Source organism: Rosa rugosa, chromosome 7, assembly GCF_958449725.1.
Source record: "Rosa rugosa chromosome 7, drRosRugo1.1, whole genome shotgun sequence".
NCBI classification, from domain to species: domain Eukaryota; kingdom Viridiplantae; phylum Streptophyta; class Magnoliopsida; order Rosales; family Rosaceae; genus Rosa; species Rosa rugosa.
This window is the reverse complement of record NC_084826.1, coordinates 9,050,398-9,117,380: the sequence shown is the minus strand read 5'-3', so window position 1 is coordinate 9,117,380 and position 66,983 is coordinate 9,050,398. Positions and strand designations below refer to the sequence as shown.

The 66,983-nt window shown below is 38.2% G+C and overlaps 10 protein-coding genes and 1 long non-coding RNA gene across 13 annotated transcripts in view; 6 read left to right on the top strand and 5 right to left on the bottom strand.

Moving 5' to 3' along the window:
- The window catches only part of LOC133723367 (probable envelope ADP,ATP carrier protein, chloroplastic), a 4,349-nt gene extending 73 nt beyond the window's left edge, over positions 1–4,276 (bottom strand). The window contains exons 1-10 of the mRNA XM_062150184.1: positions 3,805–4,276; positions 3,209–3,265; positions 2,812–2,874; positions 2,647–2,703; positions 2,483–2,566; positions 2,319–2,387; positions 2,128–2,240; positions 1,873–2,042; positions 1,219–1,297; positions 1–465 (exon numbers count right to left, since the gene is read on the bottom strand). The exon at positions 1–465 is cut by the window's left edge and continues 73 nt beyond it. Of these exons, the coding sequence (XP_062006168.1) occupies positions 354–465; positions 1,219–1,297; positions 1,873–2,042; positions 2,128–2,240; positions 2,319–2,387; positions 2,483–2,566; positions 2,647–2,703; positions 2,812–2,874; positions 3,209–3,265; positions 3,805–4,164 (1,164 nt within the window). The 5' untranslated portion in view covers positions 4,165–4,276 and the 3' untranslated portion in view covers positions 1–353. The remainder of the gene's footprint in view (positions 466–1,218; positions 1,298–1,872; positions 2,043–2,127; positions 2,241–2,318; positions 2,388–2,482; positions 2,567–2,646; positions 2,704–2,811; positions 2,875–3,208; positions 3,266–3,804) is intronic.
- Positions 4,277–7,279: 3,003 nt separating this feature from the next.
- On the bottom strand, positions 7,280–10,622 carry LOC133722575 (vacuolar cation/proton exchanger 3-like). Its single transcript, XM_062149455.1, has 12 exons — positions 10,233–10,622; positions 9,869–9,936; positions 9,711–9,739; positions 9,414–9,610; positions 9,087–9,299; positions 8,849–8,977; positions 8,639–8,755; positions 8,293–8,346; positions 8,052–8,168; positions 7,860–7,950; positions 7,702–7,767; positions 7,280–7,620 (listed from the first exon to the last, which is right to left on the bottom strand). The coding sequence occupies exons 1-11, from the start codon at positions 10,494–10,496 to the stop codon at positions 7,706–7,708; spliced, it is 1,341 nt and encodes a 446-aa protein (XP_062005439.1). The 5' UTR covers positions 10,497–10,622; the 3' UTR covers positions 7,280–7,620; positions 7,702–7,705.
- A 13,072-nt stretch (positions 10,623–23,694) lies between these two features.
- On the bottom strand, positions 23,695–28,236 carry LOC133721694 (vacuolar cation/proton exchanger 3-like). Of its 2 annotated transcripts, XM_062148378.1 has the most exons (12): positions 28,101–28,236; positions 26,849–27,164; positions 26,297–26,364; positions 26,162–26,190; positions 25,844–26,040; positions 25,553–25,762; positions 24,928–25,050; positions 24,742–24,858; positions 24,546–24,599; positions 24,315–24,431; positions 24,141–24,231; positions 23,695–24,045 (listed from the first exon to the last, which is right to left on the bottom strand). In XM_062148378.1, the coding sequence occupies exons 2-12, from the start codon at positions 27,122–27,124 to the stop codon at positions 23,984–23,986; spliced, it is 1,344 nt and encodes a 447-aa protein (XP_062004362.1). In that variant the 5' UTR covers positions 27,125–27,164; positions 28,101–28,236; the 3' UTR covers positions 23,695–23,983. The 2 variants fall into 2 exon arrangements, with proteins under 2 accessions (XP_062004362.1, XP_062004361.1); XM_062148377.1 differs by lacking the exon at positions 28,101–28,236 and having other exon boundaries at positions 26,849–27,222.
- Positions 28,237–28,373: 137 nt separating this feature from the next.
- Positions 28,374–31,323, bottom strand: LOC133721835 (protein N-terminal and lysine N-methyltransferase EFM7). The gene is made up of 7 exons (XM_062148576.1): positions 31,198–31,323; positions 31,046–31,107; positions 30,268–30,401; positions 29,570–29,715; positions 29,069–29,140; positions 28,882–28,986; positions 28,374–28,798 (listed from the first exon to the last, which is right to left on the bottom strand). Exons 1-7 carry the CDS (start codon positions 31,256–31,258, stop codon positions 28,608–28,610), a joined length of 771 nt encoding a protein of 256 aa, XP_062004560.1. The 5' UTR covers positions 31,259–31,323; the 3' UTR covers positions 28,374–28,607.
- A 3,221-nt stretch (positions 31,324–34,544) lies between these two features.
- On the top strand, positions 34,545–37,581 carry LOC133720148 (GDSL esterase/lipase WDL1-like). Of its 2 annotated transcripts, none has more exons than XM_062146322.1 (5): positions 34,545–34,827; positions 36,333–36,410; positions 36,550–36,767; positions 36,878–37,027; positions 37,111–37,581. In XM_062146322.1, exons 1-5 carry the CDS (start codon positions 34,717–34,719, stop codon positions 37,334–37,336), a joined length of 783 nt encoding a protein of 260 aa, XP_062002306.1. In that variant the 5' UTR covers positions 34,545–34,716; the 3' UTR covers positions 37,337–37,581. The 2 variants fall into 2 exon arrangements, with proteins under 2 accessions (XP_062002306.1, XP_062002305.1); XM_062146321.1 differs by having other exon boundaries at positions 36,872–37,027.
- Positions 37,582–37,783: 202 nt separating this feature from the next.
- Positions 37,784–40,655, top strand: LOC133720149 (GDSL esterase/lipase WDL1-like). Its single transcript, XM_062146323.1, has 5 exons — positions 37,784–38,014; positions 39,501–39,578; positions 39,654–39,871; positions 39,960–40,109; positions 40,207–40,655. The coding sequence occupies exons 1-5, from the start codon at positions 37,904–37,906 to the stop codon at positions 40,358–40,360; spliced, it is 711 nt and encodes a 236-aa protein (XP_062002307.1). The 5' UTR covers positions 37,784–37,903; the 3' UTR covers positions 40,361–40,655.
- On the bottom strand, positions 40,528–45,414 carry LOC133720147 (LIMR family protein At5g01460). The gene is made up of 14 exons (XM_062146320.1): positions 44,776–45,414; positions 44,575–44,660; positions 44,294–44,406; positions 44,021–44,131; positions 43,561–43,659; positions 43,351–43,473; positions 42,976–43,038; positions 42,821–42,885; positions 42,057–42,166; positions 41,838–41,952; positions 41,661–41,726; positions 41,265–41,375; positions 41,103–41,169; positions 40,528–41,010 (listed from the first exon to the last, which is right to left on the bottom strand). Exons 1-14 carry the CDS (start codon positions 45,123–45,125, stop codon positions 40,963–40,965), a joined length of 1,527 nt encoding a protein of 508 aa, XP_062002304.1. The 5' UTR covers positions 45,126–45,414; the 3' UTR covers positions 40,528–40,962.
- A 4,557-nt stretch (positions 45,415–49,971) lies between these two features.
- On the top strand, positions 49,972–54,072 carry LOC133721723 (E3 ubiquitin-protein ligase APD2). Its single transcript, XM_062148415.1, has 10 exons — positions 49,972–50,344; positions 50,440–50,546; positions 50,650–50,775; positions 50,894–50,987; positions 51,475–51,549; positions 51,634–51,716; positions 52,145–52,291; positions 52,399–52,465; positions 52,596–52,944; positions 53,650–54,072. The coding sequence occupies exons 1-10, from the start codon at positions 50,029–50,031 to the stop codon at positions 53,723–53,725; spliced, it is 1,440 nt and encodes a 479-aa protein (XP_062004399.1). The 5' UTR covers positions 49,972–50,028; the 3' UTR covers positions 53,726–54,072.
- Positions 54,073–56,534: 2,462 nt separating this feature from the next.
- On the top strand, positions 56,535–57,788 carry LOC133721615 (probable pyridoxal 5'-phosphate synthase subunit PDX1). The gene has a single exon (XM_062148278.1). It carries the CDS (start codon positions 56,627–56,629, stop codon positions 57,560–57,562), a length of 936 nt encoding a protein of 311 aa, XP_062004262.1. The 5' UTR covers positions 56,535–56,626; the 3' UTR covers positions 57,563–57,788.
- Positions 57,789–61,178: 3,390 nt separating this feature from the next.
- On the top strand, positions 61,179–63,442 carry LOC133723535 (uncharacterized). The gene is made up of 2 exons (XR_009853085.1): positions 61,179–62,187; positions 63,041–63,442. It is a non-coding gene; the product is annotated as an uncharacterized LOC133723535 (long non-coding RNA).
- A 1,056-nt stretch (positions 63,443–64,498) lies between these two features.
- The window catches only part of LOC133720221 (uncharacterized), a 9,569-nt gene continuing 7,084 nt past the window's right edge, over positions 64,499–66,983 (top strand). The window contains exons 1-8 of the mRNA XM_062146428.1: positions 64,499–64,866; positions 64,953–65,112; positions 65,197–65,289; positions 65,370–65,475; positions 65,568–65,736; positions 66,071–66,245; positions 66,335–66,460; positions 66,586–66,983. The exon at positions 66,586–66,983 is cut by the window's right edge and continues 163 nt beyond it. Coding sequence (XP_062002412.1) covers positions 64,643–64,866; positions 64,953–65,112; positions 65,197–65,289; positions 65,370–65,475; positions 65,568–65,736; positions 66,071–66,245; positions 66,335–66,460; positions 66,586–66,983 — 1,451 coding nt within the window. The 5' untranslated portion in view covers positions 64,499–64,642. The remainder of the gene's footprint in view (positions 64,867–64,952; positions 65,113–65,196; positions 65,290–65,369; positions 65,476–65,567; positions 65,737–66,070; positions 66,246–66,334; positions 66,461–66,585) is intronic.

The following is a 66,983-nucleotide window of genomic DNA, read 5'->3' as shown; positions in this document are numbered from 1 at the left end:
TCTCTGAAAAAAAAAGGATTGTTCTATTACAACGAAAGAGGCCAGGTCAATGAGTGCCTAGCAAAATTCAAGAGCATCTACAAATGATAATAAACAACTGAATAGCGCGGTGAAACACGACTTCCGCAAAAGATTGCAACCTAACTAGCACTAATGACTGTCCTACAAAACACAGCCTTGGGATTCACTCTGGATATCTAGATTCTAGCTAGTATGAAAGCATTTTCAGTCTTTCACCAATACAAGGATGAATTGTGGTGAATAAATATATCGACAACAAAATTTGGTGAAAGATGAGCCTAGTGCTGGTGTAGTTTAGTTCAATACAGTGGGGGCACCAAATGCTGGATTGTTCAGCTAGCCTTCTGCTGTTGTTTACTGCAATTTTCGTCCACAATTCGCTGAAACTCCTTCTGACTGGTCACAATTAGACGTTTGACCATGTCGTAAGAGGTAAGCCTAATGCTGCATTTGAAAGAGGGAGATTTCATCAGGTTATGGAGTTTCAAGGGTTTGCATGTCTCTGGTGAACTTCATCCATGATGATATATAAACACAAGCAGGGAACAATAAATAAAAGCTAATGTTAGGAATGAAATCATTTGACATGCAGGGCAAACAAAGAAGGTGCTCTCTATTTTGGCTTTCAGATGCCATGAAAGACAAAATGGACAATACAAGATGTATGATTTCTATGCATTTATAATGTCGTATACTTTTCCAACCCCAGAAGTATCTCCCAAAAAAAAATCCGAGACCATGGTTTCCCACCCAAAACCGTGGGACTATAATACGGTTTTTGGCCAAAATCACATGTTCTTATTTTCTTACCGAAATCCTCTCATTGGTATTTCATGATTTTTAAGCAATTCTAGAACTTACAGAACTCAAAAATCTCGACCCCATTTTTTATTACGATTTTTTGAATTTGGAAAACCGAGAAAATCACAAAAAACAAATCGGGTGAAGATTTTTCCTCTCCATCAAGGAGCAGGTCCTAAAAATCATGCTTTACCAATAGTGAAATTATGGCACAGCAGAATTTAAATGAAAAATGGGTGTTTTGCAAAAACACTTGAGACAAGACTGAGGGATTAGGAGAAAAGCCAGAATGTTCTCTCACATAAGCCCCAGCTAGACATTCACAACTGCTGCAGCTTCGGACCAGATAATAAAAAATTCTAAGATCATCTAAAGCAAGATAGGTATGCATGGAACCTGCTGTTTGGTAGAGTTTTCAAAGCATTAGGCAAGAAACCCCTATACAAGCCTATCAGTCCATCACGAGCCACGATGCCTGCACAAGCAACATCAACTTAGATACAAGGACTTTAAGCATGGAGCCAAAATAATAACTTACTAACAAACACAAACCAATGCTAAGAACAAAACATCGGAAATTTTTATATCTAATGTTGAAAGCTGCAACTTTACAAAGAATTATTGGCAACTAGATGAGTTAAGAAAGCTTAGAACATGATATATTTTCTCTATGATACCTAATGATTCCTTATTTAGGGATAAATAGACAGAGGACTATCAATGGAGAAAGCTTATATCCTTAACTCAGTGGCGTGAAACAAAGTATCAAGTTGATTCAATGAAGATATAAAAACAATGCTAGGAATATTTATATTGCATCAATATGGTTTTACTTAAAAATTGACTTTAAGACATAAGGATGTGCTCCATTTATTCAGACAAGCACCAAATAAAGATCCAATATATAAATGAGAACAGCTTAGGAGATATAAGATTGTTGAAGTAACCTGCATTAGAACTTTATAATTGTCAATGTCTAGTAATTTACATAATATCTGGTCATCTATATGGTAGTTGCTGACTGTCATATAATTAAGACCATAAAGTTACCTGGAATTGCATCCAAAACCGTCTTGTATGGAGTGCCCCTCATTTGCATTTGTCTTCTCACAGTGTCTAAAGGATAGCACGTGAGTGTGGCAAGGGAAGCTGACACCAAACCCGTCAAGAGAGATGCTTCAGTTTTCTTTTGAAATTCCTCTGGTAAAGACTTTTTCACCCTGTCATCCAAAGCAGACTATGACTAAATATAATACACGGTATGCTCTTTCAAGATAAAACAAAAAGAGGTAGGAGTGGACTCACAAGTCAAAAACGCAAAAGTTGACAGCAATATATGGAGCTATTCCAATAAGAGAAGGTCCAAGACCATAATAGAAGGATGCAAATCCTTCCTCTCTTAGCATGTTTAAGGCAATCTGGAAAGAACACTTCAATGTTCATTTTCACTAGGATAAGGCAGCTTGTCATAAATAAAATGATCAGGTCTATCATACCTCAGTCATAGTTCGGCACCCTGGTTCAACTGCTAACCGTAACCTCAGGACATCTAATGGATATGTGACCTACAGGAAGGATGAGTACACGGTTAAATGGCTAAACATTACAGGAAAACACTATTGACCTTAAAATGTTACAAATCCACTACAGCATTACTCACAAAAGTGGATGTCATCCCTGCACAAGCCCCTGCTGCTAGTCTTCCAAGAAGAGAGAGCTCACCATCTTTTCCAGTAAAGAATTTCTATAAATTCCAAATGTAGATATTTAGTTCTGTATAATGGAATTTGCACAAGGTTTACTTAGATTTGGATTCAGAATTACCTTGTAAGCTTCATAAGCAAAAAGCTGAACAGCACTATAAGGGATAATCCGTATCACCTAACCAAAAAAGAACTTTCAATTAAAATGCAATTCAAGAAAACTCATAGCCTCGGAAAGTAAAATTTTGATGCAACACCAAATAAGAAATTTAATGAGCACACAAACCTGAGGAAGGTTGCCTTTCCAGTACCCTTTAAGCCCTTCTTCCTTCCCTATCATTGCTACGGCCTGAATTGTATACATCAGCATTAAGCATGAGGAGATGGTCATAGCTGATGAAGATAAACACAACCTTACAAAACAATAAATTATGCATCTGTCTGAAATTTCTTTAAATCTACATAACTAGAGCGTAAGTAGACCATAAACCAGAATAAGAGAAACTAAGCAGCAATGTATACTGAATAGTTCACTTCTTAGCTGGCATTGTGTCCACATTTCAGGTCTGCAACCTCTGCGTCACAGCCCATATGAGATTATGAGTGTAAGACAAATGCGCATAGTTCATGCCCTTAAAAAAACTTGGAAGAGCTTAGTATGGGAAGGACAAACCATAACATACCTCAACAAAACCAATAGCCTTCTTAGCACTTGCTTGCCCAACTCGCACCCCATGAGTCTGCAAACATTTCAACCTATTTTAGAGCACTGAACCATTCAAATTGAGCTACTACATTGTTGGAAAAAGTGAAAACAATAATGCAGAACGCTATTTCCCTATAACATGTATAAATTTTGCACATCAAAATAGAAAAACACAATTAAGCCAATTGGCTTAATCAAAATATTGCACTTTTATTCCAGAATCGAAAACCACTGCATTCCTTGTACCAGAAGAAAACAGCCGGAAATAACTTTTTCTTAAGAGTTCTCGAGTAATGTTGGTCAGAGAATATGAAATTAGCTAATATACCTATGTCTATCTAAAAATTCTCTAGTAAAGCTAATTTAGAAAGCCAAAGACTTATTAGTTTAATTATACACTGAATTTCAAAACCAATACGTTCTCGGATACCTGGAAATCAGACATTTCTAACATGCAATCTGCATTTCCACAGTAAACAAACCCAAAACGTGCCACATTTTCCACTATACGACGTCGCATGCAAAACCATAAAGCTACAACCAAAATGTGACAAAAATCAAAGCCATAAACACCTGCATAAGAATCTTGATGCGGTCGAGCGGCGCCGTGACAGTCTTAGCCGCCGCACCGGCAACAGCTCCGGCGCAGAACAGCGCGACGTCCTTGGGGACGCAAGCGATTATGGCCAGCGGATGCTTCAGGAGCTGAGCGGCCGAAGGCGCGAACTCCTTGTGTTGCTCGCGCTTCTCCGCCACGGAGAGGCATGCGAATTTACAGCGAATTCCAGTGCCGGCGGCGGTGGAGACGCCGTAAGTGAGGTGCGCGGTCTTCCAGAGGGGGTCGTGGTCAAGGGAGTGAGAGTGAGAGTGGGAGGCGGTTAGGGTTAGGGCTGGGATGGGGCGCCATGAGAGAATGGGGTGGTCTTCGGTCATGGAATTTGGGAATTGAGGGAGTGAGGAAGAAGAAGAAGAAGAAGAAGATAAGGGAGGGAGGTTAGGTAGTTGCAGAGAGAAGAGAATTCCGACTCTCTAGTCTGCGTATAGGCGGGTAAGAATTCACCATCCACTTGTCAGAAAGGGGTTTTGGTCTGGGCCCAAATTTGTTTTCTTTATTGGGCTGTTTTGGATCTCAGGGTTGGTGGTTGGAGCTGATCCCTAGGGAATATTGTACCAAAATAATTTAGGGCCCGCAATACAATTATTTATTTTTTTAGTACAAAATGCCGAATACAATTTTCTTCATGATGGCTTTCTGAATTTGCAAATTTGTAGCATTATATCAATTTGATATCATGGATCACTCTCACAAAAGTACTCTGCAATAATGCAACTTTTGGCTAAATTCATGTGTTTTTAAATTTTGCGCGTTTGCTATCTTAAACTTCAAGATGTTGTTAGTGTTTTACACGATGTTGTTCATTTTTATTTCGACAACTTTTTTATATTTCGTAGAAAAATCTCATTATACTACTATTTATTGAACATAAAGCATAATAGAAAATATGGTTAATAAAATTATTGAACCAAACACTATATTGCGGCTAATATATGGATTTATATTTAAGGAGGAGCCGGTTCTTTTTAATAAAGGTCCATGGAAGATATCTAGGGCTTCCCCTTCATGTGGGAAAATCAAAAGTGGCAATTTTTTCTTACCTTAAGGAAAGATTAACTAAGAAGCTGATCAGTTGGCGCACAAAAATCCTGAGTTCTGCAGGGAAGGAGATTCTGATTAAGGCAGTGGCTCAAGTTATCCCAACTTATGTCATGAGTTGTTATATGCTTCCTAAAGGTCTTTGTGATGACCTCCACCAACTTTGTGCTCAATTCTTTTGGGGAGGTTCAGATGCTAATTGCAAAATTCACTGGCGGTCATGGGATAGGATGTGCCTATCTAAAAGTGAGGGAGGCTTAGGTTTCAAGAATCTGCATGCTCATAACTTATCTTTGCTTGCTAAACAGGGATGGAGGTTAATCACTAATCCTAATTCCTTGTTGTCTCGTTTGCTCAAGGCTCGGTATTTTCCGGATGGTTCTTTTCTGGATGCGGATATGGGGGATTCTCCTTCGTATGCATGGAGAAGCATTATGGAAGCTAGAACTGTCCTTCAAGCTGGATTATTTTGGCAGGTTGGCAATGGCTCCTCTATTAATGTTTGGAGTGATCAGTGGATCCCAAATGTTTCTTATCATCAACTCTGCAAACCGACTGCTTGTACCATTGAGTTAGTCTCTTCCTTGATTGATATGGATTCCAAAAGTTGGAGGGTTGATATTCTGCAACGTCTATTTTCTCAAGAAGTTGTTGATGCTATCTTGTGTGTTCCTCTCAGTTATAGAAATAGACGAGATCGTTTGAGTTGGAAACTTGGGAAGAAAGGTAAGTTTTCTACTAAAACTGCCTACTATGTAGCTCGGGATGTGGTGATGGGGGATGCCTTTGCTTCCTCCTCTCATGGCGATCCTTTCAGTATTCTTTGGAAGTCACTTTGGAAATCTAAGGTACCTAGGAAGGTCTCTATATGTATTTGGCGAGCTTGTCATAATGTGTTACCAACTAGGGAGAGTTTGAGCAAGAAGGGCTATACTGGTGATATGGGTTGTCTGCTTTGCCATCACCAGTTTGAGAGTGTTGGACATGTGTTATGTGGGTGCCCTACTGCGCAGGAAATCCTTACTGCTCCTCCTTTTTCTATTCAGGTTCCTATTACTCATTCTTTTATTTTTAAGGAATGGTTACTTGAACAGGTCTCTACTCTTTCCTCTGAAAATTTTTCTAAGCTGTTGATGCTTTTATGGGGTCTTTGGAAGAATAGGAATGATAAATCGTGGAATGATAAGGCTAAAAATGCTTCTACAATTGTTGCTTGTACTATGGCTTGGTATGAAGAGTTCCTTCAGGCTAATAGGGGTATGACTTTGGTAACTGATAGGCGGACGAAAGCTAGAGTATTTTGGTCCCCTCCTATGAGTGGTTTATTGTGCTTGAATGTTGATGGTGCTTATGTTTCTTCACTACAACATGGAGGCATTGGAGGTGTTCTGCGTAATGAGAAGAGTGAGTTCATTGCAGGCTTTGCTTATAGAGTGGCTAATGTGTCCTCTGCTTACCATGTTGAGCTCCTTGCTATTAAATCTGGGCTGGAGCTTATTCAGGAACTTGGTGTATCTAATGTTGCTCTAATGAGTGATTGTTTAGAGGCTGTGAAGGCAGTGACAGCTGAGGATCCTGACTTCTCTACTTTGGGAATCATTGTTGAAGAAATTAAAGATTTGCTAGGTGATTTGCTTTCCATAGGTGTTCATCATACTTATAGGACTGCTAATCATGTTGCTCATAGGCTAGCAGGATTTGATTTTGATTCTGACATTCATATGGATTGGTTTGTTCAAGCTCCAGAGTGTGTTCTTGATGCCCTACAGTACGATTGTAATCGTATAAATCATTAATACAATTTCATCTTTACCTCGAAAAAAAAAAAATCTTAATGATACATTAGATACAATGTTTCGCAAACTGTCCAACTCTTCTCTTCAAATCATCCAACGTAGGGTTAAATCTAATAAGTTTCCTCTCTTCAATCTTTTCTTAAAACTTAAGAGTCTTTCTAGAGTGTTTACATATGAAATGTCATAAATGGGTCTTTTGGAACACCAAGAAACCGAGAGAACACCATTGCACTTGTATAGTTGTGTATACTCATATTTTAAGAATTGACAACATATAAATAAACATAAAGAAAATTTTATTTTTGATTGTTTTGCGATCTTCATTCCATGTTTTCTTTTTAATTATCTTAAGTTTTATTTGTTTGTAGTGTAAATTGTAAAACATCTTATACTAAAAAATGAAATATGAAGTGTGGATTGTAAAATGGAGAGTATAAATTTCATTCCTTTTTTTTTTTTGTTACACAACAACTTATTTAAAAGAAAAAATTCATCCTTGAGTTGAGCTTAAGATCTCACGCTTACCAAATGGAGAATTATCTAAGCCACATAATTAGGCAACATTGAGGAAAAATTAAAATTTCATAAACACCTGATGAATACTGGCAAACTTTAATTTGATTGAATGCAAACCCACACCAACAACACATTTCCATTTATTCATTGCATTACAAAAAGCAAAGAGAATAAGATACATAGATAAAAAGCCAGATGAAAAAAACAATCTGATATCCTACATAGACTACACATGACAAATGCTGTATGGTGTGGCCTGTCGTCATCAAGCTTCCAGAATACCAAATTGTAAGGTATCTCAGTTCTCAAGTATGAAGTAATTCGCTTTCCGGCAGGCAATAGAGGACAATCAAAATTAAAGAATAGCAAATGCATGTTGACGATTCGATGTTGCTGTAATTGATCACCCCAAAAGGCCAAAATCTGCATCGAAATCAATTGCTTAATTTGTGTATTAACTTAACGAGTTAAGTTGCTAGATAGATAATGTAGACATGAACTTACTTTCTTAAGCTCCAAAGACTGCTCCAGCTGTAGTTTTAAGTCTCAGATTGACACTGTTTGGTCCATCTACATGGGAAAGAAGTAGGTTTAGATAATGTATCAATTGTTGCTTGCATTAATATATTAGCCAGCAAAGAATTGAAGTTGTAAGTACTTACTAAGTGGAGATTGAGATACAAAAAAACAGGCTCCAATAATAATGTAGCACAGCAGAAGAATCAGTCCTTTCAGGTAGTGAGAAGTACCATCCTATATATGAATAAAGAAAATTAAAAAGACTCATGATATTGGCAAACTTTATATCCCAATTTTGTATTGTTTAGTGTTAATCAGAGGTTAATCTTAAGTACCTGCAATGTGAAGGCTGTGGCTAGGATTGATAAAGCTAGAGAGCCAGTCTCAAGGAGACTGAAATTGAGATCCATGTTAATACCCATAATCCAAGCTACAATGACACAAAATGGAACCTGCACATTCGTATTATAAATCAAATTTCGTTAACTGGTTTTTTTTTTTTAAATAAATAAAAAGAATAGGAGAAATACTGCAATATAAAGTGGAATTAATTGTACATTAATCCAATTTCCTTACCACAAACATGGCAATTTGAGTTGCAGAACCCAATGCAACACCAAGAGTTATATCCTGCGATTTTGAAAAGAAAATATGAAGTAGTAACACGGCATATTTCGATTATGAAATCTACTGAAATTACAGAAAAGTGCTACATAAATTACAATTATAGACTACATCGTAGATGCAATCAAGAATAAAATCTGAACCTATGAATAAATGTTCATTTAAAAATATGGTTCACAATGTTAACGGAATGCCCGATTATATAAGGAATCCCTCATCAATTAGTAAAACGTATGTTCACAAAAACAAAGAATATATGGAGAATTAAAATAATGTGAGACATGTATATTTTACTTACCAGCTTGTTCTTGAAAGCAAAAATGACAGCTCCTGCATGTTCTGCTGCATTTCCAACAATAGGTAGAAGGATTATGCTGATGAAGCTCACAGACAACCCCCAAGAATCGGATGCTTCCTGTTCATCAGCAAATTACTTGGTCATTATATGATAATCAAGATCAATGAATCTATATAAGTTCAAATAATCAGGTCAGGTCTGCTTTATTACCTCAATTGTTCCCACTATATACTCAGACAACAAAGCTATGATTCCAGTCATTCCCACCAACCACACAAAACCACTCCAGAATCCAATCACAGCCGCTTCTTCCTCGGCAACATCATCATCATCCGATTCCTAACCATGAACACCATCATAAATTAGTAATAATCAATAACACAAAATGACACGATACAAACACAACTGGAATTGATCTATTAATTAACTAATTAATTTATTAAATTACCTCCTGAGCTTCAAATAACTCGCGGTGAGTCCAGAGCTGGAAGACAATGTAGGCAGCGTAAGCAATCAGCATGACAATGCTGCTAGCTCTCGACAGATGAAGCGTGGGGTCTGCGGTAGCCACGGACTCCCCTGCGGCGAACGTGAAGAGCAGTGGCAGCAAGTGACACAGCAGCGCCAGCAGCAGCATCAATGAGTTCACATCAGCTTGTCTCTGCGTAATTAAGAGTTATTTATCCAAACATCAGATGAGTATTGACAGAATAAACAGCTAGCACTACTCGTGAATCGTGATAAGTATAACCTCATAAGACGACTAGCTACTTACTCTGTCATATTTTTGTTCCCTTCTGAGGTTGGCAATACCACCGCAGAAGAGGGAGGTGCCGAGGACCAACAGAAGGTTGGAGAGTATCGATCCCAGAAGGGAGTACTTCACTACTGTGATTTTGTGTTGGCTCAGAGCAAAGATAGCTATAATCAGCTCGGTGGCGTTGCCACATGTCGCGTTAAGAAGCCCTCCCACTGTAAATTTAATTAACCAAATCAATAAATTAGAAAAAAAAAAAATTACAGTACTGATCAGTTAATCGTTCGCCATACATGAAAAATCAGGGTTAATTACCTGTTGGACCGGTGAAAAAAGCAATCTGTCTGCAATTACGGAAATAGGAAAAGGAAAAAATAATCAAAATATATATTACACATTTGCATTCAATGTTAAATGCATGTTATTAATGGCAATTAAAAATTAGTCAACTAATGAACTCAAATTGCACTTACTCTGTGAGAAAACTAACACGTTCTGCTAGTGGCATTAGTCCAATGAGGCTCAGCGCGAAGACCCAAGGCTGTATTAATTAGGTAAATATAATCAGCAATTTATAATCAAGGTCATAGAAAATGAATCAAAACGCATGCAATTAATTAGTTTCCTTTTCAATTTTGAAAATTATAATTTTCTTAAAGTGTTATCCTTAAATAAAATTACAGTTAAATTTACACTCCAACACATTTTCCGTTGTCGGAAAATAAGGCCCATGTGATTGGAACCTGATAACATAACATGTAAACTGATGTTATAGTCGTGAGGCCACTGCTCAATTGGAACCCTAGCGATTAAGGATTAATTAGGGCAAGTACTCACTCTTCCAAAGCCAAAAGAGTCCGCCAAAATGGCTGCCGGGATGGCCGGGAATAGAACCGAGAGTTTGGTACCCAAAATAACCTCCTGGAGATTGGCCAGGAATTGTCTAAGAAGTGAACATTGAATTTTCGAGATAAGCGTACGATCAGACTTCTTCCTCAGTGAAGAGGAGGACCTGTTGTGAGCGGACCTCTTCCGGTGCTCCTTAGTTAGGCCTTTGGGGTTGCCATTTTCCAACAGCCATGGTTCTTGGTTTGAAGCCATGTCAGTGCAACAACAGATTAGGACAAAGGAAAGGTTTACAGAACAAATAGAAGAAGACAAGCAGGGATATTAATATAGATTATATAGTACTAGGACCTGTATGCAGCTATAATGCTCTGAATGAGATGTAGAATTGGGGAGGGCAATACAGTTTAAATAGGGAGAGGTATTTTAGACTGGCAAGTCAGTGACTCAGTGAGTGCACCTTCCTCGAAGTTTCTTTTTTTTTTTTTTTTTTTTACTTTTTTCTTTCGGGATTTTGCAGATTTATTAAGCCACATTATAGCCAAAACCAACCTGAAAAATGTTACCAAACAAATATGGGTTTTGGTAGGAAACAATAAAGGAAAATCTTAAAAACTTATGGATAAAATCAGGTAAGATTTCTTCAAGGGAAAAAAAAAAATTAATTAAATACAATTGACAGTTTCCAGTGGGGGCACACAGTCTAGGGTTTAGGATGTCTAGGGTAAGATTTTTGAAGGGAAAAAAAAGGCCTTAATCAATTACAATTGAAATTTTTCAATGGGGGCGCGCACAGAATGTTTACGATGTATATTGGTTAATTTCATTTGATATACTTATATTAGATTTTTTTTTCTAAATAAAAAACTTTGAGTTTGACTCGTGGATTAGTTGTTATATGTTTTTAGTTGTTGAGATTTGAAGTGTTAATTAACCTCCATTGTGTTAATTCTACATATTAAGTGCATTATTAAGAACTTAATATAAATAAGGCACGAATCATTTTCTTATACATTTGACTTGGCCTTTTGTGCCCCTTTTAACGATAAATCTAATTATGGTGAAATTACCACAAAATTTGACTCAATCGATTTGTAGAACTACATACGTACACTAGTTCATGTTTTTAACTAGTTACACTTTACATGCAATGTCATCAATGGCTCCCCAACGACTGAGGTCAATACGTAGCGTTTCTTGGAATCCAATGTTACCCTTAATGCTCGACAAGGAGGACAAAACCTCTCGTCTTTCTCTTCACTACAAAAGTGAAGATAAAATAAAAAAAAATTGTGAATGTAAAAACTAAAAAGAAATGATGATGAAATCTAGCAAGTGACCAGAGTGTGAATTGACTGATTGTACTAGGGTTTATGTCTTATGTAATGATGAATTCTTTCTATTTCAAGGTTTACGTTGACGACAGTCGAAGTATATTTGTAGTTTACTGTTGTACTATTAATTCACTCGTGACTATAGTGATGAGTGCATGATGACTGCCCGGTACTTACTCTCCCAAGCAACATCTATTTATTGACGTAAAGCCAAGCCGCCAAGGCTGGCTATTGCAACAGTAAATTCATTAATTAAAGCTTCACTACATACTTGTGTCACTGTTGCAGTTCTCGAAGGATTGCGAACCCCTTAGAAGACAAAGAACGAACAGTTACACGGTGGCTACTCTAATGCTTCTTAGTTCATTTTCATCTTTGATTCATGCCCAGAAAGCGTATTGGTCTCCTCGTGATTCGATATCCTCACCCTGCTCGAGTTGAAACAAGCAAGAAGGTTGTGTTGATGGTTGTCCTTCGTCTTCATTTGTGTCATGGAAATTGTGGTGTTGATCTTGGAACCTTGTTGATCTTCGTAACTTTCATTTTAACCGTTCCTCTTGTTTTTTTCTCTGCGTTGACTAACGTCTGACCTAGATAACATTAACTGCCACGTAGGCAATTTTTGTCAGTGTTCATGCACCGACGGTGCATGGAATACACTCCCCAGTTACCATAGAATTAAAACCCATTCGAACACCACAAAATTCTGCTTTGATATTTTCTTTTTCTGATACTGTTGCTAGCGTTCAAGAAATTGATAATGACATGATTGTCGATCACGGTCATAAACAGTCATCATTTATATCAATCAAATCAATGATTTAAGTAGGTATAACTGATCTAGCTATACGAACCTTCGTAGAAACTCCCTCAATCTAATCTCAAAATTCTGTACTGTCGAGTAGTACAAAACAGACGGTTATGCTTTGCTTTCGATGCTTAAATTAGGACATGCACGCAGCACGACCCAGGTAGAAATGACAGACTCACATGGAGAGTATGAGCAATCCAGAAAGTTAGTTTTTTTCTTCGGTTTTTGATCGACATTTGTATAAGGCAATATTGAGAAAACTGAGATTTCAGGTATTTAGGATGCTAAGTTCCAAAGTAAGGAAGGTAGAAAGAAATTTCGAGCGGTAATAGGTAGTACTGAAGGACAAATGAACTTTCCAATTGCCTACTATATATATTGGGGGGTTTAGGTTGTAAGTTGTGCCAACTTTTCACTTGCATGCATATATATATATTCGGCTATCCAAGTTCGAAAGGCTTTTACTACTACATGAGGTCATAAGTTGGTTGAAGTTTTTCTTCAGAGTACGTTGCTTGTATGGTTTACAATTGTAATCAATTTGTTCATTTTGCCTCTTATTACCAGTACTTGTATATATGCTCATTATTTTCTGTTCAAGATCGACCCTACTATTTCAATAATCTACATTTATACAAATATGTATATAATATCTTAAATATCTTTTATGGTTATAAGTTGCTTTCAAACCCTCTTATACGACCTCATTGAAGTTTATTAGAAGCAGCGAATGAGCTACATTGTTGAGGTTTTAAGGCCATAGCCATTTCATATCATGCTAATTTCTAAGCACTACTTAATTTGTCTTTCAACTCATATAGATCTTCTCCGAAAATAGGCATAAGTTATGGCAAATTTATTGCCACGTACAGATAGCGCATGCAGTCTCTATGGATAGGTTGGTATGAGTTTCAAGGTGGCCATTTCCTGTGAAGAAAAACTTCAATCGGTAATTTTTCATGCCTGTGCAGCTGGTTATGTTTTCGTTGTTCAAAATTTTACGGGTGAGAGAAATTGGCCGGTGAAGGAACTAAAGAGGTCCAGAAACTAATAAAAACTTTGTCCCTATCCTCATCATTCATCAATAATGTCTGTTCACGGTAATAGATCGTATGGCTCCAACTTTTCACTATATAATAAAGCTATAGCTCCTCCACATGTTCATCGTATTATTGTAGATAACTCCAATAGGATATATGATATATACGTACTCCAAAATAGGCCACATATATTGTTATGTATACCCAGTTAGAGTCAGTTATAAATGCCCCCACATGCGGTTATCTGTCTTAGAAAGCCTAGCTAGAATTAAGACTGATGAGCTTCCACGAAGCTTCATCGACCGGCCTATTATGTATAACGTACAACACATTACGGCCGGACATGGACACTGGATTTGATCGACCGATCCTTTGCATGATTTTGTATTAATCATGAAAGGAACTGCAGTTGTGGGCTGGACAAATAATTGAACTGACCTGAAATTTCGACGAAGTTTCTCTCTGACAAGTCCCTACGGCTACTTGGCAAAATCATTGATTTCATATACAGACGTATACATATAGAAGTGCCTCGCTCTGATTTGCATGTTGCATAATTTTTTTTTTTTTAATCAAACCCAAAGCTGGATGTCAATATATAAATTCATCTAAAGTCAGTCTTTACATACCATTCAGCTGCATGTTGCATAATTTGATGTTAATCTTCTAGCTATATGTTTGCAAGTTAGTTAGTAGTTAGTAATATATTCCGTATGGGATTGTCGACATAACTCACTTCCATAAAAGATATCATCTTCTAAAAAGAAAAATAATTAAGGATGCCCAACCCTTAACCGACCAACTTGTACTATAATTCAATATTAATTATCCTTCAGATTTTTTTCAAGAAATATCTTTGTAGAAATAGTCAATTCCGAAATAATTCAAAAAATTATTCTACGTAGAATTTATGGACAAACAGAGTAACCAAATGACTAAAAGATCTCTGACTTGAATAATTTTTGTCAAAGTAAAATATATGCATGGTTTTGATTATTAGCTTATTAGTTTTTTTAAAAAGAGAGGATGTCTTTCTTGAAATTAGTTCTCTCTCTCTCTCAATTTACTTGGAGCTCTTACAGTTCACCCGTACTAGCTCTTGTGGCCGGAATGACTGGGATCAGTCAATGCCGTCTGCTTGTCTGTTTTTGCATTCAATTTCGTAATTCCGTGGTCTATATACAAATGTGACTTTAACTTAGAACTGTTTGACTTGACAACACATTAAATACAACAATTTAAATGGACGAGAAGATTCCAGATCAATTGATCCTCAAAGGGCTTCCACAAAAAACACTGATATCGATTTTGGATCTGCATATTGTGGTGTTATTTCGTGTCAAAGACGGCTTGTTGTGTCAAAATTAAGAGTACGGAAGTGCTATATGTACGGAAGATTTGGACTCGAGCTATCATTATCATAGATATTAATGATGGCGTGCGTCCAAAGGCTTTCATGAGTTAATTACCATGCAAAATTTAATCTCTGCTCTGCTCTCCTTTATGGAGTTCATGGGTGAAAGCCTAGGCGAAAATAGCCTTTCAGTTATATTATCATTGTGAAAATTGCGGTATAGAAAATTCTGTAGTTATTTCGTCTGTTGAAAAAATAATCATTTATAAGGGTTTTTGTCCATTTACCCCATTTCTAGGGATTTTTTTCCCACTAACCCCATTGAGTTTTTTTAATAGAAAATTACATATAAGTAACTGACCAAATTTACAAAAACAGAAAACCCATCTTGTATAAGATTTATACAAATAAGGACACAAAGCCCAAGCCCAAAGAGAATGGAGTAGACCTAATCTCTGAGATTTCATGCGTAATTACGAATCAATACAATTTTTCATTAAAATTACTGCAATGCCATTATCAAAAGATTATGATTTTTTTCTCTCAACTCCCTCCGTTCAGACCCAAACTTTTCTCTTCTCTCATCAGCTCCCTCTAGCAACTCAAGACCTCGACTCGTCAACGTCGCCTCGTCCGACTCAGGACACTGCCGCAGCTCCGGTGCCGATCGTCGATCTCAAGTCAGATGTCGGCGAGTCCAACCCGCAGCTCCGATGCCGGTGGTCGATCTCACGTTCTCTCCACCTCCAGCTACTCCTCCTCCTCCTCCTCTTAACTCCGCCGATCCCGAGGCCCCAATCTCCTTCGATCCTTCAATCCTTCTTCTTATTCGGAGGTTCGTCTTTGCTCTCAGCTTCGCATCCATTTCTAATTCCATAGTCTCTGCTATAGCTTTCTCACATTTTGTCGGAAAAATCAAATGCTGGAATGAGGAAGATTTTGACTTCTGATACTGTTGGATTGATGCTTCTCACTTGCGTCGACTGTTTTTTCAATTTTGTGTTGCATTTTGTGTTGGATCTAATTGGGAATCGAGTGGTTGATTAGCTGTTATTTCCTCATTTGATTAGTACCAATGAAATTGATCACGAAACTAGGGTACTTGTGGTAGCAGTAGCATGCTTAATGTGGAGGTTCAATGAGGCACTTCTTTTCAATCTCTTGATAAACTAAAATTTTCGTTAAATATATTTTGGTTTGGATAATTTTTTTTTTTTTTTTGGAAGAGTAGTTTGAATAATTTGGATGTTATTAAGTTGGTTTAAGTACTGGTAGCAGTAGCATGCTTATGAAATGTTGTGGATGTTGTTATGGTTATCAAAGGCTATGATATGGGTTCTGCATTACAGACTTCTTTTACAGAACTAGGGTACTGGTCGTAGAAGTAGCATGCGTAATGTGCTAGGTCAAAAAAAGTTGAAGCCATGATAATCGTACCTGAACTGGCATTTCTTTTGTATAGAATGCTTTTTAGAATGAGATGAAGTCAAAAAGCAAAGAAAGAAAGGTATTGATAATGCTATCTTGGATTAGGCACTGAATTTATGGTGGTAGCAGTATCATGCTTAATGTGGAGGTTTGGTAGGATGCTACATATAATTTCGCCAAATTGTACGAGTGATAACTCTTATGCTCTATGCACATTACAGACTTCTTTTACAGAACTAGGGTACTGGTGGTAGCAGTAGCAGTACTATGTGTGCAGTTTTCAACTTACATACTATTGTTATGTGCTACTGTTCAACTTACATACTATTGTTATGTGCTACTGTGTTATTCTTGTATTTGTGCTACTGTGCTACTGTGTTATTGTTGTATTTGTTATGTGCTACTGTGCTATTGTGTTATTGTTGTTATGTGCTACTGTGTTCAATTGAAGTTTCTTTCTGCAGTTTATTGTTGTTATGTGCTACTGTGTTATTCTTGTATTTGTGCTGTTGTGTTATTGTTGTATTTGTTATGTGCTACTATGTTATTGTTGTTATGTGCTACTGTGTTCAATTGAAGTTTCTTTATGCAGTTTATTGTTGTTATGTGCTACTGTGTTAAGTTTATTGTTGTTATGTGCTACTGTGTGCAGTTTATTATTGTTATGTGCTACTGTGTGCAATTTATTTGAAGTTTCGTTCTGCAGTTTATTATTGTTATGTGCTACTGTGTGCAGTTTATTTGATGTTTATTTGTGTGCAGTTTATTTGAAGTTTATTTGTGTAGTTTATTATTGTTATGTGCTACTATGTTTAATTGAAGTTTCTTTCTGCAGTTTATTGTTGTTATGTGCTACTGTGTGCAGTTTATTATGTGCTACTGTGTGCAGTTTATTTGATGTTTATTTGTGTGCAGTTTATTTGAAGTTTCTTTATGCAGTTTATTATTGTTATGTGCTACTGTGTTTAATTGAAGTTTCTTTCTGCAGTTTATTGTTGTTATGTGCTACTGTGTTTAATTGAAGTTTATTTCTGCAGTTTATTGTTGTTATGTGCTACTGTGTAGTAGCAGAACTGGACGAGTATGAGTGCAGCGAGGGCAGTAGCAGGATTGGACAAGTGCAGTAGCAGAACTGGACGAGTATGAGTGCAGTAGCAGGATTAGGTGATGACGAGTGCAGTAGCAGAACACGAGTACAAGTGTAGTAGTAGAACTGAACAAGTATGAGTGCAGCGAGGGCAGTAGCAAAACTGGACGAGTACGAGTGCAGTAGCAGGATTGGGCGATGACGAGTGCAGTAGCAGAACTGGACGAGTATGAGTGCAGTAGCAGGATTGGACAAGTACAGTAGCAGGATTGGGCGATGACGAGTGCAGTAGCAGAACTGGACGAGTATGAGTGCAGTAGCAGGATTGGACGAGTACAGTAGCAGGATTAGATGATGAGATGAGAGTAGTAGGAGAGTGAGATTTTGTGAAGTAACATAAATGGATTATTCTCAAGGAAAAAAAAAGTAACATAAAGAATTATTCTCAGAAAAAAAAAAAAAAGTAACATAAGGGAATTAGAAGTCAAAAGAAGTAGTTAAGGGTAAAAAAGTAAATTAACTCATGGCATGTGGCAAGTGGAGAGCAGATTGTCCTTATTTGTAAGATTTGATCTTTATAAAATGATTAGAAGTTAAAAGAAGTAGTTAAGGATAAAAAAGTAAATTAACTCATGACATGTGGCAAGTGGAGAGCACATTGTCCTTATTTGTAAGATTTAGTCCTTATATGTTTAATTCAATCTTTAGATGATTTATTTGTAAAGTCATATTTTGTCAATAACTTAAATGTAATTTGTTATTTTTTTAATTCCCTCTTACCCAATACACTCTAAGGGAGTCTTCCCTAATACCCCATTAAGATTTTTTTTTTTATTTTTTTATTTTTTTTTAATACCATTTTACCCCTCACCCCTTATTTACTTAGAGAGAGAGAGAAAATAGAAGAGAGAGAAACCATAGGAGACTTCGCCGGAGCCCGTCACCGGTCGCCGGATTCCGGTCACCGGCCGCCGGATTCCGGCCAACTTTCGCCGGATTCCGGTCACCGGAATTTGTTGAAAATCTCACCGGAAAGGTTTTTTGGCCCCCAATAGACCTCTATTGCCTCCTATTGCCCCCCAATAGACGTCTATTGCCCCGATAGTCTATTGCCCCCTAATAGACGTCTATTGCCCCCCAATAGACGACTATCAGCCATGTATTGCCCCCCAATAGACGTCTATTGCCCCCCAATAGAACTTTCGGTAGCCGAAATAGGAACTAATCTTCCTAAAATTTGACAGATAAAACTTTGATTAAAGAAAAAAACGAAGAAATTATATCAATTTTAAAACGTCTATTGCCTCCCAATAGACGTCTATTGCCCCCCACAGGAATTTGCTGAAAATCTCACTGGAAATGTTTTTTTGCCCCCAATAGACATCTATTGCCCCCCAATAGACGACTATCAGTCATGTAATGCCACTCAATAGACAACTATCAGCCATGTATTGCCCCCCAATAGAGGCCTATTGCCCCTTAATAGACGTCTATTGTCCCCCAATAGAATTTTTGGTCGCCGGAATAGGAACTAATTTCCAAAAAATTAGACAAATAAAACTTTGATTAAGGAAAAAAATAAAGAGCTTACATCAATTCAAAACATCTATTGCCCCTCAATAGACATTTAACAGACCTCTATTGCCCCCCAATAGCCTTTCCGATAATTTTTTTTTCTTTTGGGCCTTTTGCCCCCATTTTTCCCACAAAAAAAAAAAGCAGAGTGAAAATGACATATCTAGCGCTCAAAGTAGATGCAGATCCCTGGAAATTACCATTATTATGATACAAACATTAACAAATTGATGTTATATTTGAATCCCGTTATTTGGGAGCTAGGCTAGCCTTAGTCCAGAGCTAGAGATACAAGCATAGAGAGGAAAAGCCGCGCATGAATTAAGAATAGAAAGCGTCGATTCAAAGATCGGGGACTGGAAACAGAGAACAAGGAGTATCTAAGAGATTCAAAATCAAAGCAAAGCCAACTGAAAAACCATAAGAATTTCTTTCAAGGCAAGAACACTGAAAATGAACCTTCAATTCTTCACCAATCACACAATAGATTCAACATCAGTTGATCAAAACCATAAGAATTTCTTTCAGGGCAAGAACTGAAAAACACATCTCCCAACAGTGAGGGATACCTTGATTGCAGAGGTGAGGACGTCGCCGACGAGATGAGTATCGGACTCGAATCCAAGCCCGATCACGACTTTCCAGTTTCGGCGGTTTTGTTTTCGGCAGCCGTGGGCGGTTCTTCTCACGGAGCTCGGTTCTCCACCTTACCACGCCGTTTTGAATCTTCTGGTGAGACTCGGTGATGTCGCTCTCCACCGTCGAGTCTATTGACGACCGCAAGATCTACTGGGAGCTGGCGAAACTCTGGCGATGCAAGATCTACTTGGAGCTGGCGAAAGCGGCGAGGACGAACCGATTCGATCGATGACATGGAGTGAAAGAAGAGATGGCCTGAATGGAGATCCGATGAGGCGGACGGAGGAGATGGCCGGAGAGAAATCGGCGGCGATGGTTGAAGACGGTGGAGAAATTGAAGACGTGTGGGGAGAGAAAGAGAGTCACGGAGAAATTGAAGACGGTGGAGAGTAGAGAGATTAGGTTTTGTAATTTCTTAATTATTTGGGGGATAAAATTGTCTTTCTGTCTTTAAATGGGTAAGTGGGAACACTAAACTCTTAGTGAGGTAAGTGGGTTAATGTTAGTCTAAATTTGTGCTTTGGGTCAAGAACCCTTTTGAATATCCAACATAAAATTAGCAATGTTAAGCGATGTGTTCGATGAACTGTTACTTAATAAATAGTTTCTATATCAAAACTAATTAGTTCTCCTTAAAAAACTCTTATCAATTTTGAATCTCCATATTTACTAAATACTAAAGAAATTCTTTAGTAATAGTGCCGGCTCAAGCCAAGCCGATGATTAAAATTACTCTTTTGCCCTCAATTTTTTTCCCCAAATTACGTCTATGCCATTCAACCTAGGTTTAAAATCCCTTAAGCATCTTTGGGCCCCTTTTTTCCTTCTCCTCGCTCTCAACTGGATTACTCTTGAGGTTTTGGAATTCAGTGAATTCACTGTTCTAGAGCCTAGGGTGAGGCTGATGAGAGAGAGGGAAGGGTGGTGATGTTGGGCATGCCCAATTCTCAGAGCTTTCCATCATGAGTTTCTTTAATTTATGACTGAAGATAATAATCTACGATTTTTATAGAGTCGTTGATCTCTGGTTTTGAATGGAACCATATCCGGAGAGCTAAACCAATCCTTCGTGATGAATAATGCAAAATGAAAAACAGTGTGATAGATGATCTATGATATTTGGTTGTTATCTTGCGCAGTGGCAGATACATGGTGCAAATTTGGGGTAGATTAAACTAAGATCTTATAACCACTGCAAGTGGCCTACTGGTTCTTGCCTCGTTGGGTGTGCTCCCCAACCTAGGTTCGAACCCCGAAGCTGTCAAAGTGGCGAGACACTGTGCCGCAATGCACAGTTGGAGCATTTCACATGCGCCGAAGGGGTTTATCTTGGGTCTAGGAAGCATTTGGGTTCCCCTTGACAAAGTCAAAAAAAAAAAAAAAAAAAAGAAGATCTTATAAGATTTTTTGTTTTTTTTTTGATAATGTTTCTCAAAATTTTAAGATTAGATTTGAGAATAATTTTTTTTTTAAATACTAAGGCCCCGTTTGGTTGGCCGGAATGTCGAAACATAAAAAGGATTTATTTTCCTTTCCAAACTGATATGGAATGGAATAGGTTTTGGAATTTCCATGTGGGTGTTTGGAACATATTGGAAATTAGATTCTGGAATTAATTTTTCCATTCCTATCGTAGTGTTTGGTAAGTCATAAGAATGAAATAGAAAATTGTAATTTCTAATAACACCCTTTTACTAATTTAAAGTACAAATATAACATCAAAACAAAAAAAACCACAGAAATTGCTTACGTCTATCATATTGTATATAGGGACTTGACCCAATTGTAGATGATTCATGTTATATAAACATAATGGTGTTTCTAATCTTGTAATCAAATGAACGTCAAACTCAAATGATAAAGAACAAAAAAAATAGGTACAATTATTCCAGATGAACAGATAAAATAGAGAGAAGATCGACCTTTGAACTCACTTTTCACCAGACACAAGAACCAATAAGAACTCATATTCACTGAAACAAGTATTCTATCATTCGTAATCCAATAACAATCCCACAAAATTGATCGAAACATACATAAAACAATAGATAATCATAAATGAAAAACTTGTATCTTGTTTGCTCAGATCTGAAGAAGAAGATAATCATATTCTTGATGTATCATCTTTTTCCTTCAGGAGCAGAAGAAAGGAATTCGAAGAGAATATATTAAAAAATAAAAAATAACAAAAATAATTCTGTAGAAGATTACCTTTGTTAGTAGAAGACTTCGACAAATTGCTTAAAGAAGACGACGGCAGTTGTAGGAAGAAGAAGGGTTATGCGATATCTTATATGTTGATCCAATAGTGGGAACTATGATCCCGAAAAGAATAATGGCGGGGGGATTTAATTTTTTTAGAGGGGCAATTTATGTAATTTTGCCTTTGACAGGGAGAAATGGAATTAGAATACCACCCCTAACTAGGTAATTCAATTCAGGCTTTATGAGGGAGTCAATTTCCAGTCAAATCTCATTTTTTATTTCCTTTCCAATCTCTATTTACAACCAAACAACACATCTGAATGGAAAATGAAATTAATTCCCATTCCATACCATGATTTCCTGCCATCCAAACGGGGCCTAATAGAAAATGTTGTAACTACATAAAAAAAAAAGGAGAAGAAAACGTGGAAAGAGAACAAAAAAAAAAAAAAAAAAGCCTTTAAGGGAAGAAATTTTTAAGAAATACTAATAAAAAATATTGTAACAAAAGAGGAAAAAAAAGGAATATAAAAATAAGGGAAAAGAAATGGGGAAAGAGCAAGGAAAAACAAAGAAGAAAAAAATGGTTCAAACCATGGACAGACTTGTAAGAAAGAGCTGAATGCACAAATGCACACTGTTTTGCCAACTGAATAACCGAGATTGGATTCTTGAAAAGTTAGCACCTATAACATATAAAGTAGTGAGGTGATTTTAGGTTGGGCTACAAACCAACCAGACCTTCAAGTGAAATGGGGAAAGAGCAAGGGGTAAAAAAAAGGAACAAAAGAAAAAAAAAGGTTTCAAACCATGGACAGACTTGTAAGAAAGAGCTGAATGCACAAATGCACACTGCTTTGCCAACTGAATAACCAAGATTGGATTCTTGAAAAGTTAGCACCTATAACATATAAAGTAGTGAGGTGATTTTAGGTTGGGCTACAAACCAACTAGACATTCAAGTGGATCCTCCATTGATCTTGCAATACCATATATGGTTTCAAAGTTAACAAATTTGCTTCTTTAAATTTTTAAAATTAACCACTTGCTAACCTAGATTTTCAAAATTCATCAAATGCTTGGACAGAGAAATGAACAAATTAATAGGTAGTACATTGGCTTGAAAACATAAGGTAGCAACTTGGCAGAAATAATACTGAGGGTAATGAATTGGCTAATTGTGAAAAGCTAGGATAACAAATTGGTTGAAATAAAAATTAAGGTAGCAAATTGGTTGAAATAAAAATTAAGATAGCAAATTGACACTAAGGTGAAACTTAAGGTAGCAAATTGACTATTAAGCCTTTTAGTTTCAATCATGGTTACTGAGCTTAATGCCTGATTTTGGGCTTTATCTCTAAACTAATGTGGTATTGCTCGTCGTAGATTGCCGAAAGTTGCGGGAACTAAAGCTGACTGAGCTCCATGAGTCAGTCACGACTGAGCTCTTTTTGGTCTGAGCTATAAATGGGAAACAGTCTAAAGTTAGGTCATCTGATCGTTGGATTGCTTTGGCCTTTATGTTTTCAGCTGTTTCTTTCTTGTATGTTGATTTCTCTGGTCTTGCTTGTTCTGGCAGATGACCATGTGAATCATGCTTTGCAGATTTCGTTTGTATTGGGCTGTGTCCCTTGTACTGTTGTTTGGCTTTGAGCCTTGTTAATTGATGCTACCCTTCGACCAAAAAATAATAATAACAAGATGTCATGCATGCGCAGGAATACGAATGTTTTTGTAGTTGCAGGAATACGAGTGTTTTTGCTAGCTAGCTATTTCGAGTGGGATGCTCAAGTCTGTTAGAGTAAATATCAGATTTTTGATTGTTCACGTGTGACATCTTTATATTAGTTGGTCAAATCAATTACATTCAGTCTCACTCAAGACTTTGTGACTGGCTAACTCCTTTTGTTCAAAAATTAATAGGATAGGAATCGATACTTTGTCTGGATGTTGATGAGACAATATGCCCAAAATGCTAGCTTCTGAGAATTTCCGGCCCAAAAAGGTTATCGGAGTTCACCTCATTTTAGGTAGTACTCCAAAATGCCATACACCCTATAACATTTGAATACAGAAACAGGACATGCTATGAACATTGTGAGCAATCCATAGTCCATACAAGTTGAGTCTAATTTATCTGCGACCAAAGACGCTTCAATCTTTTACATGAACCACTGTCATATTTCAATCAATGGCGAACCACTAATTCCACAGCCGTGACCCGAAAAGATCCATATGTATCCTGCACTCATAGCTCTGACTTCAAGAACTATTCTTTCATCCATGGTTTCAGTCTCCAGTGCATGTTCATCCTTTTCGTTTCGTCGTCATTTGTGGAAAAGAAATTATGATTTATTTTTACGTGTTGATGATTTTTAAGGGTGTGAGTGCATGGTATCTGTGTTTGTTAATAACACACTACTTACCCATTGGTGTTTCGAATATAAAAAAGCAGATCCCAATAACAATGTAGCAGAGAATAAGAACCAACCCTTTCACATAATGGGAAGTTCCATCCTGTAGAACAAAAGGAATTTGATTTAGAAGACTCCCAATAAATAGGAAGTTATGGATGTATGTAATATGAATGTGAAGATTACCTGCAAAGCAATGGATGTGGTTATCACTGCTAGAGCAAGAGACACCGTCTCGATGAGATTGAAGTTAATATCCATGTTTATGCCCATTATCCAAGCAACAACAACGCACGATGGCACCTAATCAGTGACAATTAACAGAATATTTTAAGTTAGACTCTCATAATGTTAGCTTAGGAAGTCAACAAAGCTTCAAGAACTCATGAAGTTCTAGCTTCGATTATGAATTCTCACCACGAACATAGCGATCTGAGTTGAAGATCCCAAAGAGACTCCTAAAGATATATCCTGCAATCACAAATCATGTAGATTTTAGTCATTTTACAGATGCAAAGAATTGGACTTTCCAATTTGCCATTTTATTGAAAAGGGGAAAGGAAACCTGAATTTATTTTTAGGGTTAAGTTGCTATATGTTTAGTTTTACTCACCAACTTGTTTTTTAGAGCAAATATGATTGAACCTGCATGCTCTGCTGCATTTCCAAGAATTGGAACCAAGATGAGGCTGAGGAAGCTCACAGACAAACCCCAAGATTTTGATGCATCCTAAAACAATTAGGAATTTCAGTGCATTTTAAAGTGGTAATGCACATTATATAAAATAGTGGGAATTACCTCAATTGTGCTAACCACATACTCAGACAACCAAGCTGTTGTGATTGTAACAACAAATAACCAAACAAATCCACTCCAGAAACCTACTACAGCCACATCATCATCCTCATCATCATTTGACTCCTGATCATCAGTTGCATATTTTATCAATTCATTTAAACAAAAACTCTAATGATAGTTCTGCGAGAATATATATAGCACAATTTTACGTCCTCATTGGTCAGTGGTGATTCACAATGTTATCCCAGCCTTGTAGTCGAAAAATTCCTAAGTACACCTTTGGGGTGAGTGCCGTCACCAGCTTTAATCAGCAACCTTAATTCTGTCAAACTTCCATCAAAATGGGCTCTTGACATCTTACGTGCATTTTGACGAAATTAAGGATTTGGACTAAGATCGATTAGCAGGGGCACTCATATCCCACGTGTATTACGGGAATTCTTTTACCATATAGCTAGGTAACAATGTGAATCACCCCCCACAAGGGGTATATAACCCATGTTCTTAGCTTTGTTTTTTTTCCTTTATTTACTTCCTGCATAAGTTACATCCTATACTAAGAGGGTGAAATCAAGAAAGCACATCAGAAAGTCAGCATTGCAAACTGAAGTTGAGGGATAATTACTTCGAGTGATTCGAAAAATGTGCGGTGAGTCCATAACTGGAAGAACAGGTATGTAGCATATGAAAGCAGCATGATGATACTAAGGGCCCTTGATAGCTCGAGTATTTGGACTTCTTTACCAGTGGAGTCCCCGGCATATTGAAGCAACATAGGCAGCATATGACAGAATGCACCTAGCATTAGAAGGAGCGAGTTCACATGGGCCTGCCTCTGTGAATTAAATAGAATTAAAATACCGAAATTTATATGAATTTTGCTAGTTGGGTATTCCAGATTGTGATGAGATCTTACTCTTTCGAATTTTTGCTCACTTCTTAGGTTGGCAAGGCCACCACAGAAAAGTGATGTCCCGAGGACTAAAAGAAGATTTGAAAGAACTGATCCCAAGAGAGAGTACTTGAGCAATCGCAATTTGTTTTGACTTAGAGCTGAAATTGCGATAATTAGCTCTGTGGCATTTCCAAATGTTGCATTTAGAAGCCCTCCAACTGCAAAAGAAAAATAAAAATAAAAAAAATAAAAAATCTCGAATTGAAATCGAGTTAGTGACAGTTTTAAACTCAATTCAAACCAAAAAAATGTAATAGGGGGAAATGAATTTTTAGGTACCTGTTGGACCAGTGTAGTATGCTACTTGTCTGCAATGTGAAATACAAAATGCCAGTGGAAATGGATTAACTAAAAGAAATTGTGTACATCAGCATTTGAAGATTATTGTTGATAAGAATTTGTAGTATGACATACTCTGTGAGAAAGCTGACTCGCTCAGCAAGTAAGGTTAATCCAAGCAAACTCATAGAAAAAACCCAGGCCTGTCAAAATGAGAGAGAAAATAGTTGGAAGGACTACTTTTCAGGGTGTAACTAGAGATTAGAAGTGATTCTTGACACTTATTCAATGTTAATCTTGTTGATATGATAGGGCTCTTATTGGACCGAGTTTTTTTTTTAACTATCAAAAGCGCTTTTAGCAATGTTCGACGAAAATAGTTTGTAGTGCTTTCAGAAGTACAGATGACATTTTCTCAGGAAGCACCTCACAAAGTCACAAATGCTCCCAAGTGCTTTAGAAGAAACGATTGATTTCGATCTTATAAAAATTATGCTCTTCTAACAACAAAAGCGCTTCCAACAAAATTGCTATTGAACAAATGTGCTTCCTAGTATAGATTCTATGAATCCTCAATCCTTGCATTTAGCGATCTATATAACAGTATATGTCATTATCTCCATACCAACCAAGTTTGCCATAAAGAAATTTCTGAATTCTAAGCATACAAAGTTAACAAGCACTGACCTTTCCAAAGCCACAGTAGACAGCAACAAAGGATAGAGGAATGGTGGGAAGGAGTACCGAAAGCTTGGTCCCCAAAAGAACAACCTGAAAATTGATGAGTACCTTCCTAACCTTCCCATTTTGCACACTAATAGGTAGTAGTGTAGGAACCGACTTGTTTTGCAGCGAAGAAGATGACAATTGTCTAGCAGTCATGCCATGGTGAACCTCCTCCTCGTTACTACTCGTGCTCTTCAAGTTGCCATTTTCCAAGAGGTGTTCTTTGTTCGAATCCATGTTGTAAGTTGGTGCCACAAACAAAACTGGAATAGAGCAACTGAACAGAGAAGAATCAATTTTCTGTTTAGTATAGACGTATAGGTTCAAGTTTTGGTTGAGAGGCTAATTTAGGTCTGTAATATACAGTTATCAGTAACTGTGAGAATTCATTGGAATGGACCTAATGGTTCCCCATGTGTATGACATTAGCACTGACATATCTGCCATAACATTTAGCTGAGATAACTGTGGTTTGGTGAATGATGCATGCTAAAGTGCAAAAGTTCTATTATAATCTGGAGTATGACATACTCTAGTGTGCGGTAAAAGAATTTGAAATAGAATATATATATATTAGGATAGAAATGGACATCTGGGAATTTCAAATATGCAGAAGGTAATCTGTGTAACACAATTATTGGAAATGTTTATTATGTAGGTCATCTTTCAAGTATCATCCATGTGAAAAATTACCCAAATCAATCGTTTAATCATCATATGTACCATCAATAATATCTTGGTTTTAGGGAAAGATTAATTGTAGAAATTTCAATATGACCAAACCATTTCCGATTGGCTGATCTTTTTTGGATGACAATATTTGCAGAAAGACGTAAAAATGAACAGTTGCGAACTTATGTGGTTAATCTTCAATAAATGCAGAGAAGATGTACCTATCATGCGGTGCATTTTATACCAATTCTGACCAACACTAATAGCTCTCCTATTTACTGAATTGCAATTCAGCAATGTCTTTGAAGATTTTACTGGGTTTGATTAGAAATGCCAAAGAAGTAAAAACATACAAATGACAAAGACAAGCCACCAACTCGGATGAGTCGGATCCATGGATTTAATATGTTGTCTCCTTTTCTGGTACATCATGTTAACTACTAATCCAATGAGTAAAATGATGAAGTTGGTTGAAAAAATAAAAAATAACAGCACTGTAAAGAAAATCGAAAAAGAAAAAACCAATCGTTGATCAACTAACCTTCTACTTAAGTGAATCACATGCAATATCTGGAAGAATTATTCGGGCCTTCTTCCCTGCAGAGATGAATAATTGCTTTTGGGATCATTAACCATTAAAATCACTTCCACCATGATCTCTGTATTTTTGGCTTCAGTCCTGTATTTGTTTATTTCATTTTTATGGGAAGGACTTAATGGGAATTAACATTAATAAAGATTTTGGGTGCTACAATATCGTTTTGACTTTTGATAGGGATTACCATCCATCCGAGTATTACATGGATATAATTGTAAAACCATTCAGCAACTAAATCATCCCCCAGAAATTTGTTGCAAATTAAATCTTACACATGCTAAATAGTAAATACAATTGTGCTCAACAATACAAAACCATTTTCAAGACTAGTTCTTTCAGTTCATATTCCTAATTCCAATGTGCAAATTGCAGATCGCTCAAAGACATCAGCCACTAAAGAAAAGAATGGTGGGCATGCCAATACAAGATGGTTAATTCTAAGTAAAGCTTCTAAGAATTCACTATTTGGTCGCCGTTTGTAGTACTTTCTCTAGGTTTGATGCAATACACCCGGGAGCCCAGATGCATTACTTCAAGACCAGCATCCTCACACCCTGTGAAGAACAGTGATTCGTCCTCTTTTCCAATTCTTCGTCTCCAACTCATCAGAAATGACGGCCGAGGTAAACTGAAAGATTGTCCTGTGAGCAAGAAGTAAATAAAAATTAGCATAGATTTAGGCATCTACTATGTAAATCGATAGAATTTTCCACCACAGTAATACCAGTTGGCTCGTCCTTGGGTCGAGGCTGTGATTCATTCTCCTTTGGCTTGTAAGATGTGAGGAGAAACGAAAGACTTTTTATCAAATTTGGATACTGTTTCACATCTGCAAGCAACCAAGAAATATGAACAGTTTGCATATTGTTTCTGAGAAAAAATGAATTGAATCATGGCGGTAAGAAACTTACACAATAAGATATCACTCGCAATAATTAGGTCCCAGTCTGGATCCCTATTAGGGAAGCTGTCACCCCAGGTATCTGGAAAAAAAAAAAAGTATGTTCATGAATTTAACAAAATCCTATCCACAATATTTAAAAAACAAAATGAATCAATTAGAATGCCAATACAATTTCAGTCTTGCGCACATCAAATCAAAGTCGATCCAACACAAAAACAAAATGCAAGAATGAACAGAAGTTTGAATGGCATGAAACTACAAACAAACAATGATCCACATTTGCACAGTACGGGGGTGAACAAAAAAAAAGCACCAGTATCAGAATGGCCGGGAAGACCTTAGCAGATGATATTTTTGAATTCCTTTTTATGATGTGAAATTTTTTTCCAACAATTCAGAACAATGAAAGTTCAAACCAAAATAGAATATCCAATGACATTCAGTTTAGGCAGTTGGAACCCCAAAATTTAGCATCTGCAATAGTTAAGACTTAAATGTCAGAACTCACGCTTTATATGAGGGAGAGCAGGTGCAATTCCATTTACCCTGCAGTTGTAAGCTATATTCTCTTCAATTTCTTGATCATTATAGTCTGATGTAGTGATGTCAAGATTACACAATCTTTGTAGGAAAATGGCCAAAGCACCAGTACCACTGCCAGTAAGTAAATTAACATCAGCAAAATTGACTAATAAACTACCAAACTCAAAATATATTCCAAGCAGTTTAATTACTGACAAATTGAACAGTCATATATATGGTATAATATGAATGAAGAACATCCGATGGAAAAGCAAAACCTATGAGTTAGATTCAATTCATCACTGTGAATTCGACATGTGATGTTTTATCACAGTTTAAAGCCACAGGATTTGAACATTTAATTAGAAAAGAAGTAGAAAACAGAAAACAGTAATGTTACACTCTGTATCTAGGGTTCATGAGAAGACATTGCATACATCTTTGCACAGGTTTTCCTCAGAAATCAGTCCAACTACCAGCAGGTAAACAAAACTTCATCTTACAAAGAACAAAATGAAGGTATACCATATATTTAAAAAGATAGTATTAACATAATGCAATTATTACTTGGGAGCCCTGAGGTCAAAGAAGAGAAAAAATAATGCATTCAAGTATTATTGTCCATGCCTGGCCAGGAGTGTGATGATTCCACTAACAAATGGATGTCAAAGCTTTGAGAAATACCTGCCCAGTTCAATACAATGCCGTCCCTCAATCAATGGCCTGTTTTGAATTAACCATTCTGCAAATGCAAATGTCCCCGGCCAGAGTAAATTGGCATTCAGCTGATGAAATGAAAATTCTCGAACGATCAACTCCTGGAACAAGCCAAGATTCACATATTTATTTCAATAATTTGAGATTCAAACTCTAGAGGCCAAGGAATAACAAAGACCAGGCGAAATACACTGAAAAATAGAAATCAAATACAGAATTTTTAAGTGCCACAACCTTCTAAGAAATACTCAGGAAGAACGAAAAAAACCCAGGGGGAAAAGGTCAAAATAACTCTTGTAGAAGAGCTGCTGCTACTATGTAAGTAAATGCATCACTAAGTATCCAATTAAATACAGTTGAATACATACATGCTCGTCTATATATTTGATTCCTCCATTAAACACCAGATAAGTATGAAGTTAAAGTTGGTTTCTAAACAAGAATAGAACATGTAAACTCATCACAAATTTGCAAATTTCATTGCACAGCTTCCACATTCTGTCACTACCAAAGCTCAAATGTACTATATTATTCCTAAACAGCTCATGAAAAGCATTTGCTTGTCACCAGCCATAGAAATTTAAAGTGGAAACTCACACATTCCAGCATTCAAGCTCAAAACTTTCAATAGGGAAAGATCAACTCTGACATTATAAATATCAATACAAGTTTACAAATGGACCTATGAAAGTCAAAATTACGTTTCTGGGTGTTGACCTGATAAAAAAAAAGAATAGATATTTACCATTCCAGGAAACTGATGCTTCCTCTCTACGAAGCTTTGCTGGGTCTCTGTGTTTTCCTCACCTGCAAATAACAACACCCACCCAGTAAGTCAAAATTTCACTAAAATTGAGAGTTGGTTAGAGAAACAGAGAGAGAGTGTATGTATGTAACCACTGGAAGAGTCGTCGTCGTTGGCAAAAAGGGAAGATGGGGAAAAGAGAGCTATGTCCATCTTTGCTTCTTCTTCTTCTGCTCAGAAATCAAACCCAGAAGGAATTACTTAACAATGGAGAACACAAAGGGGGAGAATATTAAGCCCAACATAGGCAACGATGGCCCATAAAGCCCACCAAAAGAGATGTACAATGGGCAAAGCAAGGACCAGCCCACAGTGTTTTTTTCTTTCTTTTTGATAATTTTTTTTAATTTCTAAATTTGTTTTATAAAATGAATATATGATCATTTTGTTTTCAAAGTTTTATTTAACATGATTGGAGAAACATCCTGGGAAATAATAATTTTTTGGAGTATAGGAGAAGTGCCGGAGTAGGGTTTTGTAGCAATTGTCCAAATGTTTGCAAAGGGTAAGGAAAAAAAGAAGAGGCGCTGTGAATTTCTGTTTAAATTATGGCTCTATATATATGGAGGCAAATTGTTTGGCTAGTTCTCGTTTCAGAAGTGACCAGGATGGTTTATTATCTGGATTTTGGGGATGGGATGCGGGACTAGAGAGCAAATTTGGCCTATATTCATGTCCAAGAGACCAAGACATCATTTTCTTCTAATTTAGAAAATGATGGCTCAATCATTTTTCTTTCCGGATTTGGGTACACTTAGCCCAGATTACATTGTCATGGTTGAAGATTATGGAATCTGATATGTTTTTCAACTTTCATGGTGTTATTTCAACTAGCTTGCAAACATATGCTCTGCATGTATAAGAAAATTTCTCAATTTTTTTTTTTGATTAAGGAATAATTCATTCATATGCAAAGAACTACAATAAGGAGTATATAGTAGCCTCATTAAACCTTCCATAAATCAGATAGGAAGAGTACCACACTCCATTTTATCAATACTCAAGTACTTGACTCATAAACTAAAACTGAGGAGAGCCACTGTGGCTCAATCAACCACCAATAGGTAGGGAAAGGCAAAGATAAAGCCTCCCTTGCTACCTGATGTGCAGCGTTATTACAAACTCTGGGAACATGGCCCCAACTATAGGACTGAAAGGAACTTAAGAGAGTCTTTGCTTCATCTACCAAAGCACCATCAATGCTAAAGTCTTCCGGAGTAGAGTCCACGGCCGATATCACATTCTGAGCATCACCTTCAATTAGAAAGAAAAGAAATAGTAAAAATTATTTTAAAAAAAATACAAAATGTTAGGAAATTATATGATAGTGGATAGTTATTTGCAGGGAAGGTGTATTATACTTTTATCTCTTTTAATTTCGAATTTTGATTTTGTGATTTACCATATTACTCCTTCAATATTAGAATTAAATTAAAATTAACATATGATTGAAAGATTATTAGGTATTTTTACACTCACTTTGGCTAACAAAGGGATCTGTTAAATATATAGATAATAAAAAAACTGAAAAAAAAATTGTGTTTGCATCTTCCAACTGAGTAATAATATGTTTATTATGTCGTTGAGTGGTCGATTACAATATCGAATAAAATTGTGTCGTTGAATGGTCGATTATAATATCAAATAAAGTAGTAATGAAACAATAGGGAATCTAAAAAGTGAAAGGGTTTTACTTCAAGTTGGCATTTTTTCCATTGGGTAATACCCGCGGGTAATACACCCACCCAGCAACTAAAATGGGTACTACCCATGATACCCATACCCGGTTTAATTTTTCGCGGGTATTTCCATACCCACCCATCGGGTAAATGGGTACCCATCTACCCATCTACTTTCTTTAATTTTTTCCCAGAAAAAAAAAAAAAAAAAAAAAAAAACCTCTACTCTCTTTCTCTGGGAAAACCGACGTCAGTTCCTTCAGTTCTTCATCTCAATCCTAATTCCTAACCTCATTCACCCAAAAAGCTTGAAGAGGACGAAGCAAGCTTCACCATCGGAGACGAGAACAAGCACGACAAGCCTCCCATCGCCGGCTTCTGTGACGTTGACGGCGTTGAAGCTGTAGATGATGAAGATCGGGATCTCAATTCGAAATCAAAGGAGGAAGGAAGAGCGCTGTCCATCAACGACGGAACTCAGGAGCTCAATTCGAAATTAAGGGAGGAAGGAAGGGACCTGTTGTACTGGTAATCAAATTTGAGAAGATGAAGATCTGAAATTGGTTATTGATAATCTAATTTGAGAAGATGAAAATTTGGGATTGATAGCCAGACGTGAAAAAGTTTCTTTCTTTTTCATTTTTTCATCTTTTTTTTTTTTTTTAATCATGAACTTAATTCTGTACTATAGAATCTGTAGGAAGTTTTGATTAAAAAAATATAATAATAAAAATAAATATGTAGGAAGTTTTGATAAAAATAAAAATAAAAAAAATTTTGAATAAGTTTTATGGATATGGGTACCCGCGGAAATACCCATACCCGAGCGGGTTATCTAACACCCATTACTCATTTACCCATGGGTAATCTACTGGTACTTATACCCAAATATTTTTACCCAAATGGAGCGGGTACCCATGATTACCCATACCCATGGGTTTTTATGCCATCCCTAGTTTTACTCATGTGATTGGTGTGATTTGGATTCCTGGCTTTGATTTTTTTAATGTGATTGATGCATTTGAACTTTTGAAGGTTGGCCTTTTGCGGTGGTGATAGGGTAGTGAAGTTGGGAGAGACTGGCCTTTTTGAGGAATGCTAGGCTATTTCTCTCTCTTCTATAAAGATACGAGGGAACATAGTGAACATAGTGGCAGGATGAAACTGAGTGTCGTCGGATCTCTTCGCCGGCGGCAACATAGTGGGAAAACTGCGTTTGTGATAATTATGCTTCGTTGTAATCGAGTTATCTTTCCGGTATGTCACCGTTATGTCAAAGCAAATGGATTAGCCAATAATACACTCTTTGCTAATTGGTGCTTGTTTGAATACATGTATTTTGTAGAGACTCCAGATATCATTTCAGGACGTACTTTAGATGCTTATTGTAATCAGGGGTTTAGACTCAATGTCCCCCCCCTTGTATTCTGCAGTTTCATCACTTTTATAAATAGAGGCTTGAGGGCAGCGGCACCCCCTTCTTTCAAAAAAAATAAAATAAATAAAGATACGAGTGAACTGAAAAATAGCTCAAGGGCTATAGATGGAGAAAAAAAAAATTAAAAACAACTTTAACTGTTGTGTAATTTAACAGTAAAAACTATAAGAAGTTAACACGTGTCGGATTGTGACTCACACACACTCATCTTAAGTGTGAGCCTAGCACTTCCCTTTTTCTTCTGTCTCGCACCAAACAAGACGTAGAACGTGTACGATGTTCTTGACTTCTTGTAGTTGTAAAGTGTGAAAGAATTTAACACAAACCGCCCAGTGCTTAGTCGTTACGAAACAGAAAGGGCCTATATATTACGTTACGAACCAGAGAGGGCCTACATATTACGTTAGTCCTTGCCTCGTCAGAACTGAAACAACCAGAGAATCCATGCCAGTAACACCTCCAGGGTAATCACAGAGAAAGAGAGAGAGAGAGGGATGGTGGGACCTTCAAGACCTCAGTTTGTGCTGTTTGGCTCCTCCATCGTTCAGTACAGTTTCAGCAATGGAGGCTGGGGTGCCATTCTTGCAGACTTGTATTCTCGTAAGGTACTGGTTTCTCTGTTTCTCACTTATTCTTATTCATGTCATTAATAAAAGCTAATTCCTCATGCATGGTTGATCAATTTCCTCGACTTGTTAAGTTCTGGGCTTCCATGGAATAGGTTGGATTGGGAATTCTTGATCATCAATGAATATTATTTCCTTCTGTTTATTTATTTGTTATTTATTTTGTGTATTTTTGTGTTGTTTAATAAGGAAAATTAAGATTTCTTGTCAAACATATTTTAACTATTAAGGCTGATCAGAACTAATCAACATGATTAGTTCATACACATGGGTACGGTGATTACCATAATTTCTCGGTGGTGGGTTCCATGTTCCTTGATCAATCTCTTTCAACTTTATTCATGCATATGCTCTTCTTATCTTGCATAGTTGCATGCATCTTGTTATCTCTGTTTGGCCATGTATAAATTGCTCACTGATTGATTGATGTAAGCTCGTTATGTTTAAATTTTATTAATTGTGTTTTGCTTCCAACAATCAAAACTGCTGCCGAGTTTTGTTTGTGTTTCTATGGGGTGAAAAAGATAATAGTTGATATAACACGTTATGGTTGTTAGTTTGATATACATTGTTTGGTGTGAATTCATTGTATTCGATCGAGAGTCTTGTTTATTGCTTTGCAGATGTAATAATGTATAAGAAGAGTACATTCTTGGAGTCTTGGTTAAGTCTCTGTCTCTTTAAGGTTTGGGGACCGGTTGTTCTTTGCGAAGTCAGGTAGCTAGATTGGATTTGGAGATGAAGTAAATAAGTCGGGATCAATTCTTTTGTAATAACTTATCACTTATTATTAGATTAAACCTGTATAAGAGTATGGGAATGTAGCTAGGATCTAAATTATAATAGAGAAGCAAATGACCACCATTATATATTGGGAGAATTTTTGTTAGTGGGAACACCAAACACACCATACTGGTTTTATTCCACTACAACCTAACAAGCACTAAAGAACCAATTAAAGAAGGAAAGGTTAGAGGACTATAGATGAAAAGTTGGGTCTGGGTGTTTCTACAAGTAGTTTAATCTTCTGGGTAGTGGTTGCTTTACTTCTGTTTCCATCGATCACGATGAGCCACCTAGTAAAGCTCATTTGTCTCTTTCTTAAAGAAACATTGCTTATCTAAGATTCTAAGAACAATAGTCAACATGTGTATGCAGGATTTGGGTCGTAATATATATGATGGTTCCTTTTAAGATGTGAAAAGTTGCGTCATATGTTAAAAGACCATTATACAACTTCCTTCCCCAATTCAAATTTTACCTTACCCTCAAGGATCTACTCACCATGGGTGAGTTTTACTCTTAATTTTCTTTTATCCATCTTTCAAACAACATACTTCTAGGGTGTAATGGTAACACCGATCCCTTTGTGCCTTTGTGGTTCTTCTTGTGTTAACCTAGAGGATGATATTGATGTCCACTATATGTTAATTTGAAGTTAAACATGCTTAAGTTTTTATGTAAATTGCATCTTGTGTGAATAGGCTGATATACTTCTTCGAGGATACGCTGGTTGGAACTCGAGGCGTGCTCTAAAGGTTTTAGAGCAGGTTTTTCCGAAGGTATTCTGTACTTACTGAATTCAGACTCGGGTTCAAGAACTTTATACCATGTAATTAGTGACTGCAAGTTGAGTAGGAAATGCTTCCTGATATTTTGTGTAGTTTGTTGCTGATGTTGTGTAACTGTGTTTTGACATAGGATGCAACTATTCAGCCATCATTGGTGATAGTCTATTTCGGTGGTAATGATTCAATGCGCCCTAATCCACTAGGCCTAGGCCCTCATGTACCTCTTTCTGAATATGTAGAAAATATGAGGAAGATTGCTACTCATTTACAGAGCCTTTCAGAGAAAACTCGCATTATCTTTCTCTCTGCTCCTCCTGTCAACGAGGAACAAATTCGTGAGCATTTAAGGTACTTAGTTATGATAAAAATATTGTGTTAGGTTTCTTCGTTTCCTTCTTCAGAGTTCTAAGAGCTTTTTTTTCCCCCTTCCATTTCTCCATTTTCAAAATGAGAACCAGTGGCATAATTGGGGAGCTGAATCGAACAAACAAGCTATGCAAAATATATTCAGATGCTTGTTTAGAGCTGTGCAGAGAGATGGATATCAAGGCTGTTGATCTCTTCACTTCAATTCAGAAGAGAAAAGACTGGGAAACTACTTGCTTTACGTAAGTTCGATTTCATATAAAAGCTCATGTTTCCATTAACTGAATATTAATCACTGGTTCAATGTATAATATTCTTGGTGCAGTGATGGAGTCCATTTTTCATCTGAGGGGAGCAAGATTGTGGCGGAGGAGATATTAAAGGTCCTTAAAGAGGCGAACTGGGAAAGCAGCCTGCATTGGACGTCATTGGCAACGGAATTCGGAGAGGATTCCCCTTATGATCCCGTCGGTATTGATGGAAAAACTATGAATGTCTCAGAGGATGGCGTTGCGAGACTTATGCAGTGGGGAATAAGCAACGGGTATTAAGATTTAGACCATACATTTCCATAGCTTGTGTATGTACTTGGTAACATCTCTCACCAATGATCAAACTCATCCGTTCTCCGATTGGTTGAGAACAATCCTTATGCACGTTTACCTTAACTAGTTGCAATGAACGAATCATCACTTTATGTCTTGACCAAATGAGGATAGTATCTCATAATAGATAATTGAAGTGTATGTTGTAAGTTGCCATTGAAAAGTCAATAAAGCTCGATATTGTTGAGTCATTCATATGCATTGAAAATAAAAATGGATAGTTTCAGTAGATATCCACTTTCACAAAATATATATTTCCAATATGGGACTTGAGCAACCTTCTTCAAGTAATTAAAATTAAATTAACAAGGAGCTGTAAAAACAAACCTACCTCAGTCCTTACCCGTTACAACGAATGGTCTATCTTATATGTTGGTTTATGCTAGCTTTGCTGATAGGTTGGTTTATTCTAGCTATTGTCAGTACTGCAAGAAACAAAAAAATCCAATAACAGCTAGCTAGCTAGAGTCGGTAAGATATATAGAGCCTGGACTCTTTTAGCTAGAGGGAGAGATGGTCGGACCAATAAGACCTCAGTTTGTGCTGTTTGGTTCGTCCATCGTCCAGTTCAGTTTCAGCAATGGAGGTTGGGGCGCCATCCTTGCTGACTTATATTCTCGTAAGGTATATATACTACTTCTTGGTTATTAATTCTTCATCATCGAACTTGATCTAGTAATAGTTAATTGATTCCTAACAACTGTTTGATCAATTTCCTCAACTTCTTCTTGGGCTTCTAAGGGAAAAATTGGCTATATGATATGGAATTCTTGTTGATCAATAAGTATGATAAACACTTATTTTTGTGTTGTTTTGTGAGGAAGATCAACATTTTTTGGCAAAGATCAGCTTTCATGCTTGTTGATAAGTTCATAGTTCATACTAAATCATACATGAGCAATCAATCTAATTTTAGTGGTGGGTTCCATGTTTCTTGATCAATCTCTCTCAACTTTATTCATGCATAAATTTTTGATCTTACATGCATGATCTTGTTATCTCTTTTTTCGCCAATTATAGCCCACTCATAGAAGAACCAGCTGAAATTTTCCTTTTTATGGTTAATAATTCCATTTTTTTTTGGCAATATTTCCAGCCATCAAAAAAAAAAAAAACTGCTGAGTTTTATTTATGCTCCTATAGTGAAAATGATAATAATATTAGTTCTGTTTTTCTAAGTACAACTTTGATATGCATTTGTACATTTAAGCTTTTAAAATCAATCATTTTTTATCCATTTAAACTTAAAAGAGGTTTTTTTCTTCTCTTCTTTGCAATTACGCCTCACCTTCTATCTATTTGTGTTTCCACTATGGATAAAGTTGACATACATTGTTGGTACTTGGTAATTTCTCCTACAGTTGAAGCTTAAACTTTTGAGGCTAATGGTTGCTCTTTGAGATGACGAAGTTGAATTGGAATTTGGGGGTGAAAATGGTCTGAATCTAGATTAAATGCTAATATTATTCCACTAAACATATAAGCAAGAGAGAAAGTGAATGAAAGCTAGGATCTGACTTTTAATAGAGAAGACAACCACTATTGAAAGACTTTTTAATAATGCACGACACTTTTATAGTTTATTCTAAATCTAACCAACAAGCATTTGGATTCATCTGAGAGAACTTTTTTCTGTGCAAGTAATTTAAGCAGTACTATATATACATCAGTGAGACAGATAGAAAGCTTATATGTCTCTTTGTTAAAGAGAACATTATGTGTAAGATTCTAATTAAGAACAATGTATATGCAAGGTTTGACTCTTGTTTAAGAGACTTGTATTTTTCATTATCTTCTTATTCAAATCATTTGGTAAAAGACCAATATATCTACAGCTTCCTTTAACAATTTAGATTTTAGCTCCACCTCAAGGGTCTAAAACCATGGCTAATTTTTACCGTAGATTTTTCTATCGTCTTTGAAACGCGTCTTGTGTTTTGACGCTAATATCTTCCCTCTCTGTCAATATGTCTGTTGGCTCAAACTCTTTGTCTCTCCCTCTTTGTTAGCCTAAAGGATGAGATGGGTCTCTGTCTACTACATTTTCAAGTCTGACTTAAACTTTCATGTTATCGACTTCACCGATATCTTAGTACATTTTGTGTCATAGGCAGATATACTTGTGCGTGGCTACGCTGGTTGGAATTCAAGGAATGGTCTGCAGGCTTTAGAGCAAGTGTTTCCAAAGGTATTCCATTTAGTACCCTATACCTTTTCTATTTCTTGTAGATGTTGATGTTTCGTAATTCATTTGACACCTTAGGATGCAAGTATCCAGCCATCGTTGGTGATAGTCTATTTTGGTGGTAATGATTCAATGCTGCCGGATCCACTAGGCTTAAGCCTTCACGTACCTCTTCCTGAATATGTAGAAAATATGAGGAAGATTGCTACCCATTTGAAGAGCCTTTCGCAGAAAACCCGCCTTATCTTCCTGACTGCTCCTCCTGTCAACGAGGAACAAATGCGGAAAGCATTTAGGTGCTTATGATTGGTAATTTGTGTTTTCCTTCTTCGTTTTCATTCTTCATAGTTCTAAGCCCTTTATATTCATGTCAAATGAAACCAGTGGAATCATGCGGGAGAATGGTCGAACAAACAAGCAGTTGCAAATGTATTCAGATGCTTGTGTGGAGCTGTGCAGAGAGATGGATATCAAGGCAGTTGATCTCTTTACTTCAATGCAGAAAAGAAATGACTGGTCAACTGTATGCTTTACGTGAGTTCGACTGTAGCTTGTGTTTGCACTTGTATCGTTCTTGGTTATTGGTTTCAGTAATCGTGCAATATTTTCTTAACTTTACAACTTGGTTCAGGGATGGAATCCATTTTTCATCCGAGGGGAGCAAGATCGTGGTGGAGGAGATACTGAAGGTCCTTGAAGAAGCAGACTGGGAACCCAGCCTGCAATGGAACTCATTGCCAACTGAGTTTGAAGAGTTTGCACCTTATACCACCGCTCGGGTTTGATGGTGAAAAAACAAGTCTGAATATCTCGGCCTTTGTTGGACTCATGCAAAGAGGATTAAGATTAAAACCATACTAGCATTACCAAAGCTTTTTGTATGATAGTAACACTGTAACCACCTTTCTTCCATCAAACTCATAATTGAAAAATCAATAAAAATAGTCAGTCCTTTGCTCTCCAAAACAAAATCTGTAACTTACTATTATAAAGCATACATGTCTGTCTACAAGTACATGAAACAAGTGACTGTTACGAGCATTTGTTCTCAATGGTTATATTACATCAAGGGTAGGTCTACAGATTCGGTCTTCACGTGTGCAAAGGATAATGCGATTACAAGCCCAAGCCAATGTATAAAACAAAAGACAAATAAAGGAATAATACATACAAAGGGGAAATAACAACCACAATGAACATGTTACTTCCCCTGCACTAATCCAATGCAACTCGGATCATATCAGCCTACTCCACCAAAGCGCAACATCGATCAAAATTAGACAATACACATCCGCATGTGAAAATCAATCCAAAAAGAGATGAGAAAGCTGAGACTTCCAACAGCTCCAGCTAGGTGCATGCTGTTGTGTTCTCAACAGAACATAACTTACGAGGACAGTTGGAACCTGCCACTAGGTTTTTTTCTTCTCCATCCCTGAAATTTTTAAAACAAATAAGAAATGGATTACTTAGAGGCATGTAGAAAAAGATAGTTATCCTGAAAGAGCATTTGGTTCGTGAACGTACGAAGGCAGCATAGTACACAAAGGTCAATCCCGCCAGGATAATAAATGCAATTTGGAACACATTGTACCTGCAAAGCAATTTTCAAAATATTTAATCAAATCAGTATATCACACCTGCCTAATTACAGAGAGAAAATAAACTGAAAAAGAAGAAACAACTCACTTGTACAAAAATCTAATTCCCCGAAGAGATTCCAAAGTGTGACCAAATATTTCTTGTGCTGCAGTTGCTTGAGCATAGTAGGCAAATGCTGTGGAGCAGAACTGAATCACACTGAAACAACAGAAACCAACAAAAATTCAAAATCATGATTTCAAGTTCTATGTATGACAGTATATAACTCCCTCTAGCAACTAAAAACCTATATATTTCTTCTAACATATTTGTCCAAAGATACCTCTACTAATCCTACAAATATGTCCTGAATCCACACTGCATTCTTAAACTTTCTTTTTCAGAGGTTTCAAACTCTGATGGCACCATTGAGCCACTCAAGCTCTAAAGCCATGCATGCATGACACAAGCGAATGAGAACCACAAAGGGTAACAGCTACTAACCTGATGGAGGAAAGAAGAATGAGTCCCACATTAAATAAAAACGAATTCATAAGAGTGGCTCCCCACCTGAAACAAGTAAATTAAATTTATCAGCAACCAAGCCTTTTGATGACAAACAATTAAAAGCGTTTAGAAACATTATTGGATAGATAAGGCTAACGAAGCAAAGTTCATTACTTCATGGGGTGAATAGTAATGAAAACTAATTTCATTCCAAGCATCATAGCCCCAGCAATGACCGCAATCAGAAGGTAAAAGCAGAAGAATGCAAATGCAACAGTGCCCAAAAGACCTGGTAGAGAATGAGCATATCAAAATCATATCCCTTAAAAAGATCAAGATTATAGAGGCAAGAAATTGTCATTTCTACTAAAAAAAAAAATTATCCTCAATTACCCCATATGTCATCCAGCTTGATGAAAACCTCATTCAAGAAGGGAGAAAGTGGAGGGCTTATTAATAGATATATGACGATATGAGCAACCCAAGCCACTGAAACAATCAATCTGAAAAGACAGCCAATAGTCGTATATTAGAAATATTGTGATGATCTTAAAAAGAATAATCACATGAGAAAGTCAAAGCTATAGCAGTCCATGCTACAATTATCATGAATAGTAATAGCATATGTCGTAGCTTTTTGTATTCTTAACCCCCAGGCCATAAAGCTGTTAACTACGAATAGTGATAGCATATGCCATAGCTATTTTGTATTCTTAAACCCCAGGCCATAAAGATGTTACTATGAATAGTGATATGATAGCATATGCCATAGCTTTTTTGTATTCTTAACCCCCATGCTATAAAACTATTACTACATGAAAATAGCTACCTAGGAACTTAGGTGATGGCAGGTACTTAATGATTACCTAATCAAAACCAGAAAATTCTACATCCCACATGGTTCTCATTATGCTATTAGTTTGAATGTAATTTTTCTGATTTACTATTGGCTTCAAGAGTTTGACCAAATATACCACCTATGCCAAGGGCTTATATTTCTCTTCGACAACGTAATCTTCCCTTGGTCCTTATCTAAAAGTTTCTCCCAAATATTCCATTCCATCTCAAGTCCTCAGCAATATCAGGAAGCAAAGTATTGAAAATATATTAGCACATCTACTCATTACAATTTTTAAATAGATGACATCAGCGCTCACCCTAAAACTCCCAACACGAGTTTTGCCAAGTAACCAAGAACAGTCATAGCCCAAGAAGTCTCAGCCTGAATCGAGGAAAGGAGAATAATATTAAAAAAGGTTAAACAATATAATATATAAAAAGTTAACAAGGTAGCATGGTTAATGTCTCTTACCTGCTCTCCTTGAGGATACACCTCTTCTAGAAGTTTTACATCTTCTTCTAATTGAAGCAACTCCTGCAAGGTCAAGCAAACATTAAATTTTTAATCAAAATATTAAGCTGTTAAGCAAACTACAGATAACATCCCATAATAGAAAATACAAAAACAACCATAAAATTTCAGAAAAATTAAAAAATTTCTGATGAAATTTCTGAAATCCATTGAAGCTGCATAGCTAACGTTTGGTGATGATCCAACATGATAAATGCAATGAGCCATAAGGTTCAGGATTGATACAACAAACCGAGTATAAAAAAAATGATGCTTAAATGCAAAAAAAATGATGCTTAAATGCAAACAACATTCATGTAAAATGTTGAGATATACCTTCTCTACTGCCTTTACATTTTTACGCCATTTTCTACCCTTAGAACCACTTCTTTCTTCTTGATGGAGTGCATCAGCTGCTTTCTTCAGTTCTTTTGCTTTCTTACCCAGTTCAGTTGCTTCCTAGAGTATAGCAACAGAAACTATCCATAAGTAATCAACATGCGATCATCATAAACTTTACACACAAGATAGACAGTAAAGTATTACCTTTATATACTGTGACCGAGTAATAACAGCCTTTGGACGCCGAACAAATGCAAATATGAGACTGAGAGGTAGACAAGCAATCCCAACACCACCAAATATCTGAGCAATAAAGAAAAATGGTGATTATTAAATTAAGTATAGAAAAGAGGGATAGTAGAATACAACATCACCATAAATATATTGGCTATACAGAGATACATATGAAACTTCAATATATGTACATACATAGATATATTTACATGCATAAATTTTACCATGCAAAAGGTATAAGGTGGTCTAATAAACTCCTAACGGGTCTTTTCACTTCCATGACAATCCGCAAGTAACACTACTTATAAAGATGTGAAACAAAAGAACCAACTTCCTTTCATCCTCTACACGTACTTGACACTCACACTTACAGGAAACTACTCAGTTATTGCATGTATATTAGAACAAAGATTGCCCAGAATAAACTTACAGTAAAAAGTACGGATCCAACAATGGTAATAAGAGCAACGGCATATTCTGGAAAAGTAGTACGCATGGTCCATGTTTTCTCTGACGCAGCATTTGCAGTATATGCGGCACACTGTAGGTACAAGAGAGACAGGAGATAAAGCACCGAAATGAGCAAGAAGCTGTAAACCTCTATTAACAGAAATATAAATAACCTCAAAATTGAGTGGTCAATTCAGAAAGACCAGTGTGCCTAGATTATAGAACCAATCAAGTACATGTAACAAGCTCATACCTGTTTCGAGCCACTGATACACGGTTCGCCGCTAGAATAGGAAAACGAACTAGGAAATGCAGCTGTGGAAGAAGAGAGGTGCCTAACAGTAAAGTCCACCTTTCCAACAAGCCCTGACAAAAAATTGATACACAAACCAGAGTGGTCTAAGTTCTAACAGCATATGTGCGAAAGCCGAAAATTACAAAAAAAATAACCAAGCAAAAGCACAATGTATGCAATAGAGCTTCATCGAAACCACAACTCGTTGAAAACGAAAGTGACAAGTGCAGAGAACTAACCGTACAAAATGCCGAGAACGAGACCACACACAACGGCGCTTACCCCCACCCACAACATTGCGCTTCCAATTCTCTTTCCAACAGTCCTGCATAAGAAACAAAACCAAGCACCAATTTACAAAATCCGCAATGGCGAGTTGTATACATACGAGTATTTATACGGTTTCTGTATAATCAATCAAAAACCCTAGAAGAACCTACTTGTCCTGGTCGCCTTCGTAGTAGAACATAGCGAAGGGAATGATGAGGAAGACGAGGACGGCGTCGAGGATATAGACGGCGAGCCAGAGATCCTTCATCGGAAGAGTGAGATTACACGCGCCATTGTATATCGCGTGGCGGCAGGCCTGCCTGTTGGCCACGTCGGCCGGTAACATGAGAATGGAAATCGCGGCGACGGAGAGGCCCAAAACGACGACGAATTTGGGAAAGTAGGCCTGGTTCTTGTCGTCCGGGTGCTGGTAATTGACGAGGAGGTAGACATTGAAGATGAAGACGACGACCACCAGTATAATGGCGACGATTACGAGCGCGAGGTTGAAATCCCCCATCGTGACGTCAGCAGCTCCCGATTCGAATCAAATCGAATCGAATCGAAGCGATCGAGAGGTCTCGGGAAATTAGGGTTTTGAAAAATTTGAACGGATCTGTGGGGGAAGAAGGTGAGGGAGAGAGAAAGAGGAAAAAGGGAGGGGAGGTTGGGCTCCGGTGAGGTGGTTTGTTTAGACGTTTGAGAGTGAAATGACGTTCATGTCCTTGGAGAGGTATATTGTTTAGGCGGTTGGAGTGGAGGTGGCAAGTGAGGAGGAGTGGGTTTTGACGTAAATTTGACAGGTTGTCTGTGACAAACACTAAACAGCCTGGCTACGTGGGTTCGAGGAATTAAGAATGGAGCTTGGAAGCTCCGCGGAGAAGGAGAGCGTGTGATTCGCCGTAATGCAATAATCTTGAATTCTTTTTTGAGAAGAAATAATCTTGAAGAAATTAACAATAATGCAAATTTCTTTCTTGGCCAATTGTCCTGTAGATCATTTGTTGGCTATTTGAATATAATTTGGCCAATTGTACAATTAAATAAACACATCCAACCTGTTTAAGAAAACGCTCTGCTAGGGTTTTCTCCCACGTTTTAGCAGCACCGCCGTTGGAGGTGAGCAGCGGGGTTTGACACCGAGATTGGTCGTGCACGGCGCTGAGATTACGGCCTCGAGCCCAAGGCGAGGTCAGTGGTTTTGTGGAGAGACAGACAAGATCTGAACACGAGTTGCGATTGGTTCATCCAATTGTAGCACATAAGCGGATCAAAGGTGGTGTTTTCTCCCGGCTTGGACCAGGCTCGCTTCGCCGATCTTCGCTGGGAGCAGCTTTCAGGCCTGCTGCGTTGTAAGGGGTGCGCGGCTTGGGTCGTTGGCGGTCTCTGCTCGGAGTTTCTGCCGAATCTGATGGTGCGGTGGACCGGGCGACCACCGGAGGGGCGGAACACGGCAGCAGCAGCCTAGCCAATACGGGCTAGGGCTGTTGTCCTTGTTGCTCGAGTTTGGGCCTGGGCTCTTGGGCTTGGGTCTAACCTTGGGCTGATGAGCTCCATGCTGTGGGTCAGTAGGGAGGGTGCCTTGCCACCATCTTTTGTCACTTAGTGATGAAGATGGGCCTGACCTGAGATGTGGACTTTCTTGGGCTTTCAAGTCGACTTATGGTCCAGGACCAATCGTTTCGGATCATAACTTCTGCTGGAGTTGGTAATTATCTGGAACAAGATTGGCGTTCAAGCGGCTTATGGATAAGGAGTTGCTCCTATTTGTTGGCTAGGAAGTGGCTTTCTATTGGTACCACAATTGCGTGATTGGCTAATGGGAGGTTAGAATATGATTTTGCCCTAGAAGACTTTGGAGTTTTTTTGTCTATAAGTTCGCTAATTGTAGCGAGCTTATCAGTGACTTGTAATGAGTCTGTTTTGCTTAGAATAGGGTTTCCGGATTTTCTTGCTGGCTATCTTGTTGTAAGTACAGTTAGACTCTAACCATTGGTAGTTTGCCGGCTATTGATCTTAATGATATCAATTTATATTCAAAAAAAGAAAGAAAAAAAAAAACACATCCAACCATTTCTTAGGTTTACTACTTTCAAAAATGAGTTTCAGTTCATCGACAGCTTAGATAGACTTTTGTCGATCTCTTCAAGATTGAGAATTTTTGGGCTTAATGTTCTTTGTTCTTCAAATGTCATGTTCAATCAAATTTGATATACTATAATCAATCTTTTTAGGTGAAATGATTAATTATTTAATTTTATCTTGAGAAGTTAAGATTAGTTACTTTGGTACGATATAGTTAGAACTATAGGTAGGATCTTAAGATTAAGATCCGTTTTAATATGTACTAAGAAAACAATGGCAGCCAATTGGAGGATCACGATAGTAGAAAGTGACTCTAATAAAGAGGATTCAAGCAGTGGAGAATGCGGCAACAGCCACAACTAACAGCGATCTCATCGGCGGAGACCGATCGACCAACATGCAAAAGTGGAGTGAATGAGAGAGTGAGAGAAAGAGAGAGGTAAAGAATAAGAGAGAGAGTCAGGGCCCAAAGCCAGGGTTCAAAAAAAGAGGCGAGAAGTCCTTAAATAAGGGGGAAAATCATCCCTCCACAGTCTGAGGAAAAACAGGTTGAAGCAGTTCAAGGGTAAAACCGTCACATCACCACCTCGCTAAAAGCCAAGCGCTAAAAGACAATTGAAATGAACAGTGTTTCAGCGACAAGAGCTTAAAAAAAATAGAAATTTATGTTGCTTTGATTTTAATCTTTAACATGAAAATAAGAAAAAAAGTTTGATTAATTAAATTTTATTGGAGACTGGGGAAGGAATGGGGCCAAGAACGAACTTGGGGATGAACTTTGTAGTGGCAGTTTCCCTTGTTTAATGGTGTTGGATGCTCGAGTTTTGGTTTCAGTTTTGCTTAGATTTGATGATTTTGAGACTTTTCGGAATTTTAGATTTGGATCGATTTTTGTAAGTCAACAAAATATTCTCGGCTGACGTGGCAAGTGTGGTGGCGATGTCGGGCGGCGACTGCTGGCTCCTCTAGCTTGCCTAATTCTCAGTAGGGTTTTGTTTCTATTTGAGCCTTGTAAGAAAGAAAAAGAGAGACAGTATTTTGAATTCATGCAAATCACTATTCCTTGTTTTGGGCTTAAAAGTAGAGTGCTAAAAGTAAATATAGCGATGAAAATTTAAATTTTGGATTATAAACATATATCTTCTAATTCTTAGGACCGATACAATTTTTGAATCTATTATATTTTCTCCATCATCAGTAAATTTAAAGTAAACATTGTTTACAAAGTTACAAGGCAATCCAATTGCAAGAATGGAGATGCGTACATCTTCCTACAATTTACAAATTAACTAGTGCCTCGGGAACAAAGGATTGAATCTTTCAATCTTAGAACCTCTTACAACTAATTAAGGTTCTAATATTCTGACCTGTGACTACATCTTCAGAGCATGTACAAGCTCTAATGAAATGAGTCGATTGGAAAATAAGCAATCAATGAATTGGGTTAACTCTTGGTGTCTGAATTATATTTTGAGATTCATCCGGATCTTGTACCACCCTTTTTTCCAAACGCCGACGATCTTCCAACCTCGTTCCTCTAAGAAGGACCGGAGATTTCTACTTCCCCTCATTTGTTTAAACACCTCTCCCATAAAGCAAATTAATCAAAACGGGTTTTAAATGGCGTCGATCTCCCTTTTCTCTTTTCTTTGTTTCAATCCAAACTTGGCTCTTCGGCTATATTATATTGCGGAATGCTTAAGGGCCTTTGGCTATATTTATTTGATCTTAAAATGCAACCAACACAACGAATTCAATTAGCGGAATCGGTTTGGTCGAAGCACGTTTAGTTTGTTCTTTACTATCTACTATAGAAGGTTCTTTTGTGTTAGGTACAGTCTAGAGGCTCATGTTTCGTTATTGAGCAAACAATTCGGTTGTGCCATTTTTGGCTTAACTTGTAACAAAGCACTCATCCATTTTAAATTTGGATCTCAACACCAAAACATGAGCAACCAACATTCGAAAGTTCATTCAAAAGCATATAACAAGGGTCAACAACTAATTTAGTGATATTCTTCTTTCTTATATTGGAAAGTTTGAATTCCCTATTAAATTAGTTAGAAAAGATCATTAATTATTAATGATTTTACTTGCATTTCTATGAAACACATTCTAATCTTATTTTGTTCTTCTAAAAAAACGAAAACCCGAGCGCGCCTCATTGGGTACACATTGTCCCTCTCTCTCCCCTAACTTGTTAGACCTGTTAAAAACTTTAAATCGTTGATATTCAAATTTATTGCAAATCCAGAAACATCAAACTCATTACAGATTCGTCATAGTCAAAATTATTGTAAATTAACCACAACATGGAATAAACAGAAAGGTGAGAGGGAGAAGGAAAGGAGGAGAAAGATGGATAATATGAAATGAGTTAGTGGAGGTTGTTCGAGAAAAAAATAAGTTACGCACAAAGAACCCAAAAAGAAATCAAGACAAAAAAAAAATGGTCGCAGCCAGATCATGCCTCTACGCCATTTTCAATGTAGGGGCTGTAGGGATGAGGTTGGACACTTGGACTAATGTCGAAATGTGGAGGTGTAGAGAAAAAATGACAATTTTTAAGTTCACCCTTAGGGTGAACGAGCATATTCACTCCATTATCGATTAACATATTTTTATTTAATAAATTTATAATCCAATGGTCTATATCTTAAATTATCCTTTAAAGATCATCTCTGTAAAAAATCAATCGAATCGGAAGTCGTTTAATTATCTAATTGAATCAAAGAAATGAATGGTTCTAACAACACTTACTACTACTATGATGAACCGTCCATGTATTTCATAGAAATGAATAACTAAAAGGTCTTCAATTTGATTAATTTTTTACAGAGCTAATATTTATATTACATTATATAACATGAATGATTGGATTAGAAAATTATAAAGTTATTATGCGTTAATCGCAAGAGAGTGTGAATATGCTCATTCACAATAGGGGTGAACCTAAGAATTGTTCGAGCAAAAAATTAGAACTATTCTGAAAGTGAATTCGAGAATAGTAAAAATAATAAATTCGGGTAGAATCTCTGTTCTAATACATATGTACAAAAAGAAGAAAAAAAATCAAAGTTAAATACCTCCACGTGGCGCAATCCTATTAGGTGGAGGATACAGTTACGTAAAATACTAAAATAGAAAATAGAAAGCAACTGTCGCTCTTTGGCAACTACCATTCCCACTCGAAGACTTATCGGTGGGAGAGTCCTGTTCGGTTACTCACCCGCCCTCTCCAACCTCCATGGACCTTCGTCCCCAGACTCTTTCAGGTGCGTTACCTTCAGCCCTGGTCTAGGGTTAGGGTTTCTCTCAAACTAAGTTTCTATTTCGAAATGGAAGAGCCTCAGACTTCTTCTTCTTCGTCTTCCTCCTCTGCTTCTCCATCTTCTTCTACTGATGCTGTCATCCATAGGGACACTACTACTTCCGGCGCCGGCGCCTCGTCTTCCAGCACTTCGCAGGTCCGCGAAGAGGAGGACGATCACAATCAGTACCACCACCACCGCAATTTCCGGCATCCGGAGCCGGAGGTCAACGAAATCGGACCTTCTTACAGAGTAGGCTTATCGGGATTCGATGAGACCGCGTCTGTGATTAGAGATGACACGTGGTCCTGCATCATCGTCCTCCTCACCTTCTGGTTCTTTGGTTTGTACTGATTCCAATTTTATTTTTTTTATTTTTTATTTTTTGAAAATTTACGGCAAATTGTCAGTGATTTTGATGCCAATTGAATGTGGCAGTATCTATGACTTTGATTCTGGGAGTGTACGGGTCTGAGACCTTAGAGCTTGGCCCTAATACTTCGACTCTTCTGCAACCTAACTCCATATTTGTGCAGTCTATAAAGGTAGTTTTGGGACTAACTGTCTGTACCCCAAATTTCCATTTTACTGGTTGCATTTTAGCGCTCTGTGGTTATCTAAGTGGGTTAATTGGTTGGTTTATACTAGGTGGAAGAGCTGAATGTATCAAACCCTGGGCCTGTGCTATATGGTTTCTATAGTGTTCCACCGCTTAATATTGTGACGACTTGGTCTGAAACACACAGTGCCTCTGTTCCAGCTGATTCTCATAAGGCAAGTTTGCTTTCTGTGGAATGTAATCTCTTCTTTTCTGACAGTAATTTTTAAGTATTCTGAACTTCTAGTTGTTGTAGATTAGGATTGGATGATTTACTCTTCCCTTATTCTTCAGGAGTGGATATATTACCTAAATAAGGGGTCTCAAATAAGTATATCATACAGCGTTTCCTCTCCCAGCACGTCTATTTTTCTTATAATTGCTGAAGGTACATACTTAAATTTTCATTTTCCTGTCTAAAGTTGTAGCTTGTTCTCAATTTTAGAAATATCCATGCTATACTTCATCTTTACTATTACAGAATGGACATTTATTTATATATATATATATATATATATATATATATATATATATATATTTACATGAAACGAATAGAGCCATTAAGGCAAATGGAATACAAACTGTTTAGTTTGGTAGTGGCTGCTTTTGCAGTCATTTCCTCTACTCAAAATGATGGATTATACCCATACTCATAAGTGCCATTCTGTACATAGCAAGTCATATGAGGAGCCACAAACTGCATCATAATCAGTTGGACCAATTATTCTTGGCACATTTCTCTGCATTTTTTCATCCTTTAGCTTCATTTCTTTGCACATAATGGAAATTCCTCTCTGCAGTTTTTCATGCTTTCGTTTTAACTGATTGCAATGTGCATTGAACCTCAATAGCATTCTGAAGCTATCAAATTGCAGGTAGAGAAGGCCTTGCTCAGTGGCTTGAAGAGCCAACATATCCTAATACTACATTGTCATGGAACCTCGTTCATGGTGAGACTGTAGGGGTGAATATGATTTTTTTATCTTTTGTAAGTTATTAGTACTAAACTGATGTTGACAACTGCTTCTTCACAGGAAGTGGCAAGATTCAGCAGGACATATCAACGTCTGATAATTACTATATTTCTGTGGGTAACCTGAACTATGAGGATGTGGAGGTAATTGTGTAAAATGACTATAACTTGGGAATTTCAATGCATTAACACTTTCCGTTCATAATTTTGTAAGGTCAGTGCTCATCTAACTAAATAATATTTTTGGGAATAGTACTCATAATATTCACGAGTGTTTGAAATAAATAATTTACTTGTAGTTGTTACTTTGGGGATGTTTACACTAGTAAGTGAAGATAAGCCATTAGAGGTTGGGTAAGAGTAAGAGAGCAGAACAGTATTTTGACTATGTCCTGATTTAATGAACTTTAGTTTCAAGATGATATAAGGGCCTCAAGAATATTTTCACGTAAGGATCCCCTTTTTTCTCTCTTCATAATGCTATTATCTGCCATTTTTCACTGTAGGGACTGTGGTGGTATCTCTTCACATATTTACACTTACTCACTTGGAATCATCTTTACATTGAACAGGTGCAATTAAACTTCACAGTGAATGCTTTGTTGTATGATACAAGTGAAGCTTATTACAAGTGTACCTTCACAAATACGTCCTGCAGTTTGAAAATTTTGTTTCCCAGTGGAAATGTTGGTGTGCTAACATCTCCTGGTCCAGATCAGGTAAGGCTGTAATTTAGTTGACTATCAAAAAGAAAGATGTAACCACAGAAAACTTTTATTCAGTAGGTTCTTACCTTTTGCTTTTACATTTGTTTTGGTTCTCCCAGGGTATATACAACCAGTATGTAAAACTGTCATATGGACCAAGATGGGCCACATATATTATTGGTATAGGTAGGCTCATTCTCCTATATATATATGTATATATATATATATATATATATATATATATATATATATATATAATCATATTGGAACCTTCATATGTTAGTCTTTTTACCAAATTTATTTTTCTGACCTGCAGGAGCGATGACTATACTTATGTTATTGGCCTTCAACTTCTTGAACAAGTTCCGCTGTAACAATGAAGATGGAATAAGAGTACAGCATGAGGAGTTCAGACCAGAAAGAGCCCCGTTGCTTTCATACAAAGATGATGATCAATCAAGTTGGGGTTCATCTTATGATTCTGCCTCGAACGATGAGGGGGATCTTGAAGAACTTATGGCAGCAGGTTCTCTTGATGGAAAGTCACTTAGAGATGGTGAAAGTAACAATACTCGTCGGCTTTGTGCAATTTGTTTTGATGCTCCTAGGGACTGCTTTTTCCTCCCATGCGGGCACTGTGTGGCTTGTTTTGAATGCGCAACAAGGTATTCTTTTATGCTATTTCTATATGTCATATCTAATTTTGAAGCTCTATGTTTATCCCTGCAACAAGTCCACATACTTCTTAGTACAGTATCAGTACACGCCTAGTTCCACTTTGGGACATGCTTTGAAAAACTTTAGTAGATGGTGTTTCATGCATCATATTTGGATGAAGAATTACATATTTTGCACAAGAGGTTTTGTGAAAGACCTTAATAGAGGCAAGTTAGTATTAAAGAGAACTTAAGGCAACTTTGACTTCTTGTTTTAAACAAAATTAGTTTTTTATACTACTGTAGTGTAGATATGTTTTTGCATTCTCAGCTATATTCTTAGTGGGAAATATGTGATGATGTAAGTTCATTTTGTCCAAGTTGAAGCCCCCTTGCTGACATGATTCCAAGTATTATTCAATTCCCAACCCATCTGCAGATATTTCTTTGATTCATGATGTAGAGGCCGATCTTAATATGTTTGGCTTAAGCACTTAATACAATTCACACTTTTCCAACTCTAATTTTAAAGCGAAACAAGAAATCTAGTCCGTCACAGCATTCCAATTCTGTCAAAACCATTGAACCTATGCCAAAGATCTGTCTTTTATCATTTTCAAGTCAACTTCTTTACTGTCTTGTTATTTGAATTGCAGTCATTGGCACCATACAGAATCCACGCTAATGATTAATTCCTTGTTTTAATTTTTACAGGATAGCGGAAGCTGCTGCTACTTGTCCAATTTGTCGGAGGAACATAAAGAAGGTGAGGAAGATTTTTACAGTATAAAGTAGCAAACACCTTGTTGTAAGCCTGGTATGTGCCATTGCGTTTACTGCCTTTCAACAGAATTCAAGCTAATTGTATCCGGTAATCTGGGTAGTTTCTGTCTTTCTGAGGGTGGATTGCCATGCCTTGTGGTTTTTCAGTGGCTTTCCGTTATGTAATATCATTTCCTGGTATATAAATTCTCAATACGCCCAAATAGGATAAGTAATTCAAAGATGCCACCTATTCTTTTCCCACATAATAGGTTGGGCGCCGAGTTATTCATTCTTATATTGCAGTTGATGTTGAATGTATATTTTTTGCTTACCCACTTTCTAAGAGTGCAGAGATGAATTCATGTGTTTTAATTTTGTGACGTTGTTTAAAGAAAGCAAACCAGTACCCAGTTTCATGAATAAACCTCATCGATCCTGCTCCATCCTCTTGAGTGGAAACACTCGAGCTTTTATGAAATTTGCTAATTCCTACATCTCAAATTTGAGCACAGTAGGCCATGTAAGAAGAAGGATCAATCTTCCTATGGGCATGGTCATTGACTCGCAATCTTTTCCTATTTCAACTAAATAAATAAAGAATAACGGATTACAAATTAAGGAATAAATTTCGTTCAACTAAATTGATCATTAATATTCACGGTGTGTATGTACTCGAAGCACAAGTGTTGTCCAACTGTTGATGGAAGAGCTTAAAGTGTGTCACTGGTTAGAAGAACAAGTCTTCATACAGCAGAAGTCTACTGGAGCACTTTCAGGAAGATGAAATCAGGCATATGACTCTGGTAGCTTAATCCAAGGCTTGAATCTTTATTAGTTTCAGCTTACATATGGTTCTGATATAAAATGACTGAATTGGTAGGGTTCCTTTTCATTAGTCAGTCTGACCAATATATGATTGTGATATAGAATGACTGGATTGGTTAATCAGTCGGACTAATCCAGTCGTCCTAATTTGTTCGACAGTCTAGTTGAAAATTGAAATAATTTGTTCGACGGTGTAGTCAAAAGATAGAGCTTATTTTAGAGGAAGCAAAATTCGAATTGACGTTATCATCCAACTATGCAACCAACAGTTTGGAAGATTTTTTTTTTTTGGTAATAACAGTTTGGAAGATTAGATGGTATAGACAAATAACGATGTGTCATGGGCTCGCAGCCATAGGCGGCTGACGGAGGACAGTCCAAGTCTCCAACAAACAGAAAGAATCCAGTGACCCCATGCTTACAAAATAATACAAATCCACGATAATAACTACCTTGGAATAACTTGTGCATCAGTGAAAGTAAAGACGAAAGCGGAACAAAGATTTGCTACTCTGTCTTGGCGAAGAAGGAAGATAACCTTAATAATGAGGAAGGGAATTTGAAGACGCCTTTGTACTTACAACCACAGTATAGTAATCACTGCGTTAAGCACGAAAGCCAAAAGGAGTTTTACTTGCATGTGGTCTAGTGCGGTCAAAAGCTACTTTTTTTTTTTTTTTTTGGATCGGGTTAGTTGTTAGTAACTCACACACCCATGCAGTGGTATCCCAGCGCCAGGACACCTGCACCGACATTGCGGCGAAAGCCTGGCAAAGCCAGACTAATCCACTGCACCGCAGACGCACGAACCCAAAGGGTCCATGGGTATCCCAGCGCCAGGACACCTGCACCGACATTGCGGCGAAAGCCTGGCAAAGCCAGACTAATCCACTGCACCGCAGACGCACGAACCCAAAGGGTCCCTCAAATCTGCTGGCCACGGGATGGAGCTGAGATTCGAACGCTAGACCTGAGGGTTCCAGACTAGGCCATTCGACCAACACACCACACCACGTGGTTGGTCAAAAGCTAATTTGAACAACTCAAGCACATAGATTATTATAATGAACTATGGATGATTATATTTGCCCTTCATAGGCATCATGTGGGACGTGAATCGGATTCTAGGCTAATATGATTGTCCTTCGGAAATGAATATTGGATTTATTGTCTTTTAATACTAAATTTATAACAGATTTACTTTTTTGAAATGAATAAACTCATAAATTAAAGATAAAGTTTATCAAAAGAGAAAATCACTAGTCTGTAAATTACTGTATTAACTCATTAAGTTGTTTACTAATCATATGAAACTGAAATTAGAAACAAGTGATTCCCATGAATCCAAAATAAAACAAATTTTGTTACTAAAATTTAGGGTAAATTAGAGTTATTGTATATTTTTATGGTTATTTTTTTATAAGCAATAGATAGAAATCGATTTCTAAAACTCTTTGATATGTGATATACTATTGTACTCGTTTGACTTGTTCGCATGCTAAACGAGTCATTAGCAGTAATAAACCCAAGACAAAACAAATTTAATTGAAGAAATATAACTCTATAGGAAATATAATTTTTTGTGTGGGAAATAATAATTCTTTCATATCTCTATTTGTAAATAGAATCATAATAATTACTTGTACCAAAAAAGAAAATAGGATCATAATAATAATAATTAGTTAAAAAACAAATTCTTAGATTCGAGGTACACAGTCGCCACACAGTCAGACAGTCTTACCCTTGTGAATTGTGATTTCTATCACCAACGTCTGGAATCCCTATTCCCCACGTAGCAAAACTATGCGGCACATTAAAATGCGTGGCCAGTAGTCAAACCATCTCCCCTGCCCGCGCCCCCACCCTAACCTATCCTGCACTCCCTCTCTCTCCACCGTCCGATCATCTCCCCCTCCTCCCCCCACCGTTCCGCCTGACGTCACGTCGTATCCTCCTCTCCTTACTCTAGAACCATTCAAACTCCACCCTATATAAACCCCCACATCCCCATTCCCCCCTCCCAAAAACCCTCGCCACCATTTTTCTCCCCATCACCCTCTCTCTCTCTCTCTCTTCCCCCTCACTTTCTCTCTCTAGAAACATGGCCGGCTCGGGAGTGGTCGCGGTGTACGGCAACGGCGCCATCACTGAGAGCAGCAGCAACAAGTCGTCGTTCGCGGTGAAGGTGGGCCTGGCCCAAATGCTCCGCGGCGGCGTCATCATGGACGTCGTGAACGCCGAGCAGGCCCGGATCGCCGAGGAGGCCGGGGCCTGCGCGGTGATGGCGCTGGAGCGGGTCCCGGCCGACATCAGGGCCCAGGGCGGCGTGGCCCGGATGTCCGACCCTCAGCTCATCAAGGAGATTAAGCAGGCCGTCACCATACCCGTCATGGCCAAGGCTCGGATTGGCCACTTCGTCGAGGCCCAGATTCTCGAGGCCATCGGCGTCGATTACGTCGACGAGAGCGAGGTCCTCACTCTCGCCGACGAGGACAACCATATAAACAAGCACAATTTCCAGATTCCGTTCGTCTGCGGCTGCCGGAACCTAGGCGAGGCGCTGCGGCGGATCCGGGAGGGCGCGGCGATGATCCGGACCAAGGGCGAGGCCGGCACCGGGAACGTCATCGAGGCCGTCAGGCACGTCCGGTCGGTGATGGGGGACATTAGGGTTTTGAGGAACATGGACGACGACGAGGTCTTCACCTTTGCGAAGAAGATCGCGGCGCCGTACGATTTGGTGATGCAGACCAAGCAGCTCGGGAGGCTGCCGGTGGTGCACTTCGCCGCCGGGGGAGTGGCGACGCCGGCCGACGCGGCGCTGATGATGCAGCTGGGGATGGATGGGGTTTTTGTCGGGTCGGGTGTGTTCAAGAGCGGTGACCCGGTGAAGCGGGGCAGGGCGATTGTGCAGGCTGTGACCCATTACAATGACCCGAATATACTCGCTGATGTTAGCTGTGGATTGGGTGAGGCTATGGTTGGGCTCAACTTGAATGATGCAAAGGTCGAAAGGTTTGCGAATCGTTCCGAATAAGTGTGAACTTTGTTGGTTTGTTGACTAAGTTCTTTTTTCACATTTTGTTTTTAGTATTACAGTTGATGATGATCATGTTCTAGTAGTGGTGATGGGGGAATAGTGTTGGCTTTGGTGGGTTTTACTAGTTTTACATGTAAAAAAAAAAAAAAATGGAAAAATTATGGTTCTTCCATGTAGCATTTGAATTTGTTGCTAATAATATGAAGTTCTGTTTCTTCATCTATCTGCTGATTTGATCTCGAATTTGATGTTTCAAACATCGTTTGCACTATCCATGCTTGAAATTTCTGATAACTAGCGTAGCCAGCGAGTTTGGTTCACTTTGTAGCAATTTGTTTGGTTCATTTGTTCTTATCATAATTCTGTGAAGGAAATGCCACACACTTTAGTTTCTCTTATGGGGTTAAGATTTTAGATTTCTTGATGTGGACTAAAATGTATATTATAGGGTAGCAAATTAGTTGACACAAACATATTTAATTGCAGTCGTTTTCATTCTATAATGAGGCATTTAGACCACATTTAAATCAACTGAGTAGCCGCCCGCACTCCATACTCAACATCGAGTCTAACTATTTCTTCTTCGTAAAATCAAGTTCTGTTTCTTGACGTATATGATAACCGTCTTTACTTAGTAACGCGTCGAATAATGTTTGCACTGCGCATCAATCTGTGAAGTATTTGATTATCAAACCAGCTGAGCAGTAAGTTGATTCTAAGAATCACTTTGCAAGTTGCAGAAGACCCAATGCACACCAAGAACCACAGTTTCCCACTACACATGGGAAAGGGACCTGTGCACAAAAACCCAATTCCGCTGTCGTTCTTTTGCATCCACTCTTGTCAATTTCTGGGGTTTAGAATTCTGGTGAAGGATAGGACACAGATTTCTATCATAAGATGTGGAGTGTGGAGTATAATATATGGGGCCTTTGATGTAGCTGACACTATATGTTGACTCCATCAAAACACATGTAACCCATCTTGACCTCAATAACTCACATCTCAACAATAGTTATTATACAATTTAGATTCTATCATGACACATTAAGACCACATATAGATCATCTGGAGCACCCCCTCCGCCCTCAACATCAAAACCTGGTAGTCATTATCTACACTTTCCAACTTCATTTTTAGCAGAACTCAATTCTCAAAAGACACAAACCTAACAAGGAAGTTGAGAATTGAAAGAGAAATCTGTTTATTGCTGACCAATGGCTGTTTTACATTCCGCCGTGCTGCAAATGGCATATTTCATCATACACCTAAAATACACAAAATACATTCAACTGGACACTGCATCAGTAGAATTCTGTTCATTGAGGGACATTTCATCAAGCACCAAATATGCACTAAACTCATCACTTGAAACTAGACATCGACGGTGGAATCCAAATTGGGCATAAACCCTTGATTCAACTTGTAAAGCCAAGTAGCACACCAAGCGAAGAATCTTTCCCATCAAACCATCCAGGCCAAGGCGTCTTTCATAAGTTCTTGAGCCTCCTCCATTTTTTTGGTAATCTGATATCAGATGCTGGAGCCACCTAAGAACGTAGGCTTTACTGGCCAATACAAGTTTTCTTGATGATCTGATATCATTGCTTGACAACCTCGATCGTACATGGAATGATATTTTGACGGCACCTAAAATTAATTGGACTCCTGTGAGAAGATAAGGATCACTGGATATATAATTAAACAAGAAAATTTTAAGCTTTTGCATAGGATGCAGCATCACAAGAAAAATCGAAACAAGAGAAACAATGGAACAGAAGAGTACGTGTTGTACCTATACAAATGATGAAGCTATTAATAGTAATATATATATGTAGATATGCAGCTGACCAAATTAGCATCCCATATCACTTGACGGCCTTGACCACTCCAATGCCATCTGGCCTGGTGTGATTCTCATCTGCAATAATTTGAAGTTTTCCAAATCTTGGTCCACTCCTTTTTTTTTTTGAGAAAAGGGCGGTGCGGCAGCCCTCAAGCCATAGTAGCCATGATTAAAGAAACTGTCGAATACAAGGGGGGGACAATGAGCCTAAACCCCTGATTACAATAAGTAGAACAACCTGAAATACTATCCTGAGACTCTACTAAATGCTTGTACTCAACAACGCACCAACTAGCAAAGAGCGCTCGACTGGCGACTCTATTTGCTTTAACTGCATAAATGCAGCGGTGACACAACGGAAAGATAACTTGATCTGCAACTCGAATGCAGCAAAGCATAACTACCATAAGCACAGCTTTCCTATCATGATGCCACTGGAAACAACTTCCAGTGACACATAGTTTCACTTTGCTACTAGGAGGCAGCGACCATTTGCAAGGGCAAGGAACTCGCCGCCTACCTAGAGCAAAACTGGCACACAAGGTGCAAAGACTGGCACACAGGCCACTGGCTCCAACCAGAACACGGTTGGAGCTTATTTCCGACAAAGCAACAACAGAGCAACTGCAGAAAACTAAACAACTCAAACAAACAAATACAACAGAAAAAACTAAATACAAAAACCCAAGCAAACCGCGAGGCCCAAACACAAAGACCCGGCCCAACCACCACCGACCACAAAAATCCAGCGCCGCGGTCCACCAAGACAGAACCGCAATCCACCAAGGATGCCGCCGGTGCCTGCACGCCAAACTTAGCCGAGACGCCAGAAGTAGCCGGCAAATCGTGTCCCGCCGGCAAATCACACCACGCCGAAGATCCCTGACAGCCACCGCATCTGGACCGTGGCATCCACACCACTCCTGCCTCTCCACCACCAGCGTCGGATCCCCAACACCAGCGCTCCCCCGCCAGCCTATTCTCGCACAACTCCGTAGATCCAAACACCCAAAACCCATGGATCTACGAAAGGATCCGAAAACAAGCAACAACAGAGCACCAACAATCCACCGATCCGCAACAGCAAACCGTAGATCCCGCCACACCTTCCGATCAGCGTCAGACGCCTCCGCAATCCGACCACGATCCAACGCTGGCCCAGACTCACTCCTCAGCCACTCCCCAGATCCAGATGCAGCCATCATCGCGCCTTCCTCCATCCCTGAGCCAGGCCTCCGCCCAAGAACAACGCCGCAAGCCCATGGGAACATCCTCTCCCGGACCGGAACGCAGCGGCAGGGGCGCCGGCGGCGTTCGGCCGGGAGAGAGCACTCTCGATCTCCCTCTGGTTTTTTCTCCGCGCGTGAGGCGCGTTCTTCCTACCCTATTTCTCTCACACGTCCAATCCACAAACTTGCCCTTATTAATCTTGGTCCACTCCTTAGGCTGTCACGATATTTCTTTTTTGTCTCACAAGATGATGAGTTAACTCAAAAGGATCCGGATATTCACCATTAGATATTGAATCGACGGTTCACATTTAAATCCAAGGATCGATAAACAAGGACAATTCCTTGTGCGCCAAGGATCCGGATAAAAGTTAGAATCTAACTGAGGATCTTCTCGATCTGATGGAAAGTAATAACAAAAAGAAAGTATTATTGATGGCTGTGGTTAAACCCTAAACCCTAACGGAAAGTATTCCTCAACATAAATTAGGAGTCGACCGTGAAGGCTGCAGAGATCAATAGACACTCCCTTACCTCTCCTCTATTCCATCTCTCTCGATTAACTAGGTCAAGACCAAGCATGCCTGATCGATCTTTTTTTTTTTTTTTGAAAATCTAGTTTGGTCTCTCATTCTCTAGAGCATTCCAAATCCTTGCGGGATCTGTATTTCTCACCCTCCCCACTTGAATTAGAAAATAGGGTTCCTGAACTTCTATAAATTAGGCCGCGCCGACCATCTTCCTCCCCTCTCCTCCTCTCTCTCGATCTCGATTAGGTCAAGACTAAGCATGCCTGTGGTGGAGCCTTACACGGGAATCCATGTGCTGCAGTCGGCCGCAGTTTATGCCCCGCGGCCGGTCGAGAGGGAGAGGGAAGAAGAGTTTGTGATCTCAGTCCAGTTCTACAAGCCATGCTATATCCGACGTTCGCTGTCCGATCCACCCCATCTTGAAGAGAACTTCATAACACATGTGCTTGTGTTGTTCCCTTTCTCCTTGGTCAAGCAAAAACGTCATGAGTCATTTTATAGAGGGGCGATGAAGCAGTATCTTTCGGAGATAGGTGTCTCTGAAACTCTACATACGTACAGAGATTCTCGATAAGTTGTTCCCGGTGATTGACGCTGCCGAGACCTACGAGGTGCCTATTCTTTTGATCATATTCGAGAGTACTGACCGGAGGGATAGTGATGAGATCTTGAGTTTCACTCCTACAGCTGAATCTGCAATCGAGGGTTTGGAGAAAGTGAGACTTGATGCTGCCATTATTGGACAATCACCGATGTGTGTTATATGTTGGAAGGATTTTGCACCCGAAGATGTTGGTCAGCTGATGGTTACTCGCATGCCCTGCTCTCACTGTTATCATGGAGATTGCATTGTCCGCTGGCTGAGCGTTAATCATCTATGTCCCATGTGCCGATACCCGATGCCAGTGGAGACCCAGCCATTATTATCATCGAATCCCCTGAGTCCTCCTCCTAATTGAGGAGGGGAGGGGAGGTTGCCTATATGTTATGCCGCTGCCGCTGCCTGTTTGTCAAGAGGTGCTCGCCTCTTGTTTCCTTTGTTTGTCTTTTCAATTACCAATTATCTAGCTGCTACTTTTATTCTGTATTGCTATGTATGTGACATTGGGTTTCTCGGCTTATGGTTAAACTTAATTTGGTTCTTCAGACTTAAATTACTTGGTTGAGTTATTGTTTGATTGTTTTGGTTTGCTATTTTATCATCTTTTACTGGTGGTTCTGTTGGGAGCTATATGCATCTTTCTTGCATAGCATATGTCAACCCTTTTTCATATTACAGTACCTAACTCGCTATTGGATCCCCTCCTTCCTAAGGAGTAGCTGCTCGTTTTCTTTGTTGTTTTCTCTCTGCTTCTTACCTGTCTTCTCAATTACCAATCAGCTAGCTGCTACTGAAATAAATATCATCATCTTTTATTTTGTCTGTTGGAAGCTATATGTTAGCTTAATCTGCAACAAATCTGGCTTGCCTTTGGTTTTTCAGACTTGCTTGCTTGTTTGACTGCCTAACACATATGATACTTGTTAAATTCAACTAGATTTCGGTTTGCAATTTGTCCTCTTTTAGTGGTGGTTTTGTTGGGAGCTATGCATGTGACAGGGTTTCCTCCCCTCTATTATTGAGTGGAGTCCCAGAGTTTCCTTCCCCTCTATTATCGAGTGGAGTCCCTACTTTTGTTAGCTCAGACTCGTACATCAGTACGTGATATGCTATACAATTCCGCATTAGTTCTTCAGACTTGTTTGCAATTGCGCATTGGTTCTTCAGACTTGCTTGCTTCTTGTCTGCTTTCCGAGCACAAACGGCTCGGATTTAGTTATCATCATTTGCTTGTTGGATTTAAACCAGATTGCATTGCTTCTTTGCAAGGCCCAAAGGAACAGCCACATATACTGTCCAACATGGCATCAGCTAAAGCATCACCAACCATGTTGCACGCTTCCTGTAAATGTGGCTGAGCTCAACCTTTTCCCTAGAACAGTCCTGCAGATGTTTGCACCTGTTAAACATGGCTCCCAAAGGATGAAGGTAAAGTGACAGTACTTACTCTCTGGAGGCACATCATGATATGCTGAGTGAAAAACTTTGTTTACCCCTGTATATTACATGTTCTCTAAACAAGAACATCACTCACTTTACGTTTACATGTATATCACTTGGGGTTTGGTCCAAGTGGTTTTGGATTCGAATGAGACCAAATATCATCCTCCTTTAGCATATTGCAAGAAATTGAGTGAAGATGTGTTACTCCATGATCCATATTGTACATTACATGTTGCTTTATAATAAACGGTTTATAGATCTTGATAGAAGCGGGGATTCAGGAGTGGTACAGTAAATCCAAACTCATATGTCCATACGAACCAATATGTATATGAGCATCCGAAATCTTTCTTATTTGCATACAATCAACAATCTAAATCCATCATTTTACCGCTCACATATTAAATCAATCTTTAAAGATCATCTCTACAAAAATTAATACAAACCAAAATCATTTACTCATTTTTTATTTATTTTTGGTTACAAAATCATTTACTCATTTGATTGCACTAAACAAATGAACACATTTGGTGAAAGTTAGCAGTGTCAAAAACTTATTGAAACGACTTTTCAACAGGGCACCTTTTACGCCAAGCCAAAAATCTTATCCACCACACCATTAAAGCCAAATCCTTGTTATAAGTTCGCGAATCTCCTCAAAAACTCATTTTGCTAGTCACTTTATCATCTTCCCGTAAACATTACCGATGAGTTGTTCTTGTTGGTCTCATGCTCTATGGAGAATACATATGAGATTAATAAGAAGTTAAGCTAAGCTAATGATTAATAAAAGCCATTAAAGAATAGAACGAACTTGGGATTGGGTATGAGCTTGAAATCAACAACAGTGAGGGATAGAGTTCTAGGAGAGCAAGGACTCTTTAGAAATTAGTAGTGTTCTTCGTTCTGGAATTTCAGACTTAAGGAGTATATATATGTTGCGCATAACCTCCGATTGATGGCGTGGCAAGGCACCAGCAACATACCTCAGTGATTAGCCAAGTGAAATGTCAAATACTATCAAAGCTTAAAGCTCATATCCCATTTTTTTTTTTTTACTCTTTGCTTTCTTAATAAAATAGTATATTTATTCAAAAATAAAATAAAATAGTATATAGTAAATTTCACTTCTCGGTAATTTTACTTATTTTTAATATGAATTGTCACAATATATGAAAATTCTATCGTGCTAAAAAATATATGATGTTGTGAGTTTTAATTAGTTAATTTAAAAAATTACATATTAAAAAAAAAAAAAAACCTCGAAGCACAACCTTTCCCTTCGTCGTGACTCGTGAGTGGTCAACGAAGCCGCGAATTTATTTTTTCCGTACTTTCTTACCCAAACATTTAAATTCGCTTTGAAATCGATGCGCGCATAAATTTCATATGATCCTTCTGCACCAAAATTAGGGTTTCGGCTCTCCAATGGTGGGCATGATGATGATGACCACCGCCAATTCCAACGAACGCATCGCTCGCCTCTTGGACTCCGCCGTCGTCGCCGCCGACATACCGTCCAAGCTCGACCGGCTAACCCAATTGAAGCGAGATTTACTCCGGCGAGACCCTGCTTTCATCTCCGAGCTCCTTCCTCGCCTCTTCGAGCTTCAGTCCGACCGGTTCAGTCCCGTTCGGAAATTTGCCACCGTGTGAGCTTTTCCTCAAAACCCTAGCTGTACTGTTTTCCCGCGTTTAATTTTTTCGTCTCTGAATTGCTTTACGAATTCGAATGTAGAATGCTCGGCGAAATTGGATTGATGCACGTAGATTTCGTGCCTGAGATTGTGCCGTCGTTGATTAATGTGTTAAGTGATGATACACCGGCTGTGGCTCGCCAAGCCATTACTAGTGGGAGTGAGTTGTTTCGCTGCGTTCTAGAGAAGGTTGCACTTCAGGTAACTAGTTAGAGTGGTTGATGCCGCCGCTGTAGTTTCGGATTAGTTTCAGTGATTTGTAATGTGTCATTGTTAATGTTTCAGGGTCTACATTCTAGTGAGTTGGACAGTTTGCTTGAGTCATCGTGGTCATGGATGTTGAAGTTGAAGGAAGAAATATTCTCGATAGCTTTTCAGGTATGTTATGATTGTGATGATGGCATATGAATGGATGGATTTCATTGTGGTATAATTCATGATCCTATCGTGCATATCAGCCAGGAAGCGGTGGAGTGAGGTTGCTGGCATTGAAATTTGTCCAGGAAGTTATTCTTCTTTATACTCCTGATCCTAATGGCTCCCAAGAGCCCCCAGCTCATGAAGGTAATCCGAAGTTATAGTTTGGTTCTGCATTCAAATTCAGAAAGTAAATGGCTTGGTTTTTGGCTTATAAAGGATGTTTGTTTTCTTTGTAGGACAATTGGTGGAATTTAATATATATTGGCTTCGTGGCGGTCATCCCCTACTCAATGTTGGAAATTTGTCAATTGAGGCTAGTCAAAGTATGGGCTCATTGCTTGATCAACTAAGGCTCCCAACTGTTAAGTCTCTTGGCAACTTAGTCATCGTTGTGCTTATTAATAGGTACTTCAGCTTTCTTTGTTCGTATACTTTTTCTTCCTCTAAAAATGTGGGCATCACACATGCTTTCAGTGAAGCATTTATATGACTGTGATCCAAAACTAGTGAAGATGTGATGGTTGTAGAAATTGTATAAAACACTTCTATAGAAAGAGGTCGTACAAAAAGAGAGTAAAAAGAGTTGTAGGAAGGGCTCCAAGTTTTACAAACACTGACTTTTGATAATATGCTTTTTTCTTTTAGTTGCATAATTGGTACAGTTTGTATCTTCTATCTAGAAGTGTTGTTCCTTTAAATTTGTTATTTATTCTTTACTCTGTTTAATGCTTCTTGACAGTCTTTCAGCAATTGCGAAGAATAGACCTGCCTTCTATGGTCGCATTTTACCTGTATTACTTGGGTTTGATCCCTCAACTGCTGTCATTAATGGGATACGTGTCTCAGGAGCACACTATGCCTTAAAAAATGCCTTCATCTCCTGCTTAAAATGTACTCACCAGGGTGCTGCACCGGTATGTTGTTCAATACCATACCATAAGAATACGTTAATTGTCTACTTGATTTTAAAAGATTCATAAATAATTGAGCGTTCTCTTTGTAGTGGCGAGATCGTTTAGTTGGGGCGTTGACCAAGATGAAAGATGGAGGGTTGGTAGAGCATGCCATTTATCCAGTTGGCAATATTAATGGAAATGTGGAGGGTCAAAACAATTCTCCAGTTATTAAGGTATTTGTCTCCTCCCTTCTCCCTTTTCTATTGCTGTTGGTCTGCACATATAAAGTTGATACGCTTGCCATGTGCACATTGCCATATTTGTATATTTGATCTTTTCAAACATGGATGTTTTGCAGGAAGAGGAGCCCACAGTTAGAACATCTACTGCTGTGCAAAGTAATTTTGGGAGGAAACGATTGGGAGCACCGGATAGTAGTGAACTTGCTGAGGATGAAGACGCCTCTGGAAAGCGTATCAAATCAACACCTAGTGTCTCAGAAGAATCGGCCAAAGATGTAGATAGGAATATTTCTGTGTCTCAAGATGACATTTCTTCAAGTGGGACAGCCACTTCCAGAGGAAGTGGTGATAGTGGACCTGTGCAGCAACTTCTTGATATGTTTGGCGCATTGGTTGCTCAGGGTGAAAAAGCGGTTGGTTCTTTAGAGGTTCTTATCTCAAGTTTCTCTGCTGACATGCTAGCTGAGGTAGTGATGGCTAACATGTGCAACCTTCCTCCCAATCTTCCTGGAGC

Bases quoted from the DNA above. Each gene is read 5' to 3' on its own strand.
- LOC133721835 (XM_062148576.1), bottom strand. From the start codon at position 31,258: ATGGACATAGCTCTCTTTTCCCCATCTTCCCTTTTTGCCAACGACGAC. The intron at 29,141-29,569 runs GTGAGTTCTGAC...TTTTTTTTCCAG, and splicing joins TGCTCTCCCTCATATAAAGC to ATACCTGGGGTGACAGCTTC. The intron at 28,987-29,068 runs GTAAGTTTCTTA...GGTTGCTTGCAG, and splicing joins TGCGAGTGATATCTTATTGT to ATGTGAAACAGTATCCAAAT.
- LOC133721723 (XM_062148415.1), top strand. From the start codon at position 50,029: ATGGAAGAGCCTCAGACTTCTTCTTCTTCGTCTTCCTCCTCTGCTTCT. The intron at 50,345-50,439 runs GTTTGTACTGAT...TGAATGTGGCAG, and splicing joins CCTCACCTTCTGGTTCTTTG to TATCTATGACTTTGATTCTG. The intron at 50,547-50,649 runs GTAGTTTTGGGA...GGTTTATACTAG, and splicing joins TATTTGTGCAGTCTATAAAG to GTGGAAGAGCTGAATGTATC.
- LOC133720147 (XM_062146320.1), bottom strand. From the start codon at position 45,125: ATGGGGGATTTCAACCTCGCGCTCGTAATCGTCGCCATTATACTGGTG. The intron at 44,661-44,775 runs GTAGGTTCTTCT...TTTCTTATGCAG, and splicing joins TACGAAGGCGACCAGGACAA to GACTGTTGGAAAGAGAATTG. The intron at 43,474-43,560 runs GTAATACTTTAC...GCTATACTCTAG, and splicing joins CTCGGTCACAGTATATAAAG to GAAGCAACTGAACTGGGTAA.
- LOC133720149 (XM_062146323.1), top strand. From the start codon at position 37,904: ATGGTCGGACCAATAAGACCTCAGTTTGTGCTGTTTGGTTCGTCCATC. The intron at 39,579-39,653 runs GTATTCCATTTA...TTGACACCTTAG, and splicing joins TAGAGCAAGTGTTTCCAAAG to GATGCAAGTATCCAGCCATC. The intron at 39,872-39,959 runs GTGCTTATGATT...AAATGAAACCAG, and splicing joins CAAATGCGGAAAGCATTTAG to TGGAATCATGCGGGAGAATG.
- LOC133722575 (XM_062149455.1), bottom strand. From the start codon at position 10,496: ATGGCTTCAAACCAAGAACCATGGCTGTTGGAAAATGGCAACCCCAAA. The intron at 8,756-8,848 runs GTAATAAAGCAG...GCTGATGAACAG, and splicing joins ATATAGTGGGAACAATTGAG to GAAGCATCCGATTCTTGGGG. The intron at 8,169-8,292 runs GTAAGGAAATTG...ACGAATGTGCAG, and splicing joins CTCAAATTGCCATGTTTGTG to GTTCCATTTTGTGTCATTGT.
- LOC133721615 (XM_062148278.1), top strand. From the start codon at position 56,627: ATGGCCGGCTCGGGAGTGGTCGCGGTGTACGGCAACGGCGCCATCACT.
- LOC133720148 (XM_062146321.1), top strand. From the start codon at position 34,717: ATGGTGGGACCTTCAAGACCTCAGTTTGTGCTGTTTGGCTCCTCCATC. The intron at 36,768-36,871 runs GTACTTAGTTAT...TTTCAAAATGAG, and splicing joins CAAATTCGTGAGCATTTAAG to AACCAGTGGCATAATTGGGG. The intron at 37,028-37,110 runs GTAAGTTCGATT...TTCTTGGTGCAG, and splicing joins TGGGAAACTACTTGCTTTAC to TGATGGAGTCCATTTTTCAT.
- LOC133721694 (XM_062148378.1), bottom strand. From the start codon at position 27,124: ATGGATTCGAACAAAGAACACCTCTTGGAAAATGGCAACTTGAAGAGC. The intron at 26,365-26,848 runs GTCAGTGCTTGT...TCATTTTGACAG, and splicing joins TCTACTGTGGCTTTGGAAAG to GCCTGGGTTTTTTCTATGAG. The intron at 24,859-24,927 runs GTAATTCCCACT...TAATTGTTTTAG, and splicing joins ATGTGGTTAGCACAATTGAG to GATGCATCAAAATCTTGGGG.